Below are 72,089 nucleotides of genomic sequence, written 5' to 3' on the forward strand. Positions count from 1 at the left end.
TGAAAAGCAGGCCGAAGTGGGGACTGGTGAGGAACAGGCTGAGGCGCAACATCTGCTTGAGGGTTGGCTGGCTGAGCCACATGTGCATCCCGCCACTCTGGGGGTAAGGCTTGGGGGTTAGGTCCGTATAATCCCACATCAGGGGGTGCTGGCACCTTCCGAAGGTGGCTGGCATGCCACCGAGAGCCGTCAGTGAGGCAGAAAGTGGCTGGTCCAAGTTGGCGGCTGATTTGGAGAGGGGAGGACCAGAATGAGGCCATCTTATTGTTGCGGTGAGGCCTGCGGACTCTGACCCAATCGGAGACTGAGATGTTGGGCGCCTTGGCCCTCTTCGACTGGTCGAAGCGGAGTTTCATCTTCTCCTGCTGTCTAGCGACTGTGGCTTGAGCCCGTGGAGCAGGGCTCTGAGCTAGCGAGGGGCGGAGCCTGCCAAGGGGCAGCATGAGCAAATGGCCTAGCATGAGGGATGCGGGTGAGACCCCTGTAGTGGAATGCTGGGAGGCTCTGTAATGCAGCAGTGTGTGGAGGAGGGCCTTGTCAAACGCACACCCCTGGGATAGGTGTGCTCTGAGGCCATTTTTCAGTGTCTGGTTAAAACGCTCCACCCCCCCATTTGACTTGGGGTGGTAGTACGCTGTGCGAATGTGACGGATGCCCTTGCTCTCAAGGTAAGAGGAGAGTTCCGAAGAGACCATTTGGGGGCCATTGTCTGTGGTGATGGCCTTTGGATGCCCCCAGCGGGAGAAGGGGGACTCAAGGATATCAATGATGACCCGAGAGGTGACGGAGCCCACGGCAGTGACCTCTGGCCATTTTGAGTGCAGGTCATAGGTCACCACTAGGAACCGTTGATGGTGGGGGACACCATGGATCTCCCCGCAGACGTCCAGCTGCAGGTGCTCCCAGGGCTGAGAGGGCCAGGCAAGGGGTTGCAGGGGTGGGGGAGCTTGGTGGCCAGTCTTGCCACTTACAAGGCAGGTTGCACAGCCCTTGACCAGGGCCTCGATTTCCCTGTCGATACCCGGCCACCACACTAGATCTCGGCATCGTTGTTTGAGCTTCACTATGCCCAAGTGGCCCTCATGCGCCATGGATAAAACACGCGCACGAAGGGCACTTGGGACCACAGTGCAGAGCCCACGTGCAACACAGGAGTCATTCCAGCAGGAGAGCTCCTCTTTAACTCTGGAGTAGGCAGACAGTTCCTCAGGCACCTTGTGAGGCCAGCCATCTCTGATGAAGGTGCACAGCTGGGAGAGGGCCGGATCCTGTTCAGAGGCCTCTTTGAGCTCCTGGAGAGAGACTGGTTTGGAGAGGCGTGTGCAGCATCTGGACGATATCCTGTTCCACATGTTCAGACCCGACGAGTGGGGCTGGAGCAGAGACAGTGCGGGAGGGCAGATCTGCAACAACATTGTCACGTCCTGGTGTGAACTGGAGACTGAAATTGTATTGGCGGAGGCGGTCAGACCAGCAGTGTAGACGCAGTGGTCTGTGGCCCGTGCCGGATGTCGACAGCAAGGCAGTGAGAGCCTGGTGATCGGTTCGCAGGGTGAAGGCATGGCCATACGTGTACAGGTGCCACCGCTCACATGCCCAGATGCACGCCAGCGCCTCACGCTCGCCTACTGAGTACTTCTGTTCAGTGGGGCTAAGGGCTCGGGAGGCAAAGGCGATTGGTTTCTCCACTCCATTCTGTATCTGCGATAACACCGCCCCCACAGCTGCAGCAGATGCGTCGCAGGTGACGAGGGTGGGGCTGGCGACGTCAAAGTGAGCCAACACTGGAGGCGACGTGAGCTGCGATTTGAGGAGGCGAACAGCTTCCATACAGGCTTGTGACCACACCCAGGGCTCATCCTTTCGCAGGAGCTGGCGCAGTGGGGCTGTGGTGGCTGAGTACTGGGGCAAAAACTTCAGGTAGTACCCAGTCATGCCAAGGAAGGAGGCAACCTGTGCTGCAGAGCTGGGTTCTGGAATGCTGTGAATGGCATCCACGTTTGACTGGAGTGGGGATATACCGTCAGCCGACAACCGAAACCCCACAAATTCGATCTCTGAAACAGCAAAGACACACTTTTCGCCATTCAGTGTGAGCTTGTGTTTTGCTAGAGCTGTGAAAACTGTGTGAAGGCGTTCGTCGTGAGTGGAGGTCGAGGGCCCATGCACGACTATGTCATCCAGGTAGATGGCCACCCCAGGAATGCCCGCGAGCACAGAGGACATCATCTTTTGGAAGCAGCTGGGTGCAGAGCTAAGTCCAAATGGCATCCTGGTGTACCGAAAGACGCCAGCATGTGTCACAAAAGCAGTGAGGTCCCTGCTGCTGGGGTGGAGGGGAACCTGTAGATAGCCCTGTCGAAGGTCCAGTTTCGAGAACAGGATGGAACCATAGAACTGCGCTGTGAGTTCCGCTGACGTGGGCAGTGGATATTTGTCAGGGATTATGGCCTTCTTCACTGCTCAAAGATCGACACAGACGTGTAGACCACCTGACTTTTTCGTTGCGACCACCAGGTTGGAGACCCATGGGGAGGCATCAACTGGTTCGATGATGCCGGCTTCCAGTAGCTGCTTTAGTTCAGCTGTGACCCCGTCACGGCGAGCAAGCGGGATGCGGCGCATTGGCTGAATGACAGGGGTAATGGTGGAGTCAACCATGGGCTGGTGGGTGAAGGCAGTCAGGCAGCCTAGACCCTCGAAGAGTGCTGGCCATGTTTGGCGCCACGGTGAGGCGACGTGCAGAATCGCAGACCCGCCGGTGTCCAAGAGAGAAAAACCCAGGTCAGTGAAAAGATCCAGTCCCATCAGGTTAGCTCCTTGGCGTGCCACATGAAAACAAAAATCTCGCAAAACTTTTGTTCCATAGCATACAGTGAGGTTGACTGAGCCCACTAGTCCAATTTTCGAACTACCATACCCGCAAAGGGTAGTGGAGGGCGCAGAGAGTGGCAGGGAGCTGAAAAAGCGTTTGAGTGTGTCCACATTCAGCAGTGAGACGCTGGCACCGGTATCCAACAACAGCGGAATGCACACATCATTCAGGTTAATTGTGCATGACTTGAAAGCCACTACTGGCCCAGAGCTCACGTTGTGAATTATAGTGCTTGAGGACTGAGTGTGTTCATTTGTAGCAACCGGGGCAAAGCGGCAGACATTGGCAAAGTGATTTTGTTTTCCACAATTGCGACAGGCTTGGCCGCGCGCGGGGCAATTCTGCGCTCTGGTAGCATGTGAACGAGATCCGCAGTTTCCACACTGTTGCCGCGGTAGTGCGTGTTGCTGCCATCGCGCGAGCATTACCGTGTCAGAGCTGTCGGGGCCGAGGGCGCTGTCACTGGGTGTGTGTGCTAGTTTCGCTGCACATTCGGCTGCAGACTCCACTTGAAAGGCAATGTTGACTGCCTGTGACAACGACAGATCGTCGGACTCGAGGAACAGTCTTTCACGCACTCTCACATTGTTGGTGTGCTCTATTAGTTGATCACGCACCATCTCATCTTGTAATGCACCAAACTTGCACGAGCTAGCTAACCCCTTCAAATTAGCCACGTATTGATGCACCGACTCGCCGAGGAGTTGGTGACGCTGTCTAAAAATGAATCGCCGCAGGAGGGCAGTTTGTGGGGCAGAGAAGTGTGTGCTTAACAGAGCCACAGCCTCATCATATGTTTGGATTGAGTCTGCTGTGCATAATGTCCCAAGAACACGCTGGCCCTCCGCTCCCAAGCAACGGGATAACAGTGCCTTTTAGCGAGCCGCACTCACAGTTTCTAGTCCAAGAGCAATGAGGTAGGTTTCAAAGGACTGTAACCAGCGAACCCATGGGATCAGGGGCTCACCTGGTAGTGCAAGGAAGGGAGGAGGCGGTGGAAGAGAGATTTCAGCCATCCTTGTCGCCAAATGTTACGTTTGCAAAGATAATCCAGAGACAGTCAGCAGAGTTCAGTTCATGTTGCTTTTATAATGGCTGCTCCACACACACACTTCCAGACACAAGCAATCGAATACCTATACACAATACAATGATAATAGCACTATCAAACTCCATGTGCTCAGGCCAAGGCAATCGAGTACCTATCACCAATGTCAGACATAACATACAGGTCTGTCACTGTATAAAACTGGGGTACAGCACTGGTGGGCACAGGTCTGTCACTGTATAACACTGCGGTACAGTACTGGTGATCACAGGTCTGTCACTGTATAACACTGGGGTACAGTACTGGTGGGTACAGTTCTGTCACTGTATAACACTGGGGTACAGTACTGGTGGGCACAGGTATGTCACTTTATAACACTGGTGTACAATACTGGTGGGTACAGGTCTGTCTGTATAACACTGGGGTACAGTACTGGTGGGTACAGGTCTGACACTGTATAACACTGGGGTACAGTACTGGTGGGCACAGGTCTGTCACTGTATAACACTGGGGTACAGTACTGGTGGGTACAGGTCTGTCACTGTATAACACTGGGGTACAGTACTGGTGGGCACAGGTATGTCACTTTATAACATTGGTGTACAATACTGGTGGGTACAGGTCTGTCTGTATAACACTGGGGTACAGTACTGGTGGGTACAGGTCTGACACTGTATAACACTGGGGTACAGTACTGGTGGGTACAGGTCTGTCACTGTATAACACTGGGGTACAGTACTGGTGGGCACAGGTCTGTCACTGTATAACACTGCGGTACAGTACTGGTGATCACAGGTCTGTCACTGTATAACACTGGAGTACAGTACTGATGTGTACAGGACTCTCACTGTATAACACTGGGGTACAGTACTGGCGGGTACAGTTCTGTCACTGTATAACACTGGGGTACAGTACTGGTGGGCACAGGTATGTCACTTTATAACACTGGTGTACAATACTGGTGGGTACAGGTCTGTCTGTATAACACTGGGGTACAGTACTGGTGGGTACAGGTCTGACACTGTATCACACTGGGGTACAATACTGGTGGGTACAGGTCTGTTACTGTATAACACTGCGGTACAGTAATGGTTGGTACCGGTCTGTCACTGTATAACACTGGGGTAGAGTACTGGTGGGTACAGTTCTGTCACTGTATAACACTGGGGTAGAGTACTGGTTGGTACAGGTCAGTCGCTGTATAACATTGGGGTAGAGTACTGGTGGGCACAGGTCTGTCACTGTATAACACTGCGGTTCAGTAATGGTGGGCACAGGCCTGTCACTGTATAACACTGTGGTACGGTACTGGTGGGTACACTTCTGTCACAGTATAACACTGGGGTAGAGTACTGCTGGGTACAGGTCTGATACTGTATAACACTGGAGTACAATACTGGCGGGTACAGTTCTGTTACTGTATACCACTCGGGTAGAGTACTGGTGGGTACAGGTCTGTCACTGTATAACACTGGGGTACCGTACTGGTCGGTACAGATCTGGCACTGTATAGCTGTGTGGTACAGCAATGGTGGGTACTGGTCTGTCACTGTATAACACTGGGGTACAGTACTGGTGTGTACAGGTCTGTTACTGTATAACACTGGGGTACTATACTTGTGGGTACAGGTCTGTCACTGTATAACACTGGGGTACAGTACTGTTGGGTACAGGTCTGTCATAGAGTCATAGAGTTATACAGCACGGATAGAGGCCCTTCGGCCCATCGTGTCCGCGCCGGCCATCAAGCCCTGTCTAATCTAATCCCATATTCCCGCATTTGGTCCGTAGCCTTGTATGTTATGGCATTTGAAGTGCTCATCCAAATGCTTAGAGTCATAGAGTCATAGAGTAATACAGCACGGATAGAGGCCCTTCGGCCCATCGTGTCCGCGCCGGCCATCAAGCCCTGTCTAATCTAATCCCATATTCCAGCATTTGGTCCGTAGCCTTGTATGCAATGGCATTTCAAGTGCACATCCAAATGCTTCTTGAATGTTGTGAGGGTTTCTGCCTCCACAACCCTTTCAGGCAGTGAGTTCCAGACTCCAACCACCCTCTGGGTGAAAAAGTTCTTTCTCAAATCCCCTCTAAACCTCCCGCCCTTTACCTTGAATCTATGCCCCCTAGTTATTGACCCTTCTACTAAGGGAAAAAGCTCCTTAGTATCCATCCTATCTATGCCCCTCATAATTTTGTACACCTCAATCATGTCCCCCCTCAGCCTCCTCTGCTCCAAGGAAAACAATCCCAATCTGCCCAGTCTCTCTTCATAGCTGAAGCGCTCCAGCCCTGGTAACATCCTGGTGAATCTCCTCTGCACCCTCTCCAAAGCTATCACATCCTTCCTGTAGTGTGGCGACCAGAACTGCACACAATATTCCAGCTGTGGCCTAACCAGTGTTTTATACAGCTCCATCATAACCTCCTTGCTCTTATATTCTATGCCTCGGCTAATGAAGGCAAGTATCCCATATGCCTTTTTTACCACCTTATCCACCTGTTCCGCCACCTTCAGTGATCTGTGTACTTGCACACCCAGATCCCTCTGACCCTCCGTCTTGCCTAGGGTCTTACCATTTATTGTGTATTCCCTTGCCTTGTTAGTCCCCCCAAAGTGCATCACCTCGCACTTTTCCAGGTTAAATTCCATTTGCCACTGTTCTGCCCATCTGACCAACCCATCGATATCATCCTGCAGACTGAGACTACCCTCCTCGCTATTTACCACCCTACCAATTTTTGTATCATCCGCGAACTTACTGATCATACCTTTTACATTCATATCCAAGTCATTAATGTAGACCACAAACAGCAAGGGACCCAGCACCGATCCCTGAGGTACCCCACTGGCCACAGGCTTCCAGTCACAAAAACAACCTTCGACCATCACCCTCTGCCTTCTGCCACGAAGCCAGTTTTGTATCCAATGTGCCAAGGCACCCTGGATTCCATGGGCTCTTACCTTCTTGACCAGTCTCCTGTGCGGGACTTTATCGAAGGCCTTACTGAAATCCATGTATACCACATCCACTGCGTTACCCTCATCCACACACCTAGTCACCCCCTCAAAAAATTCAATCAAATTAGTCAGACATGATCTTCCCTTGACAAGTCCATGTTGACTATCCCTGATTAATCCTTGCCTCTCCAAGTGGAGACTAATTTTGTCCCTCAGAATTTTTTCCAATAATTTTCCTACCACTGATGTTAGGCTCACTGGCCTGTAGTTCCCCGGTTTTTCCCTACTCCCCTTCTTGAATAATGGTACTACATTAGCGGTTCTCCAGTCCTCTGGCACATCCCCTGTGGCCAGAGAGGTTCTGAATATATGTGTTAGAGCCCCCGCAATCTCTTCCTTTGCCTCACACAGCAGCCTGGGATACATTTCATCCGGGCCTGGGGATTTATCCATTTTTAGGCCTGCTAAAACCGCCAATACCTCCTCCCTCTCGATGTTAATATGTTCGAGCATATCACAGTCCCCCCGCCCTATTTCTATGTCTACATCGTCCCTCTCCATAGTGAAAACAGACGCAAAAAATTCATTTAGAACCCCTCCTACATCTTCCGGCTCCACACACAGATTGCCACTTTTGTCCCTAATGGGCCCTATTTTTTCCCTATAACACTGGGGTACAGTACTGGTGCGTACAGGTCTGTCACTGTATAACACGGGTACAGTACTGGTGGGTACAGGTCTGTCACTATAACTCGGATACGTTACTTGTGGGCACAGGTCTGTCACAATAATACTGGGGTACATTACTTGTGGGTACAGGTCTGTCAATGTATAACACGGGTACAGTACTGGTGGACACAGGTCTGTCACGATAACATGGGTACAGCACTGGTGGGTACAGGTCTGTCACTATAACACCGGGGTACAGTAATGCTGGGTACAGGTCTGTCACTGTGTAACACGGGTACAGTGCTGGTGGGTACAGGTCTGTCACTATAACACTGGGGTACAGTACTAGTTGGTACAGGTCTGTCACTGTATAACACGGGTACAGTAGTGGTGGTTACAGGTCTCTCACTGTATAACAATGGGTTACAGTACTGCTGGCTACAGGTCTGTCACTATAACACTGCGGTAATACAGAGAAATGATAGTGGGTCAAAAGATCAGGATAATGAAACAGTTTGGGTGGAGATAAGGAATAATAAGGGGAAAAAAACACTAGTGGGCGTAGTCTATAGGCTTCCGAACAGTTGCAACTCTGTTGGATGGAGTATCAATCAGGAAATAGTTGAGGCTTGTAATAAGGGAACATCTATAATTATGGGGGAGTTTAACTATCATATTAATTGGACAAATCAAATTGGGCAGGGCTGCCTTGAGGATGAGTTCATTGAGTGTATTAGGGATGGGTTTCCTGAGCAGTATGTAACTGAACCGACCAGGGGGCAAGCAACCTTAGATCTGGTCCTGTGTAACGAGACAGGATTAATTAAAAATTTCCTAGTAAAGGATCCCCTTGGAATGAGTGACTATAACATGGTTGAATTCCATATTCAATTAGAGGGTGAGAAGGTTGGATCTCAATCAAGCGTGCTAAGCTTGAATAAAGGAGACTATGAAGGTATGAGAGCGGAATTGAGTAGAGCGGATAGGGAAAAATAGATTAAAGGGTAAGACGATACATGATCAGTGGTGTACATTTAAGGAGTTGTTTTACAACTTCCAAAAAAAATATATTTCACTGAGAAGAAAAGGGTGTAAAAGAAAAGACAGCCATCCGTGGCTAAGTAAAGAAATTAAGGATAGTATTCGACTAAAAACAAGGGCATATAAGGTAGCCAAATCTAGTGGGAGGATAGAGGATTGGGAAAACTTTAAAAGACAGCAAAAAATAACAAAAAGATTGATTAAGAAAGGGAAGATAGAGTATGAAAGTAAATGAGCAAAAAATATAAAAACAGATAGTAAGAGTTTTTATAGTTATATAAAAAGAAAAAGGGTGGCTAAAGTAAATGTTGGTCCCTTAGAGGATGAGACCAGGAAATTAATGGTGGGAAATATGGAGATGGCAAAAACACTGAATGAATATTTTGTATCAGTCTTTACAGCAGAGGACACTAAGAATATCCCAACACTAGACAAACAGGGGGCTATGGGGGGGAGGAGCTAAACATGATCAAAATCACTAAGGAAGTGGTACTCGGTAAAATAATGGGACTCAAGGCGGATAAATCACCTGGACCTGATGGCTTACATCCTAGGGTCTTGAGGGAAGTGGCGATAGGGATTGTGGATGCATTGGTAATAATTTTCCAAAACTCCCTGGACTCAGCAAAGGTCCCGGCAGACTGGAAAACTGCTAATGTAACACCCTTATTTAAAAAGGGCAGTAGACAGAAGGCTGGAAACTATAGACTGGTTAGCCTAACATCTGTGGCAGGTAAAATTTTGGAGTCCATTATTAAGGAGACAGTAACAGGACATTTGGATAATCATAATTTAATAGGACAAAGTCAGCATGGTTTTATGAAGGGGAAGTCATGTTTGACAAATTTGCTGGAGTTCTTTGAGGAAGTAACATATAGGGTGGATAAAGGGGAACCAGTGGACATAGTGTATTTAGACTTCCAAAAGGCATTTGACAAGGTGCCACACAAAAGATTATTGCTTAAGATAAAAAATCACGGGATTGGGGGTAATATTCTGGCATGGATAGAGGATTGGCTATCTAACAGAAGGCAGAGAGTTGGGATAAATGGTTCATTCTCAGACTGGCAATCAGTAACTAGTGGTGTTCCGCAGGGGCCAATGCTGGGTCCCCAACTCTTTACAACCTATATTAACGATTTGGAGGAGGGGACCGAGTGTAACATATCAAAGTTTGCAGATGATACTAAGATGGGAGGGAAAGTAGTGAGTGAGGAGGACATAAAAAACCTGCAAGGGGACATCGACAGGCTAAGTAAGTGGGCAGAGATTTGGCAGATGGAAGACAATACTGGAAAGTGTGAGGTTATGCACTTTGGCAGGAAAAATCATAGAGCAAGTTATTATCTTAATGGCAAGAAACTGGAAAGCACTGAAGTACAAAGGGATCTGGGGTTCCTGGTGCACGAAACTCAAAAGGTTAGTATGCAGGTGCAGCAAGTGATTAAGAAGGCCAATGGAATGTTGGCTTTCATTGCTAGGGGGATAGAATATAAAAATAGGGAGGTATTGCTTCAGTTGTACAAGGTATTGGTGAGACCGCACCTGGAATACTGCGTACAGTTTTGGTGTCCATACTTAAGAAAGGACATATTTGCTCTCAAGTCAGTACAAAGAAGGTTCACTCGGTTAATCCTGAGGATGAGGGGATGGACATATGAGGAGAGGTTGAGTAGATTGGGACTCTACTCATTGGAGTTCAGAAGAATGAGAGGCGATCTTATTGAAACATATAAGATTGTGAAGGGGTTGGATCGGGTGGATGCGGGGAGGATGTTCCCGATGATGGGTGAAACTAGAACTAGGGGGCATAGTCTTAGAATAAGGGGCTGCTCTTTCAAAACTGAGATGAGGAGGAACTACTTCACTCAGAGGGTGGTAGGTCCATGGAATATGCTGCCCCAAAAAGCTGTAGAAGCTACATCATTACATAAATTTAAAACAGAAATAGACAATTTCCTAGAAGTAAAGGGAATTAAGGGTTACGGGGAGCGGGCAGGAATTTGGACATGAGTCTAGGTTCGGATCGGTCATGGCCCTGTGGGTAGCAGAGCGGGCCCAGGGGCCGTGTAGCCTGATCCTGCTCCTATTTCGTGTGTCTAATTCTGTTAGATTCAGGAGATGGTTCTGTGATAGTAGATTGGCGGTTAGGATCAGATCAGCCATGATCTTATTGAATGGCGGAGCAGGCTCGAGGGGCCGATTGGCCTACTCCTGCTCCTATTTCTTATGTTCTTATGTTCTTATGTGCCGTACTGGTGGGTACAGGTCTGTCACTATAACACTGGGGTAAAATAACAGTGTGTACAGGTCTGTCACTGTATAACACTGGGGTACAGTACTGGTGGATACAGGTCTGTCACTGTATAACACTGGGGTACAGTACTGGTGGGTGCAGGTCTGTCGCTGTATAACATGGGTACAGTACTGGTGGGTACAGTTCTGACACTGTATAACACTGGGGTACAGTACCGGTGGGTACAGGTCTGTCACTATAACACTGGGGTACAGTACTGATGGGTACAGGTCTGTCACTGCATAACACTGGTGTACAGTACTGGTGTGTACAGGTCTGTCAATATACAACACTGGGGCACAGTACTGGTGGGCACAGGTCTGTCACTGTATAACACTGGAATACAGTATTGATGTGTACAGGTCTCCCACTGTATAACACTGGGGTACAGTACTGGCGGGTACAGTTCTGTCACTGTATAACACTGGGGCACAGTAATGGTGGGCACAGGTCTGTTACTGTATAACACTGGTGTACAATACTGCTGGGCACAGGTCTGTCTGTATAACACTGGGGTACAGGACTGGTGGGTACAGTTCTGTCACTGTATAACACTGGGGTACAATACTGGTGGGTACAGGTCTGTCACTGTATAAAACTGGTGTACAATACTGGTGGGCACAGGTCTGTCACTGTATAACACTGGGGTACAGTAATGGTGGGTACAGGTCTATCACTGTATAACACTGCGGTACAGTAATGGTGGGTACAGGTCTGGCACTGTATAACACTGCGGTACAGTAATGGTTGGTGTTGGATCCGTGGTTCAGTGGATATGCTATTATTAAATAATCACACGGATGCTGTACATGAACAATAAACAGGTCTTTACTGGAGGAGGGTAGTCTCTAGACTGGGGGTACAGAGGCATGCGCAAAGCTTATATACCGGTGTGGTCACTGCCGGTACTACAGTATACAGGAGCTGTAAAAGTAGTTCTGACTTAAAGGCACATGCACTACAATTCCTCCCCTTTTAGATTAGTAGTACCCCTAATATTCAAATAAAAATTAACATTTCAACATGTACATTAAACAACAAAATTCCATTTATAGATTCAGTCTTTGGGGTGGCTTCCTGACCCTTTCGGGATAGCGCCTTTCTGGAGGTTCTTGTTCTTGGTGCAGAGGCGATTCTGACCCCTTTTCATCGGGTAGCTCATCGGGTTTCACTGCTACTGGGTCTGAAGTAAATGCTACCGGTATGTCGGGTTCATCCCCAGGTACTCGAGACATGGGGTTGACACGTTCCTGTGACGCTAAGATCTGATCGACGTGGCGTCTCACAATGTTCTCCCCGACATCCACTGTGTACATGAATGGCCCCTGCCTTGTACATATCGTTCCGGGTTGCCATTTCTCTGTTCGATAGTCACGGGCCAAGACTGGTTGCCCTACATTGAAGCTCCTTGTCGGCTTCTCATTGATGTGCTGGAATTGTTTGTCCTCAACATTTCTTCGCACATTTGGTCTGAGCAAGTCCAGACGAGATCTCAACCTTCGGTTAAAGAACATCATGGCCGGGGTCTGGTTGGTAACTGCATGTGTCGCGTTTTGGTAGGCTAATAAGAAATTGTCCATCTTATGCTGTAGTGGAATTTCATCGTCGCACATGGCCTTGATTGCCTTCTTAAAGGTTTGTACGAACCTCTCAGCCAATCCATTTGTGGCTGGATGATACGGGGCGGATGTGTAATGCCTTACCCCATTCCTTCTCATAAATTTTTGGAACTTGTCGGACACAAACTGTGGTCCATTATCAGAGCAAATCTGCTCTGGCAAACCGTTTCTGGCAAATATGGTCCGTAGGACTGCAATCGTTTTCTCTGTAGTGGTTGAAGACATTTTTATCACCTCAGGCCACTTTGAATGAGCATCCACTGCTATTAAGAACATTGAGTCCATGAATGGACCAGCGAAATCAATATGCACCCGTTGCCATGGAGAGGAGGGCCACTCCTATGGGTGTAGAGGGGCATGTGGTGGTGCATTTTGGACCTTCTGGCATCCTAAGCAGCTCTTAGTTAGGTCTTCGATTTGTTGATCGATTCCCAGCCACCACACATAAGCCCTAGCCAGGCTTTCCATTTTCACTCCCCCCAGATGACCTTCATGTAGCTCATTTAGCACTCTCTCCCTTAACTTGGGTGGAATCACCACTCTGGATCCACACATCACTGTCCCCTGGCATACTGACAGCTGTTCTCTTCTGGATGAGAATGCTGGCAACAGTGAGTCGCCATGTGTTGGCCATCCCCTCACCGTCAATTCATATACCCTCGACAGCGTCGGATCATTGCGGGTCTCCTTCTCTATATCCGCGTTTGTTACTGGCAATCGTTCAATTATTGAAGAATAAAATATCTCGATAGGGTCCACTGCTGGTGCTTCCTCCACAGTAGGCAGTGGCAGGCGCGATAGCCCATCAGCGTTCCCATGCTGTTTCGTGCCTTTATATTCTATTTCATATTGATTCGCCCCTAGAAACAGGGACCATCTTTGTAACCGCTGTGCAGTTTTCACTGGAACGCCCTTCTTAGGATTAAAGATGGAGACAAGTGGTGGTGGTCAGTCAGCAAGGTGAACTCCTGCCCATGCAGATAGTGGTTGAATTTTTTTACTCCCCATACTAGGCTGAGGGCCTCCCTGTCAATTTGGGCGTACTTGCGCTCGGCTGAGTTTAGTGACCGAGACGCAAAGGCTACTGGCCTCTCCAACCCGTCTGGGAATTTGTGCGACAGCACCGCTCCAATACCATAGGGTGATGCATCACATGCCAAATGAATTGGTAGTGCTGGGTTGAAATGGGCCAACACCTCTTTTGATGTGATCAATTCTTTACACTTCTGGAAAGCTCGTCTACGTTCGTCATCCCACTTCCATGGTACCCCTGTTTGCAGTAGGGTGTTCAGCGGGTGTAATACCGTAGGCAAATTTGGTAAGAACTTGTGGTAGTAGTTTACCAGCCCGAGGAACGACCTCAGTTGTGACACATTTTCCAGTGCTGGAGCCTTGACTACTGCCTCAATCTTGTCAGGGGACTTATGTAGCCCCTCTTCATCGATGACGTGGCCACAATACGAGATCTGTTTCTGGAAAAACTCGCAATTGTGGCGATTAGCTCATAGCCCATACTCCTTTAATCTGGTGAGCACCTTCTCCAAGTTGGCGAGGTGATCACCATCATTTTTGCCCGTGACCAAGATGTCATCCAAATAACACTGGGTCCCTGGAATCCCTTGCAGGACCTGATCCATCGCCCTTTGCCAGATAGCCGGAGCCGAGGCAACTCCAAACACCTGCCGGTTGTATTGATAGAGACCTTTATGAGTGTTGATCGTAAGGTAATGTTTCGAAGCTTCTTCTACCTCCATTTGCAAGTACACCTGGGCTAGATCAATTTTGGTGAAGCGTTTACCTCCAGACAGCGAGGCGAAAATATCCTCAATTCGTGGAAGCGGATATTGCACCGTGTGAAGGACTGGGTTCACTGTCACCTTAAAGTCCCCACAGATGCGGACCTTCTTTGGTTCCCCAGGCGTATTACTCAACGACCTCTTCATTACAGGAATGATGGGTGTAGCCCACTCGCTCCAGTCCACTTTGGACAGTACTCCTGAACGTTCCAACCCTTCCAGCTCTACTTCAACAGCTGGTCTGATCACATAAGGCACTGGTCTGGCCTTCAGGAACTTTGGGCTTGCATTTTCCTCTATTTTAATCGTTGCTGTTATTCCTTTTAGTGTTCCTAGTCCCTCCTGGAACACTTCTTTTGCGTCAGTTAGCATTTTTGACAGTTGTCCAGGTGTGACGTCGTCATCCTTTTTGGCCTCAACCTTTAGTGCCTGTATGGAATGCCAATCTAATTGTATCTTCCGGATCCATTCACGTCCTAGCAGTGGTGGTCCTCCATTTGGCAATACATATATATCCATTTTAGGTATTTCCTGACCTTTATATGTCACTTTCACCCTTATTTTTCCTTTGGGGTAGACTTTTTGCCCCGTATACGTCTTCAAGACAATCTCTGTAGCTTTCAAGGGTATGTGTGAAAATAGCCGCTTGTAGTCTCTTTGATTTATGACTGTTAGAGCTGACCCTGTGTCCAATTCCATTTTCACTTGGACTCCGTCTATCTTGAGTGTAACCCAGATAGTCTGGTGATCCTCCATTTCTGTGGCCTTATGTAGTTTCAGACAACCCAGCTCCTTGCTTCCGGAGTCTGTGTCACTTTTCTGTTCATCTGAACCACTGTCCATCACCTGGTGTACCTTTTTGTACTTCTCCTGTGGAGATTTCTTACTGTTGGTTTTCTTCCCAGATCTGCAGACTCTTGCTATGTGTCCTGCTTTCCCACACTGTCTGCACACTTGGTCCTTGAACCAACAATCTTTTTGGTCATTTGTTGTTCTGCCGCAGCGATAGCACTTCCCTGTTCCATAGGACATTTCATTGGTGCCATATTCTTGCGGTCACGTTGTATCTCTGCAGCGCCCCTTGCGGCTGCTTCATGTGATACTGCCATACTGAAAGCTTTGTCCAGCGTAAGGTCCTTTTCTGATAGAAGCCGTTTCTGGGTTCCTTCACTTTGTAGCCAACACACAAACTTGTCCCTTAACGTATCTGCTAGTCCCGCTCCAAACTGGCAGTGTTTCGATAGCTTGCGCAGTTCCGTTAGGTACTCAGCATTGCTTTCTTCTTTGTGTTGGTTCCTTTTATGGAACTTAAATCATTCTGCTATCAGCAGCGGTGTGGGATTTAAGTGGTCCTGTAGGATTTCTACTATACTTTCAAAATTCTTGTTTACCGGCTTCTCTGGGGTTATTCGATTTCGCAGTAACCCATAAGTTTTTGCACCCATGGAATTTAACAGAACCAGTGCTTTATTAGCATCTGGCACTTCATTCGCCCTGCAGTACACCTCAATACGTTCCACATATGTCTCCCAATCTTCGACTTCATTGTCGAACGTAGAGATACTGCCACTCTTCGGCATCCTTGGGTGTGAGTTAACTGTCACAAATGGCGCCTCCCGCGCTTCCCCTTCTTCTCCGCTGGCACAAAATGGCGTCTCCCGCGCTTTCCTTCCTTCCCGCGCTCGCCCTTCTTCTCCGCTGCGGCTTCTAAAAATGGCGCCTCCCGCGCTCTTCCTTCTTCTCCACGGCTCAATGGAGTCTCCCCTTTCTTCGCCCCGCAGACCCTGTTCAGCCCGTGAGCCCTGGCTGTGCTCTGCGCGTTCTTTTTATATTTTTTGACGCCGCTCAGTCTAGAACCCGGCTGTTTCTTAACCCTCTCTCTCTCCGGTTTGTTTTCTTTTTCTCGACGCCGCTCGGTGATCAACCCCCGGCTGCGCCCTGCGCTCTTCACCCTCTGTCTTACCCCATCGACGCTGCTCGGCTTTCTCTCCGCCGTCGGTTGGCTCCAGCCGCTGCTGCTTGGGAAGGATCTGCGCTGGACCTGTGGTCGGTCTCTTACTGCTCGTCGTGGCTGGGGAACCAATCCCGGCTCTCCACAGCCTCCCCTGCGAAGTTCATTCTCTGCCTGACTGCTGGGCGGTTGCTCGTGGTCGACGCCCGTGTTCCTGGCCTCGACTATCTTTTTTTTAATGTTGCAGGTAGATTCGAATCGACACTCGTCGCCACTGTTGGATCCGTGGATCAGTAGATATGCTATTATTAAATAATCACACAGATGCTGTACATGAACAATGAACAGGTCTTTACTGGAGGAGGGTAGTCTCTAGACTGGGGGTACAGAGGCATGCACAAAGCTTATATACCGGTGTGGTCACTGCCGGTACTACAGTATACAGGAGCTGTAAAAGTAGTTCTGACTTAAAGGCACATACACTACAGTTGGTACCGGTCTGTCACTGTATAACACAGGGGTACAGTACTGGTGGGTACAGTTCTGTCACTGTATAACACTGGGGTAGAGTACTCGTGGGTACAGGTCAGTCACTGTATAACACTGGGGTAGAGTACTGGTGGGTACAGGTCTGTCAGTGTATAACACTGAGGTACAGTACTGCTGGGTACAGGCCTGTCACTCTATAACATTGTGGTACAGCACTGGTGGGTACACTTCTGTCACAGTATAACACCGGGGTAATATACTGGTGGGTAGAGGTCTGTCACTGTATAACACTGGGGTACAGTACTGGTGGGTACAGTTCTGTCAGTGTATACCACTGGGGTACAGTGCTGGTGGGTACAGGTCTGTTACTGTGTAACACTGGGGTACAGTACTGGTGGGTACAGGTCTGTCACTGTATAACACTGGGGTGCAGTACTGGTGGGTACAGGTCTGTCAGTGTGTAACACTGGGGTAGAGTACTGGTGCGTACAGGTCTGTCACTGTAAAACATGGGTACAGTACTGGTGGGTACAGGTCTGTCACTATAACACAGATACGGTACTTGTGGGCACAGGTCTGTCACTATAACACTGGGGTACAGTACTGCTGCGCACAGGTCTGTCAATGTATAACACGGGTACAGTACTGGTGGGCACAGGTCTGTCACTGTTTAACATGGGTACAGTACTGGTGGGTACAGGTCTGTCACTATAACACTGGGGTACAGTAACGGTGGGTACAGGTCTGTCACTATAACACTGGGGTACAGTATAGGTGGGTACAGGTCTGTCACTGTATAACACTGGGGTACAGAACTGGTGGGCACAGGTCTGTCGCTGTATAACACTGGGGTACAGTACTCGTGGTTACAGGTCTGTCACTGTATAACACTGGGGTACAGTACTCGTGGGTACAGGTCTGTTACTGTAAAACACTGGGGTACAGTACTGGTGGGTACAGGTCTGTCACTATAACACTGGGGTACAGTACTGGTGAGCACAGGTCTGTCACTGTATAACACTGCGGTACAGTACTGGTGGGTACAGGTCTATCACTATATAACACGGGTACAGTACTGGTGGGTACACTTCTGTCACTGTGCAACACAGGGGTAGTGTACTGCTGGGTACAGGTCTGACACTGTATATCACTGCAGTACAGTACTGGCGGGTACAGTTCTGTCACTGTATAATACTGGGGTAGAGTACTGGTGGGTACAGGTCTGTCACTGTATAACACTGCGGTACAGTACTGGTCGGTACAGATCTGGCACTGTATATCAGTGCGGTACATTAATGGTGTGTACAGTTCTGTCACTGTATAACACTGGGGTACAGTGCTGGCGGGTACAGGTCTGTCACTGTATAACACGGGTACAGTACTGGTGGGTACAGGTCTGACACTGTATAACACTGGGGTACAGTACTGGTGGGTACAGGTCTGTCACTGTATAACACTGGGGTACAGTACTGGTGGGTACAGGTCTGTCACTGTATAACATGGGTACAGTACTGGTGGGTACAGGTCTGTCTGTATAACACTGGGGTTACAGTACTGGTGGGTACAGATCTGTCTGTATAACACTGGGGTACAGTGCTGGTGGGTACAGGTCTGTTACTGTGTAACACTGGGGTACAGTACTGGTGGGTACAGGTCTGTCTGTATAACACTGGGGTACAGTACTGGTGCATACAGGTCTGTCACTGTATAACACTGCGGTACAGTACTGGTCGGTACAGATCTGGCACTGTATATCAGTGCGGTACATTAATGGTGTGTACAGTTCTGTCACTGTATAACACTGGGGTACAGTGCTGGCGGGTACAGGTCTGTCACTGTATAACACGGGTACAGTACTGGTGGGTACAGGTCTGACACTGTATAACACTGGGGTACAGTACTGGTGGGTACAGGTCTGTCACTGTATAACACTGGGGTGCAGTGCTGGTGGGTACAGGTCTGTCACTGTATAACATGGGTACAGTACTGGTGGGTACAGATCTGTCTGTATAACACTGGGGTACAGTGCTGGTGGGTACAGGTCTGTTACTGTGTAACACTGGGGTACAGTACTGGTGGGTACAGGTCTGTGTGTATAACACTGGGGTACAGTACTGGTGCATACAGGCTGTCACTGTATAACACGGGTACATTACTGGTGGGTGCAGGTCTGTCACTATAACACGGATACGGTATTTGTGGGCACAGGTCTGTCACTATAACACTGGGTTACAATACTGGTGCGCACAGGTCTGTCAATGTATAACACGGGTACAGTACTGGTGGGCACAGGTCTGTCACTGTTTAACACGGGTACAGTACTGGTGGGTACAGGTCTGTCACTATAACACTGCGGTACCGTACTGGTGGGTACAGGTCTGTCACTATAACACTGGTGTTAAGCCCATGAATGATTTCGACACGGGCTAGCAGGAGTGAAAACAACAGATGTTTACTGGTGGAAGTACATAACGAATCTAAACAACAGAGGCTCTCTAGCGCCTTTTATACAGGGGTGGTCACTGCCGGTACTGCAGTCTGAGACCAGTTATTCTCTTAAAGGTACATACACAACAATTCCTCCCCTTTTAGATAAACAGTACATAACATTCATTTAACAACTAAATGATAACGAATTACAATCACAATTACGGTTACTAGATACAATGGTTAAGTTTAAGCAATTATAAGTTCAGTCTTTGAGGAGGCTTCCTGATTCTGTCTGGATAACGCCTCTTTGGGGTAACAGGTTCTTCTGGCAATGTTGAATCGGAATCAATGTCGTTGTTTGGCTCATCTCCTTCCAATATTACCGGTTCTGCGGTAGCTGCAATTGGAACGTCGATTTCATTACCAGGTGTATCAGATCGTGGTGTGGAGTTGACGTTTTCCAGTGACTCTAGAATCTGGTCAGCATGGCGTCTTACAATGCTCTCCCCAACGTCCACGGTATACATGGGAGGTCCTTGTCGTGTACAAATCGTTCCTGGCTGCCATTTCTCAGTGCGGTAGCCCCGGGACAAAACTGGTTGACCTATCTTAAAACTCCTGGTCGGCCTTTCATTCATATTCTGAAACTGCCTGTTCTCCACATCTCTTCGGACGTTTGGCTTAACCAAATCCAAGCGACATCGTAGTCTTCGATTGAAGAACATCATGGCTGGAGTTTGGTTGGTAACCGCATGTGTCGCATTCCGGTAGGCAAACAAGAAGTTGTCCACCTTGTGTTGTAGGGGTATATCTTCATTACACATTGCCTTGATAGCCTTCTTGAATGTTTGGACAAACCTCTCGGCCAGTCCATTAGTGGCTGGATGATATGGGGCAGATGTGTAATGCTTAACACCATTGTTCTTTAAGAACCTCCGGAACTCTTCAGACACAAACTGTGGTCCATTGTCAGAGCAAATCTGTTCAGGCAGCCCATTCCTGGCGAATATGGTTCGTAAAACTGTGATAGTTTTTTCCGCGGTGGTTGAGGACATTTTTATTACCTCTGGCCACTTTGAATGTGCATCCACCGCAATTAAAAACATCGAGTCCATGAAGGGACCAGCAAAATCAATGTGCACCCTTTGCCATGGAGATGAGGGCCACTCCCATGGATGCAGAGGAGCTTGTGGTGGGGCGTTTTGGACCTTCTGGCATCCTGCACAGCTCTTGGTCATCTCTTCGATTTCTCTATCGATTCCCGGCCACCACACAGACGCTCTGGCTAAGCTCTTCATTTTTACCCCACCCAGGTGACCCTCATGAAGCTCATTGAGCACTCTATCCGTCAACTTAGGTGGAATTACTACTCTGGATCCACACATCAAGGTTCCTCTGCACACTGACAGCTGTTCTCTTCTCGGCGAGAATGCTGGCAGCAGTGGTTCGCCATGTGCTGGCCATCCCTTCACCGTTAAATCATAGACCCGTGATAGTGTCGGGTCATTCCGTGTTTCCTTTTCTATGTTTGCATTCGTCACAGGGAGACATTCGACTATGGTCGAGTGGAATAACTCCATTGGATCCACTGCAAGGTCTTCTTCTTCCACCGTCGGCAACGGTAGATGTGACAATCCATCAGCATTTCCATGCTGTTTAGTTCCTTTGTACTCGATGTCATATTGGTGTGCCCCTAGGAAAAGGGACCATCTCTGCAGCCGTTGTGCTGACATTATCGGTACGCCCTTCTGAGGGTTGAAAGTGGAGACAAGAGGTTGATGATCGGTTAGTAGAGTAAATTTTTGACCGTGCAGATTGTGATTGAACTTCTTCACCCCCACACTAGGCTGAGGGCCTCTCTGTCAATCTGGGCGTAGTTACGCTCGGCAGAAGTTAACGAGCGTGACGCAAAAGCTATCGGCCTCTCCAAACCATCAAGGAATTTATGTGACAGTACCGCCCCAATGCCGTAGGGAGACGCATCACACACCAGCCTGATTGGCAGTCCTGGTTTGTAGTGAGCCAATACTTCCTTCAAAGTGATTAAGTCCTTACTCTTCTGAAAAGCACGTTTACAATCATCACTCCATTTCCATGCTACCCCCGTTCGTAGCAGGGCGTTCAGTGGGTGCAGAATTGTCGACAAATTCGGCAAAAACTTATGATAGTAATTCACCAACCCGAGGAATAACCTCAGTTGCGACACATTTTCAGGCGCTGGGGCCTTAACAACCGCTTCAATTTTGTCAGGGGACTTATGTAACCCCTCTTCATCAATCACGTGGCCACAATACGATATCTGTTTCTTAAAAAAATCGCACTTGGGGCGGTTGGCTCGCAACCCATGTTCCCGTAGTCTAGTGAGCACCTGTTCTAGGTTGTTAAGGTGTTCACTGTCATCTTCACCTGTTACAAGGATGTCGTCCAAGTAACACTGAGTCCCCGGAATCCCTTGCAGGACTTGTTCCATCGCTTTTTGCCATATCGCCGGAGCCGATGCTACTCCGAATACCAATTGATGATACTGGTAAAGACCTTTGTGAGTGTTTATCGTGAGATACTTCCTAGAGGACTCTTCAACCTCCATCTGCAAATATGCTTGTGCTCGGTCAATTTTTGTAAAACGCTTCCCTCCAGACAGTGAGGCGAAGATGTCTTCTATCCTTGGAGAGGATATTGTACTGTGTGAAGGACAGGGTTACATAGATACATAGAAGATAGGAGCAGGAGTAGGCCATTCGGCCCTTCGTGCCTGCTCCGCCATTCGATGAGATCATGGCTGATCCTTTAATTCAGTATCCCGTCCCCGCCTTCTCTCCGTAACCCTTAACCCCTTTTGCCCGTAGAAATATATCTAATTCCCTCTTAAATATATTTAATGAGCTGGCGTACACTGCCCTCTGTGGCAATGAGTTCCACAGGTTCACCACTCTCTGAGTGAAGAAATTCCCCCTCATCTCTGTCCTAAATGGTTTAGCCCTTATCCTTAAATTATGTCCTCTAGTTCTGTTCTCACCCGCCAAGGGAAACATTCCTTCTGCATCCAGTCTGTCTAGACCTGTCAGAATTTTATACACTTCTATGAGGTCCCCTCTCAATCTTCTAAACTCCAGTGTGTACATCCCTAAACTACATAGTCTCTCCTCATAGGTCATTCCCGCCATTCCTGGTATCAGCCTGGTGAATCGCCGCTGCACCCCCTCCATGGCAAGAACATCCTTCCTCAGATGAGGCGACCAAAACTGTACACAGTACTCGAGGTGTGGTCTCACCAGTGCCCTGTACAGCTGCAGCAAGGTATCCCTGTTCCTGTATTCTAACCCTTTTGCTATGAAGGCCAGCATACCGTTTGCCTTCTTGACCGCCTGTTGCACCTGCATGCTCGCCTTCAGCGACTGGTGTACAAGAACACCCAGGTCTCTCTGTACTTCCCCCTCTCCCAATCTATTGCCATTTAAATAATAATTTGCCCTCCCGTTCCTGCACCCAAGGTGGATAACTTCGCACTTGTCCACATTATAGTGCATCTGCCATTTATCCGCCCAATCGCCCAGTCTGTCCAAATCGCTCTGGAGCTTCCTGGTCTCTTCCTCTGAGCCCACCCCCCCTCCTAGTTTAGTGTCGTCTGCAAATTTGGAAATGCTGCATCCGACTCCCTGATCCAGGTCATTAATGTAAATTGTGAACAGCTGGGGGCCCAGGACAGATCCCTGTGGTACCCCACTTGTTACTGCCTGCCATTCAGAAAATGAGCCGTTTATTCCAACTCTCTGTTTTCTATCTGACAGCCAGTTCCCTATCCACGCCAAAACTTTCCCCTTTATCCCATGAGCCTCAATTTTCCATGCTAATCTTTTATGTGGGACCTTATCGAAGGCCTTTTGGAAGTCCAGGTACACCACATCTACTGGCTCTCCCCCATCTATTCTACCAGTTACTCCCTCAAAAAATTCCAATAGATTAGTCAAGCACGATTTACCCTTTGTAAATCCATGTTGACTCTGTCCTATCCTGTCCCCATTTGCTAAGTGCTCCGCTATTTCATCCTTAATGATGGACTCCAGCATTTTGCCCACAACTGATGTAAGGCTTACAGGTCTGTAATTACCTGCTTTTTCCCTACCCCCCTTTTTGAATAGTGGGGTAACGTTAGCTACCCTCCAATCCATCGGCACTGTTCCCGAGTCTAATGAATTCTGAAAAATCATCCTTAGTGCATCCGCTATCTCTAGGGCCACCTCCTTCAGTACCCTAGGATGCATGTTATCAGGCCCTGGGGATTTGTCCACCTTCAATCCCTTTAGCTTCCTTAACACCATATCCTTAGAGATATTGATTTGCGTCAGTTCCTCCTTTGCCAATGTCCCTATTTTTCCCGATATCCCAGGGAGGTTTTTTGTGTCTTCCTTCGTAAAGACTGACCCAAAGTATGCATTTAGTTGATCTGCCATTTCCTTATTTCCCATTATATATTCCCCCGTATCTGACTGCAATGGACCAACTTTGGTTTTCACCAGTCTTTTCCTTTTGATATACTTATAAAAGCTTTTGGAGTTAGTTTTTATATTTTCCGCCAGCTTGTTTTCGTAAGCTATTTTGCCCCTCTTGATTATGCCCTTTGCCCTCCTTTGCTCTATCTTAAACTGTTCCCAATCTTCCGCTCTGGCGCTTTTTTGGGCTATTTTATACGCCCTATCTTTGGATTTTATGCTGTCTCTAATTTCCCCTGTTATCCACGGTTGAGTCACCTTTTTAGATTTCCTTTTATGCCAGATTGGTATAAACAATTTTTGCAATTTTGTCATTCTATCTTTAAATGTTTGCCATTGTTTATCTACCTCCAGTCCTCCCAGGAACGTTGTCCAATCAGACCTACTCAGTTCCCGTCTCATGGCATCATAATTCCCCTTGTTTAAATTCAGGACCTTAGTCTCTGAGTCAATTTCTTCGCTCTCCATTTCGAGTGAGAAATCGATCATGTTATGATCGCTCTGACCCAAGGGTCCCCGTACAACAAGATTACTGATTAGTCCCTTCTCATTGCACAGTACCCAGTCCAATATAGCCTGTTCCCGAGTTGGTCCCTCGACATATTGATCCAGATAACCATCCCTCAAACACTCAAGGAATTCCTCCTCCTCATTATTTTTACTGATTAGGCTAGTCCAATCTATATGTAAGTTAAAGTCACCTATGATGACAGCTGTGCTCTTATTGCACGCTTCTCTAATTTCCCTCGTGATGCCCTCCCTAACCTCTATTTTACTATTTGGAGGCCTATATACCACTCCTATTAATGTTTTTCGCCCCTCGCTATTTCTTAGCTCCACCCATATAGATTCTGTATTAACTGAGTTAATATCCTTCCTTTCAATTGCATTTATCCCCTCTTTTACTAGCAATGCTACCCCTCCTCCCTTTCTTTTTTGTCGATCCTTCCTAAATACTGAATACCCCTGTATGTTAAGCTCCCAGCCCTGCTCACCCTGCAACCATGTTTCCGTAATCCCAATTAGGTCATAATTATTAACCTCTATTTCCACAGCTAATTCATCTACCTTGTTCCTGATGCTTCTCGCATTAAGGTATAAAACCCTCAGGCTTTTTTTATGCTCACATTTTTTATGAATTAGTTTGGCCCTTTGTTTTTTGTTCCTCACCCTTTTATCATTTATTTCTGTCTGCCTTTCACGTTCCTCTATTTCACTACATAGGTTTCTAGCCCCCTGCCATACTAGTTTAAATGCTCCCGAACTGCTTTATCAAAAATTACCCCGAGAACATCAGTTCCATCTCTGCACAGGTGTAGACCGTCCCTTTTGTATAGGTCACACCTACCACAAAACTGGTTCCAATGCCTCAAAAATTTAAAACCCTCCCTCTTACACCACTGCTCAAGCCACGTATTTAGCCTAACTATCCTGTTCTCTGTACTCTTACTAGCACGTGGCACTGGTAGTAATCCAGAGATTACTACCTTCGAGGTCCTACTTTTTAGCTTGGCTCCTAACTCCCGAAATTCTACTTGTAGGACCTCTTCCCTTTTTTTAGCTACGTCGTTGGTACCAACATGTATCACGACAACTGGCTGTTCCCCCTCCCCCTCCAGAATGTTCTGCACCCGCGCCGAGACATCCTTGACCCTTGCACCAGGGAGGCAACATACCATCCTGGAGTCTCGGTCGCGACCACAGAAACCCCTATCTATTCCCCTTACAATCGAATCCCCTATTACTATAGCCCTGCCACTCTTTTTCCCTCCCTTCTTTGCAACAGAGCCAGTCATGGTGCCATGAGCCTGGCTGCTGGTGCCTTCCCCCGATGTGTCACCCCCCCCGACAACAGTACCTAAGGCGGTGAACCTGTTGCTAAGGGAGACAACCCCAGGGGATTTCTGCACTACCTTCCTGCCCTTGCTCTGCCTTTTGGTCACCCATGTACTGTCTACGCTGGCCTTAACCTGCGGTGTGACCAACTCACTAAATGTGCTATCCACACCCCTCTCAGAATCGTGGATGCTCCAAAGTGAGTCCATCTGCAGCTCAAGGGCCGTCATGCGGTCCCACATGAGCTGCAGCTGGACACACTTCCTGCACACATAGTCGTCAGGGACACAGGAAGCGTCCCTGATTTCCCACATGTTACAGGAGGAGCATGACACAGGTCCGAGCTCTACTGCCATGACTTAACCCTTATATTACTTTTAATTTTCTAGTTTTAGTTTATTTATCGACTTTTGTTTTCCCGAAGCTTACTTAGACCAATGTATACTGTACTCCTCTTATTCCTTTTTAAACTAACCAAATCCCACTAGTTTTGGTTTTACTTCCTAGGAAGGTTTGAGGAAAGTACTTACCAGTTAGTCTTACCTCCCTGGTCTTTCGCTGACTTCCCGGTCTTGTGTCCCCTTGGTCCTACGCCGACTTCCCGCTCCTCCCGGTTCCTGCCCTGCTGAAAAGAAACTGAGACCAAAAAATTTGTGACCTCTGTTTTTAGACAGCTGCTAAAAGACTACTAGGTTAGAGGAGGGGGGCGGTGGGGGTTCCTACTCTGTAGGAACTCGGGTTTAAGCCACCACCCTCCTTAAATACCTTTCACCTGGGTGCTTCCCACCAGGTCCGCTTCTGAAAAAAAGCTCAAGAGCTGGACTTCCGCCTCAGCTGTTTTTTAAATGGCCCCGAGTCTCGCCGACTGCTGCCTCTCCGCTGCTGCTCTCTCCCGACTGGTCTCGGGCCTCGCTGGTCGCCGGGTTTCCTGCCGAGCTCCTCCTCGCTGCTCCCGCTGGTCCCGACTGGTCTCGGGCCTCGCCTCTCTCCGGTTTTTATACCGGTCTCACACTGCTCCCGACTGGTCTCGGACCTCGCTGGTCGCCGGGTTTCCTGCCGAGCTCCTCCTCGCTGCTCCCGCTGGTCCCGACTGGTCTCGGGCCTCGCCTCTCTCCGGTTTTTATACCGGTCTCACACTGCTCCCGACTGGTCTCGGGCCTCGCTGGCCGCCGGGTTTCCTGCCGAGCTCCTCCTCGCTGCTCCCGCTGGTCCCGACTGGTCTCGGGCCTCGCCTCTCTCCGGTTTTTATACCGGTCTCACACTGCTCCCGACTGGTCTCGGGCCTCGCTGGTCGCCGGGTTTCCTGCCGAGCTCCTCCTCGCTGCTCCCGCTGGTCCCGACTGGTCTCGGGCCTCGCCTCTCTCCGGTTTTTATACCGGTCTCACACTGCTCCCGACTGGTCTCGGGCCTCGCTGGTCGCCGGGTTTCCTGCCGAGCTCCTCCTCGCTGCTCCCGCTGGTCCCGACTGGTCTCGGGCCTCGCCTCTCTCCGGTTTTTATACCGGTCTCACACTGCTCCCGACTGGTCTCGGGCCTCGCTGGTCGCCGGGTTTCCTGCCGAGCTCCTCCTCGCTGCTCCCGCTGGTCCCGACTGGGTTCACCATCACATTGAAATCCCCACAGATGCGAATCTTCCTTGGCCTTCCGGACTTATTGCTTAACGTTTTCTTCATGACAGGAATGATGGGTGTCGCCCACTCGCTCCAGTCGACCTTAGACAACACATCCGCCTTCTCCAGATTCTCCAGCTCTACCTCGGCGGCTGGGCGAATTGCATATGGTACCGGTCTCGCTTTGAAAAACTTGGGAACTGCATTCTCTTCTATTTTTAACGAGGCGGTTACGCCTTTAAGCGTGCCCAGTTCTTGTTGAAATACCTCTTTGGCGTTAGCTAAGATTGTTGACAATCGTCCAGGAGTGACGTCGTCATCTTTTTTACCGTCCACCGTCATTGCATGAATGGAATGCCAATCCAAGTTTATCTTCCTGATCCATTCCTGTCCCAATAACAGTGGTCCACCATTTGGCAGTATGTAGAGGTACAATTTCCGAATTTTCTTGCCATTGTATTCGACAGGCACCCTTATTTTTCCTCTGGGGTATACGTTTTGCCCCGTATACGTTGTCAAGACGATGGATGTCTCTCTCAAGGGTATGTGTGAAAATAGCCGCTCGTAGTCTCGTCGATTCATGACGGTTAGCGCTGATCTTGTATCCAATTCCATTTTAACTTGGGACCCTGCTATCGTGAGAGTGACCCAAATGGTTCGGTGATCCTCTTTTGCGATTACATTGTGAAGTTTGAGACAGCTTAGTCTCCTGTTTCCGGATTCACTATCGCTCATCTGGTCTTTGGAACTACTGTCTGTCATCTTTTGTACTTTCTTGTACGGTTCCTTAGTAGCCTTTTTGTTGTCGCTGGTCTTCTTCCCAGACCTACAAACTCGTGCAATGTGTCCAATCTTCCCGCATTGTCTGCATATTTTGTCTTTGGACCAGCAGTCCTTCTGGTCATGGTTAGTTCTGCCGCAGCGATAACATTTTGCAAATCCCCGTGTCATTTCGTGGGTGCCGTATTCCTGTGGTTTTTGTTGAATTTCTGCAGCTTCCCTGGCTGCTGCTTCATATGATACTGCCACGCTGAAAGCCTGATCTAGCGTCAGCTCTTTTTCTGCGAGTAACTTCTTCTGTGTTCCTTCACTCAGGAGTCCACAGACAAATTTGTCCCGTAGGGTATCTGCCAGTCCTGCTCCGAACTGGCAGTGCTTTGATAGCTTGCGCAGTTCCGTATGATACTCAGCATTGCTCTCATCTTTGTGCTGAGTTCTCCTGTGGAATTTAAATCTTTCTGCTATCAACAGTGGTGCAGGGTTTAAGTGCTCCTGTAGAACAGCAACAATTTCGTTAAAACTCTTCGCCTTCGGTTTGGCTGGAGTAATCAGATCCCGCAATAGGCCGTACGTTCTAGCGCCCATTAAGTTTAACAATATCGATGCCTTTTTCCCCTCCGCTATATCGTTTGCCTCGAAATATACCTCTACTCTTTCCACATACGTGGTCCAGTCCTCTAATGTATTATCAAAAGCAGTGATACAGCCAGTCTTCGGCATCTTGCAAATCTAAAATGGCGCCTCCCGCGCTTTGCCTTCTTCTCCGATTTAACAAAATGGCGCCTCCCATGCTTTGTCTTCTTCCCCGCTGTTGTTAGCGCTGCTTTCCACGGTTTCTTGCGCGTATTCTTTTTCTTCTATTATTTTCCCGTCATGGAGCGGACCCTCTGGGACACTTCCCTCCCTCTTCTGAGGTCCGAACGCTGCCCGGCTTCGAAACACCGGCCGCGCCCTGTGTGCTCCACCCTCTCTCTCTCTCTTTGCTTCCCGACTCGCTGCCTGGCCCTGTTGAAAGGCCACCCGATCGAGCTTCAGCCCGCCGCAGCCCAGGAAGGATCAGAGCACTACCTGCCACCAGCCCGATTAGCTGGGAAACCACGGACCGAGGAACCCAGCCTGGCTCTGGAAAGTCGCTCCTGCAAAGCCTTGAACCCGATGATTGACGGTCGACGCCCGTTTCTCGAGTTTCAATGGTCTCTATTTTTTTTCTTTCTTCTGGCTCTGACCTTCAACAACGTCGTCGGAGCTGCTGCTGAGTTGCAGGTAAGTTCGTTTTTTTACTCGTCGCCAGTGTTAAGTCCGTGAATGATTTAGACACGGACTAGCAGGAGTGAAAACAAACAGATGTTTACTGGTGGAAGTCCATAACGAATCTAAACAACAGAGGCTCTCTAGCGCCTTTTATACAGGGGTGGTCACTGCCGGTACTGCAGTCTGAGACCAGTTATTCTCTTAAAGGTACATACACAACAACTGGGGTACAGTATAGGTGGGTACAGGTCTGTCACTGTATAACACTGGGGTACAGAACTGGTGGGCACAGGTCTGTCGCTGTATAACACTGGGGTACAGTACTCCTGGTACAGGTCTGTCACTGTATAACACTGGGGTACAGTACTCCTGGGTACAGGTCTGTTACTGTAAAACACTGGGGTACAGTACTGGTGGGTACAGGTCTGTCACTATATAACACAGGGGTACAGTACTGGTGGGTACAGGTCTGTCACTATAACACTGGGGTACAGTACTGGTGAGCACAGGTCTGTCACTGTATAACACTGCAGTACAGTACTGGTGGGTACAGGTCTGTCACTATATAACACGGGTACAGTACTGGTGGGTACACTTCTGTCACTGTGCAACACAGGGGTACTGTACTGCTGGGTACAGGTCTGACACTGTATATCACTGCAGTACAATACTGGCGGGTACAGTTCTGTCACTGTATAATACAGGGGTAGAGTACTGGTGGGTACAGGTCTGTCACTGTATAACATGGGTACAGTACTGGTGGGTACAGGTCTGTATGTATAACACTGGGGTACAGTACTGGTGGGTACAGGTCTGTCTGTATAACACTGGGGTACAGTACTGTTGAGTACAGGTCTGACACTGTATAACACTGGAGTACAATACTGGCGGGTACAGTTCTGTCACTGTATGGCACTGGGGTAGAGTACTGGTAGGTACAGGTCTGTCACTCTATAACAGTGTGGTACAGTACTGGTCGGTACAGATCTGGCACTGTATAACAGTGCGGTACAGTAATGGTGGGTACAGGTCTGTCACTTTATAACACTGGGGTACAGTACTGGTGGGTACAAGTCTGTCACTGTATAACACGGGTACACTATTGGTGGGTACAGGTCTGACACTGTGTAACACTGGGGTACAGTGCCAGTGGGTACAGGTCTGTCTGTATAACACTGGGGTACAGTACTGGTGGGTACAGGTCTGTCACTGTATAACACAGGGGTACAGTACTGGTGGGTACAGGTCTGTCACTGTATAACACTGGGGTACAGTACTGGTGGGTACAGGTCTGTCACTGTATAACACTGGGGTACAGTGCTTGTATTGGCGCTTCGTAATTTCCAAACATGCAGCCACTGAGCTTTGAGGCTTTAGCAACGAGTAGACGCGTGTCGAAATAAAACGTTCCAAACCATAACTTTATCTTTAAACTGTTTACTGTAACACCTTACAAACAGAATTACAAAGCAAAACACGTTTAAACGCACACGGTCAAAAACTGTATTGCTCCAGCCCTCAAAGCTTCTGCCTTCTCTAGCCTCGTGGTGCTTGAGCTGTAAAATGGCTGGATACCATGTGACAAGCTTAAGCACTGTACCATTGTAGCAAGAATAAAGGGGGTCACTCAGCCTATACTATTGTAAGAAGAAAAGAGGGGGTTTCTCAATACAAGAAGTCAGTCAGGTAAATTAACTGTATTCTACTATATAACCAATATTTTAAAGTATTTTCTTTCTTAAACTTTCATGACTCTTACATTCCGGCCCCTAATTGACTAGGCACATGAAGCATATCAATTACTCAAACATTCTTCGGAGTCATAAACTAATGAGTTCAACATATTTACAATATAAATGTCCACTTTTTTTTGTTCAGGAACTTTTCACGCTGCTTCTTGTAGCAGGCAGAGCTTTGTGATCGGTCTTTCCAGGGTACTGGTCTTGGTTTGCAAACAAACGCGACGAACAACGCCTCTGGAGTCTGGCATGGTCTTAATTATTTTTACCATCAACCAAGAATTTCTGGGGGCTGAATCATCCACGATTAAGACAATGTCTCCGACAATGAAGTTCCTCTTTACTTTGGACAATTTTTGATGCTCCTGTAGCAGAGGTAAGTATTCTCTTGTCCATCTGGTCCAGAAAAGGTCTGACATATACAGAACTTGCCTCCACTTCCAACGTGCATACAGATCTTTTTTGAAGACTCCCGGGGGCATGACTGGCTGTGTTTTCAACAACAACAGGTGGTTCGGGGTCAGGGCTTCGAGGTCATTGGGATCATCTGATGTCTTAGTTATCGGTCGGTCATTAATGATGGCTTCAACCTCACACAGAACGGTTTGAAGTCCCTCGTCATCAAGCACTTGCAGCTTCAGTACAGAACGGAGTAGTTTTCTTACGGTGCGTATCTGTCTTTCCCAGACACCTCCATGGTGGGATGCAGCCGGTGGATTGAAGATCCACTTAATTCCTGTTTGCATCATGACTTCCTGTATTTTAAGCTGATTCCAACCTTCAATAGCTTCCCGTAGTTCTCTCTCCGCTCCGACAAAATTAGTACCATTATCAGAACGCATAATGGACACCTGTCCTCTTCTACAGACAAAGCGCCGCAGGGCGTTAATACAGGAATCAGTGTCAAGCGTGTGTGCCACCTCAATATGAACTGCTCTGATGGTCAAACAAGTGAAAAGCACACCATATCTCTTGACAAGGCTCTGTCCTCGCTTTACCTCGAAAGGCCCGAAATAGTCCACCCCTACGCTTGTAAATGGGGGCTTGTCTGGTAACAAACGGTCTTCAGGCAGGTCTGCCATTTTCTGCTCCCTAGCTCTAGCGTGTAACTGTCTGCAAACGATGCATTCAGAGAGTATTTTTCTTATTACAGAATTAGCTCCTGGAATCCAGTATCTTTGCCTTAGCTTCGCAAGCACGTGGTTCCTCCCACTGTGTCCAATACTCTGGTGTATATGCTGAAGAATGAGAGTAGCAACCCGGAGGTCCTTAGAAAGGATAGCAGGATGCTTGGCCTCCTCTGGCATAGCAGACTTGTTTAGTCGCCCTCCCACCCTCAGTACTCCATCTTGCAGTGTAGGGACCAGCTTGTAGATATGACTACCTTTCTTGATTGGAGTATTTCGCTGTAAAGCTTCGATTTCTTCTGGATATCTTTGTCTTTGACTGAAGCAAACTATCTCCATCTCAGCCTTGGCCAAATCCTCCACGGTCAATGAATTCTTACCCAATGTGGTCTTGTGCTGGTGCATATATTGCTGTAGAAGCATTCTCTGCTTATCAGGGTTACTTTCAGACTGATGGATAATGGCTCGATACTCTTCTCTCTTACCGCTCAGGTGTAGCAGCAACTCTTTCAACCTTAGAAACCATGCAACTGCTTTCCTCAACTGGTGCCATCCTGAGAAATGGTTAACGAGCTTGTTCACTGTGTCAAAGTTCTCTTTCGTAGTTATGAGATTTGCTGTGACTGATCTCTTGACTTCGACGTCGTCTTCAGCAATCTGACTTGGCATATCTGGTCTTTCTGGCCATGATCTCTCTGTTTCCAGCAGATAACTTGGGCCTTGTATCCAAGTTTCACTCCTCATGAAGTTTTCAGCCTTCAATCCCCTTGAGGCTTGATCTGCTGGGTTTAATGAGGTGTTTACATACCTCCATTGAGATGATTGTGTAGCTTCTCTAATGGATGAGATTCTGTTTGCTACGAAGGTCTTGAAGCGTATCTTCTCATTCTCTATATACTTCAGCACCATCGTGCTATCCGTCCAGAAGACAGATTCTTCTAGTGGGAGCTATAACTCTTTCCGCATCACCTTGTCAACTTTAACTGCAACAACCGCTGCCGTCAACTCCAGTCTCGGGATGGTGACCTGCTTCAGCGGAGCCACCCTGGATTTCCCCATGAGGAAGGAACAATGTTTCTGGCCCTTTTGATTTGTCAGCAAGAGGTAAGTAGCCATGCCATAGCCGTCCTCACTGGCGTCCGAGAAATGATGTAGTTGAGCCGTCTTTGTAACTCCAAAACTCACAGGCTTGATGCATCTACTGACGTTGAAGCTAGAAAGTTGTTGCAAATCTGTCAACCATCTGAGCCATCTCTGAGCTTGACCTTCTGGGATATCTTCATCCCAACCTCTCTTGTCTCTACACAGCTCTCGTAGGATCAGCTTCACCGGCAGAATGAGTGGTGCCAGGAATCCAAGAGGGTCATAGATAGAACTGACCACGGAGAGAATCCCTCGTCTTGTGGATGGTCTTTCGTTCACCATTATTCTGAAGTTGAACGTGTCTGACTCAATGCACCATTGTACACCAAGAGCTCTCTCGATAGGAAGGACATCGTGGCTCAGGTCCAAATCTTTGACTTCAGTGGCCCTTTCCTTTTCTGGGATAGAAGCTAGAACTGCTCTGCTGTTGCTTATCCACTTAGTCAGATGAAATCCTCCATTCGAACACAGAGTTCTAAGGTCTCTTGACAGTGCAATGGCATCGTCTTCTGTTGACACGGACTTCAGACAGTCATCGACGTAAAAGTTTCTGAAGATTGTCTCCACAGCCTCTGATGGTGCTTTGCCTTTGCCATCTTCTGCAGTTTTTCTGAGAGCGTAGCTTGCACAGCTGGGAGATGATGTGGCTCCGAACAAGTGTACAGCCATTCTACATTCCACCATAGCTTGACTAACGTCGCCATCTGGCCACCAAAGGAAACGCAGAAGATCAGCATCTTCATCAGGGACTCTGACTTAGTAGAACATTGATTCTATATCTGCCATCATGGCAACGAGCTCTTGTCTAAACCTCGCCAAGACGCCAATGAGGGTATTAGTAAGATCAGGACCTTGAAGCAGCTGGTCACTCAGTGAAGTTCCTCTGAATGAGGCGGTGCAGTCAAACACTACACGGATCTTTTTCTTCTTTGGGTGATACACACCGTGATGAGGAATGTACCAGACCCTTCCATCTTCTCTGTTCAACTGTTCCTCGGGCACTTTTACAGCATAGCCTTTCGCTATGATGTTTCTCATGAAGCCTTTGTAGTCTTCGTGAAAGTCGGGGTCCTTGTTCAGCTTTCTCTTTAGACTGATGGCGCGCTGCTCTGCTATGCAGCGATTATTCGGCATCTTCGCGGTCTGTCTTCTCAGTGGCAAACCAATGTGATAGTGGCCATCAATGAACTGTGTAGACCTTGTCATCAAATCCATGAACTGATGGTCTTCTTGTGACATCTCTGTCTTTTCCTCACAGCTGCGTTCTGAAAAGTCTGCGTTGAACTGCTGTATCAACAGCTCTTCAATGCTTGCGATAGAGATACGATTAACTGTTACATTTTGTCGTTGCTCCTTGTTCGACTTGTTGCCATCATCTCTCCTTACCGGTCCATTAACTACCCATCCAAGGGCTGTCCTGACTGTGTAGGGTCCGTCATCCTTGCTGTTTATCACCTGCCATGGCTCCATAGTTTTGTAGGCATTGGTTCCAATTAATAGGCCAATTTCTGCTTCAATATATGGGAGACGCACCTTTTCCAGGTAAGGCCATCTCTCCACATCCTTCTGCAGGGCTAAGTTCCCTATTTTAACAGGAATCTCCCTCTGTGTGAAAACATTAGGCAGGTCTATGAAGTCCTTCTCTTCAAGTCCACACACTTCTAAGTCTGACAGGATATAACTTTGCACTGACTTCTCATGACCCATGGTGCGTAATAGGATTTCTGTTCTTCTGCCTCTAACGTTCAGCTGTCGCATGAGTGATTCTGTGCAGAACGTTGCTGAACTACCTGGATCCATGAAGGCGTAAGTCTCCACAAACTTCTCACTCCTCTTAGACTTGATCTTTACAGGTACGATGGCAAGAATACAATCACTGTCACCGGCCCCAGTGAATCCACAAGTCTCTGGTTCTAGCGACACCAGAGCATTTGAAACAACCTTCTCGTCGGTATTGTTTTCTTCACTCTTCTTAGAGACTTGTTCTTCTTTGTGGATATGCAGCAGACTGGGATGTTTCCAAGTGCACTCTCTGCATGTTGTTCTTTGCTTACAGTTTCTACTCAGGTGCCCCTGAGAGAGACATCCAAAACATAGGCCATTGTACTTCAGAAATTCGATTCTGTCTTTATGTGGCTGTGCTTTGATGTCACTGCAGAAATCCAATGTATGATTCTTCTGGCAGAATAAACATGGCTTCTGAAAGGCATTAGCAGGCGTCACTGTGCTGCTCTTTTTGGGAGATGAGTTCTGAGACTTTTCTTCCCCAGCCTGAGTGACGATAGTTGCAAAGCTGCTTCCCCTGGAACCACCTTTCCTGAGAGTCTTTGATTCAGCAGGCTTGGCTTTCACTCTTCCATCAGTAGTCGGGCTGACATCCTGGATGTTTCCAAACAATGGGTCCCTAGCAATTTTAGCCTGTTTGTCTATGAAATTCACTAAGTCTGCAAACCTGGCTCTACTTTTCCGTCTCTCCATTATCTCAAAGGCTGTTCTTCTCCATTGTTCTCTCATCCTGTAAGGAAGCTTAGAGATGATGATTCTCATAGTCATAGGATTGTCCATCTCTTCCATGAATTCAACATCCTCCATGGTGTTGCGACATCCTATGAGAAAAAGAACATATGTGTTCAATGCCTCCCCGTCCTCCGATCTGATCTGTGGCCACTTGATAGCCTTTTCGATATATGCAGTGGCTATCTTCAGCTCGTTACCATAGTGCTCCTGCAGCAACTTCCTGGCTTCTATGTATCCCCGGTCCGGTTTCATGTGTTCAATTCAATTCAATTCAATTCAATTTTATTTGTCATATATGCAACAGACGTGTGTACTGCACAATGAAATGTTGATTTTTGCGAGTCCTCCCAACATTGGAATAAATATGGCATAACAATGATAAAAATACTAATAGAAATACTAATAGAAAGACAGTAATAATAAATAAAACAACAGTAATAAATAATAATAAATTAATCGTTCATGAGTCTTATGGCCTGGGGGTAGAAGCTGTTTCGAAACCTGTTGGTACGAGACCGTATGCATCGGTATCTCTTACCGGACGGGAGCAGGGTGAAGAGGTTGTGGCTGGGGTGACTCGCGTCTTTAATGATTCTCAGGGCCTTCCCCCGGCACCTCTCGGGGTAGGTATCCTGCACAGCAGGTAGTTTAATTCCTATAGTGTGTTGTGCAGCTTTCACTACCATCTGCGGAGCCTTGTGGTCTGTGGCAGTGCAGTTGCCATACCAGGTAGTGATGCAGCCGGACAGGATACTGTCGATGGTGCACCGGTAGAAGTTGGTGAGAATCTGGGGGGCCATTCCAAATTTCTTCAGTCTCCTGAGGAAGAACAGGCGTTGGCATGCCTTCTTGGTTACGACGCCGATGTGATGAGACCACGTTAAGTCCTCCGTAATGAATACACCCAGGAATTTGAAGCTGCTGACCCTCTCCACCTCAGCCCCTTCGATGTAGATTGGGGTGTGTCCCTCCCCCTGCCGCTTCCTGTAATCCACGATCATCTCCTTTGTTTTGCTGATGTTGAGGGAGAGGTTGTTGTACTTGCACCATTCTCCTAGGGCTCTTACTTTCTCCCTGTAGCCTGTCTCGTCGCCATCTGTGATCAGGCCTACAACGGTAGTGTCATCAGCAAACTTGATGATGGAGTTGAAGTTGTGCGTGGCCACGCAGTCGTGAGTAAACAGGGAGTACAGAAGGGGGCTGAGCACACAACCCTGGGGAGCTCCTGTGTTCAGGATCAGTGTGGAGGAGGTGTTTCTGCCTATTTTCACCACCTGGGGTCTTCCCGTCAGGAAGTCCAGGATCCAGTTGCATAGGGAGGTGTTAAGTCCTAGCTCACTGAGCTTGTTGACAAGCTTGGAGGGGATAATGGTATTGAATGCTGAACTATAATCAATGAACAACATTCTCACATAGGTGTTCCTCTTATCCAGGTGTGATAAGGCAGTGTGCAGTACAGTGGCGATGGCATCATCCCTAGATCTGTTTGGGCGGTAGGCAAATTGGAGTGGTCCAGTGTGTCAGTTAGTAAGGAGTTGATGTGGGTTTTGACCAGCCTCTCAAAACACTTCATGATGACAGAAGTGAGTGCTATGGGGCGGTAGTCGTTTAAACAGGTTACTTTTGTTTTTTTTGGGACTGGAATAACCGATGTCATCTTGAAGTGGGTGGGGACTACAGACTGGTACAGTGAACAGTTGAATATATCCGTAAACACGGCTGCCAGCTGGTCAGCGCATGCTCTAAGGACACGCCCAGGGATTCCATCTGGACCGGGTGCTTTGTGGGTGTTCACTCTCTTAAAGGTCTTGCTCACGTCAGCCACGGAGATTGAGAAGACCCGGTCGTCCTGAGCCGCGGGCGCCCTTGTAACAGGCCAGTTGTTGTTGGCCTCAAACCGGGCATAAAAAGTGTTAAGCTCATCCGGGAGAGAGGCATTGCTGGGCATGACACAGTTGGGTTTCCTTTTGTAGTCTGTAATAGATTGTAGTCCACTCCACATCCTTCGCGAATCTGAGCTATGATAGTGTGACTCCACTTTGTCCGTGTATTGTCTTTTTGCATTTTTGATGGTATTTCTGAGGTTGTACCTTGATTTCTTGTACTCATCCATGTCCCCAGAGTTGAATGCGATGGACCGTGCTTTTAGCATAGCACGGATATTGCCATTTACCCATGGTTTCTGGTTGGGAAATGTTCGTATAACAATCCTCGGAACAATGTCGTCTATGCACTTGTTTATGAAACTAATTATTATGTTCATTAATAAATAGACATTCTTATTATGAACACAGCTAGCTTCTGCTAGACACTTTATTGAGCACATGTGGACTAGGTACAGTATCTGTAGAGGCATCCATCGTGACTGCTGCCTTGTGGGTAGCCTAGTGCCTCATGGGTAATGTAGTCTTAATATACATACAGCTGGGTAGTGTAGTCTTATATACATACAGCTATATACAGCTCTACGGCTCCACCTAGTGTCCACTATAGAATGACATGTTATTGATCATTACATCCCCCTTTCTTTGAGGTTTAACAAAATCAATATCAATCAACTTTCAAGAAAACAATAAAGATAATATCAGTAACACTTTCGTTAGTGCTCTATAAACATAAACATTTTCAAAACAGTCAACACATTTTCAAAGCTTTACATTGTACTCAAAGATTAAGTCTATCAGGCTTTTTAACTTCACGTGTGGATCTTCTCAACACCGGTAAGTCTGATGTGTCTTCATGAGATTGTTCTGGCGGTGAATGACAAGATGCAGTTGCGGCATTGTCATCAATCTGCTCTTGAATAGTCTCTTGTGTTTTTAGGAGGGAACGGCGGTTCCTCCTGAGAATCTGTCCTTCCTCAGTTCTAACAGTGCATGACCTTGGTCCTACTTCCTCAAGAACTGTAGCTTTCCTGTTCCATGCATCTGGATCCTCAATCCTGACAACATCATCCCTTGTCAATGGTTTTAGAGTTTTGGATGACTTGTCATAGTATGATTTCTGTTTCAGCTTTAACAGTTGAAGTCTCTGTCTCAGTTCCTCACTTTGCTGTTCTTTTGCACAGCAGGGTAGCGTGGTGCGCAACTTGCGACCCATTAGTAGTTCAGCAGGTGAAGAACCACAGTTTAAAGGGGAGGCTCGGTAGCTCAGCAGGGCGAGATAAGGATGAGACTTGCTTTCTGTCACTTTCTTCAGTAGCTGCTTGAGAACTTGAACACCTTTCTCTGCCTTACCATTTGACTGAGCATACAAAGGACTGGATGTGATGTGCTGAAAGTCATAATGTGCTGCAAACTGTTGCCACTCCTTACAGTTGAAGCACGGACCATTGTCGCTAACGGCAATCCTGGGAATTCCATGTCTGGCGAAGATGGATTTCACATGCATTATGACACTGCTTGCTGTGGTGCTTGAGAGCAGCGCCATCTCAGGATAGTTAGAATAGTAGTCAATCACTATTAGATAGTCTTTACCATTTAAATGAAAAAGGTCCATACCAACCTTTTGCCATGGTGCTGTTGGTATGTCAGCTACTATCATTGGTTCCTTTGCTTGTTTGTTTTGGTGTTTCTGACATGTCTCACATTTGCCTATCATGTTCTCAATGTCCTTATTTATGCCAGGCCAATAAACAGTGTCTCTTGCCCTCCTTTTGCATTTTTCAATTCCGAGGTGTCCCTCATGAATCCTTTTGAGCATGTCTTGACGTAGAGCCTGTGGAATGACTATTCTGTTCTGTTTTAGTAATAGTCCACTTGCGACACTCAATTCTGACCTTGTGAAAATATTTTGGACAGGAACCTTTTGGCCAACCATGATGAATGTTCTCTATTACTGTTTGTAATACTGTATCTTTTACTGTTTCTTCTGCTATTTGCTTTGATTTTGTGTCTGACATGGGCAGCGCAGCAGTGACCATACTCACATGAACATCCACGTCTTCTTCAGTAGAGTTCACATGACTCATTGTGGGTGCTCGGGATAGTGCATCTGCTAACACTATGTATTTGCCTGGTGTGTAGATCAGTTCAAAGTCATATCTTTGCAGCTTCATCATGAGTCGTTGAATCCTTGGAGACATCTCATTCAGGTTCTTTTTTATGATGGCAACCAGAGGGCTGTGGTCTGTCTCAACTGTGAAGGTGGGAAGTCCATATATGTAGCCATGAAACTTTTCTAGTCCAACTACCAAGCCTAGACATTCCTTTTCAATCTGGGCATATCGACACTCAGTATCAGTCATAGACCTGGAGGCATAGGCAACAGGCTTCCAATCTTCACCCTCTGCTTGTAGCAAGACTGCACCTAGGCCATCTTTTGATGCATCCGTTGACACTTTGATTCTTTTTGTTGGGTCAAAGAAGGTGAGTACAGGTGTGGTTGTCAGCACTGTTTTGAGGTTTATCCACTCTTGTTCATGCCTTTCTGTCCATGCGAACTCATTCGTTTTATGTAGCAGGTCTCGCAGACAGGCTGTCTTGGCTGACAAGTTAGGAATGAACTTTCCAATGACGTTTATCATCCCCATGATGCGTAGTACTCCTTTTTTGTCAGTGGGTCAGGGCATTTTGAGTATGGTGTTTACTTTTTCCATATCTGGCTCTATTCCTTTACCAGATAGATTATCTCCTAGGAAAGTGACTTCCTGGACACCAAACTGACACTTGGCTTTGTTGAGCTTCAGTCCATTCCGGCGTATGCTCTGTAGCACTTTAGTCAGTCTCTCATTGTGTTCTTTCAGTGTGGAGCCCCAGATGATGATGTCATCAACATAGACCCAAACTCCTTCCAGACCTTCAATTATGTGTTCCATCACTCTATGAAAGATTTCAGATGCAGATATTATCCCAAAAGGCATTCTGAGGAAACAATACCTGCCAAATGGTGTGTTGAAGGTACAGTATTTGGTGCTCTCTTCATCCAATTTTAGTTGCCAAAATCCTTGTGAGGCATCGAGCTTTGTAAAGTATCTGGCACCTGACATTTCACTGGTGATTTCTTCTCGCTTGGGAATCTGGTAGTGTTCACGTTTTATGTTTGCATTTAAGTCCTTTGGATCCATGCATATTCTTAGATCATTGTTCTTTTTCTTTACACATACCATGGAGTTAACCCAGTCTGTTGGCTCTTCGACTTTCCTGATGACTCCTAGTGTGGTCATTCTGTCCAGTTCATTCTTGAGCCGGTCACGCAGGGGTGCTGGAACTCTTCGTGGAGCATGTACCACTGGCTGAGCATCCTCCTTTAGCTGGATCTTGTAAGTGAATGGTAGAACTCCAAATCCTTTGAACACATCCTGGAAATTATTCACTACAGAATCCACCGAGTCATCTGGTCTGCTTATGGCACAGTTTATACGGTAGACTCTCTTGACCAGTTCTAAGTCCTCACAAGCTTTGTCACCCAGTAGTGAATCAAGTCTTTCAGCCACAACAGAAAACATGAGATGATGCACTTTGTCTTTGACTGTCACTTTAAGTCTGCATACACCTAAGCTATCTATTTTCTGTCCATTATAGTCCTTCAGTAGTACTGACTTTTTCTGTATTTTGGGCTTTTCTTTCATATTGTTAATGTCACTCATACTGATTAAGTTTGCTTTTGCCCCAGTGTCTAGTTTCAAGGTAACTAATGCTCCGTTTACCTGCAGTGGGATCATCCATTTGTCCTCTTTTACTGCATTAACTTGATGTCCATTTCTGAGGGCTGCACATTTTCTGTATCCTTTTTGATATTGTCACATGACACCATTCCTACAAAAAATGTCTCATTAAATCGGTGTCCTCAATTACGTTAACTCGTTGCCCTTTCTTAGTTTTTACTTTTGAAAAGCATTGTTTGGCAAAGTGATTCTTTCCATTACACTTTGTGCACATTTTTCCAAACGCTGGGCATTGTCTTAACTGGTGTTTGTAACCATAGCGTTTACAATTAAAAATTTCATCCTCCGATTGCTTTTCATTTCTGTTCTGCCCACGTTTCTTCCCCTTGTAGGACACAGCACCGACAGCAGCATTATCACTCATTACAATCGCATCATTATTGATTTCACTGAAAGTCTTCACGTGCTTTCGAGCTAGCTCGCTGGCTTGGCATATTTTCACAGCATTTTCCAAATTTAGTTCGGTTTCTCTCAACAGACGTTCCCTGACTTTTTTATCATGAATACCAAACACAATCTGGTCACGAATCATGGATGCTTTGAGCTCAGAGAAATTACATGTCTGTGCTTTCAGTTTCAGATCAGTTATAAAGCTATCAAAAGTCTCATTTTGCTGCTGTGTCCGAGAATGGAAGATGTATCTTTCATAGGTCTCATTCTTTTTGGGAGAGCAATGTGCATCAATTTTTTTTTAGCACATCTTCTAATTTTTCTCTGTTCTCCTCTGGATTAAATACAAATGTATTAAATACCTCTATCGCCTGTGGGCCTGCAACCGTAAGCAGCAACGCTATCTTCCTTGCGTCTGGCTTCGTACCGAATCCGATGGCTGCAATGTAGAGTTCGAATTGTTGTTTAAAAGTCTGCCAGTTGTAGTCGATATTTCCTGCGAGTTTCAAACGCTCTAGTGGCTTCAAATTCTCCATGTCGCTTTTCACAATTTTCAGCAGATTTTCACCAATCCTGCTCCTGGTACCATATTATATTCATTAATAAATAGACATTCTTATTATGAACACAGCTAGCTTCTGCTAGACACTTTATTGAGCACATGTGGACTAGGTACAGTATCTGTAGAGGCATCCATCTTGACTGCTGCCTTGTGGGTAGTCTAGTTCCTCATGGGTAATGTAGGCTTAATATACATACAGCTGGGTAGTGTAGTCTTATATACATACAGCTATATACAGCTCTACACAGCTCTATGGCTCCACCTAGTGTCCACTATAGAATGACATGTTATTGATCATTACACTAATGACTGAATCTGTATATGTGTTGATGTCATTGTCCAAGGTATTCCGAAACATAGCCCAGTCAGTGAAATCAAAACAGTCTTGTAACATAGCGTCTGATTGATCCGACCAGCGTTGTAGAGATCTCATCACAGGCTTTTCCTGTTTCAGTTTCTGCCTATAGGTGGGTAGCAGCAGGATGGAGTCGTGATCTGATTTGCCGAAGGGAGGGCGGGGGAGGGCCTTGTATCCATCCCGGAATGGAGTGTAAACGTGATCTAGTGTGTTCTTGGCTCGCGTTGGGCAGGTGATATGCTGGTGGTATTTAGGCAGTACTTTCTTCAGATTGGCTTTGTTGAAATCGCCAGCCACGATGAATGCAGCCTCTGGATGGGAAGTTTCAATCCTGCTAATGATCTCATACAGCTCGTTTAGTGCCCTATTTGCGTCGGCCTGTGGTGGAATATACACCGCTGTAATGATCATGGATGAGAACTCTCTCGGGAGGTAGAAGGGTCGGCATTTGATCATCAGGTGTTCAAGATCGGGTGAACAAGAAGATGTAAGTAGTTCCACGTCGGAACACCAAGAATTGTTGATCATAAAGCATACTCCACCCTCTCTATTTTTCCCCGAGTCCTTTGTTCGGTCTAGCCGGTGAATGTTGAATCCCTGTGGTTGAATGGCCAAAGCTGGTGTCGATGGATCAAGCCAAGGCTCAGTAAAAATCAAGACATTGCAGTTCTTAATGTCTCGCTGGAAGGTGAGCCTCCCTCTGAGTCACAGCTTCTGACCAGGTCTTGTGGTTTACCACTGCTGTACTGTCCCAGGTAGTACAACTTATCACTGCTGCTCTCTGTTTTGGAGTCAATGGCTTGTTTGAAGGATCTGATGAAGGGCTTATACTTGAGTGGGTCGCCTTGGAACACTGGTATGTCTCTTTGAGGGAGTCGAAACAGATTCTGTTGTTTTACAAGCATCTCTGTAATTTTGTTCTGACGTTGCATCACTCGGTATAGGCTTCTCCCTGTGTCTTCAGGCCTCTGGTGGTCATCAGCAGGGTCTAGTCGAGACCGTCTGACGTCTGGGGTAGCATCACGTGCCCCTGTTAGTGGAGAGGCCTCTCTTCCATGCTGTAATGCCAGGAGATGGCCTTCAGACTCTCTTTTAACTCTTGAAGGTGCCCTGGATCCAACTCTGTGTGACAACATTGACTGGCAGTATTCGTTCATGCCATCCTGTGAGCCTTCATAATCTTCATACACACTCAACTTGGCATCTGAGACCGCAATAGCTGTTTTTAGCTCCAGCTGCTCTTTCTTTGCCTGCAGTTGGGCCTGTTGGGCCTGTTAGGCCTGCAGTTGGGCCTGTTGGGCCTGCAGTTGGGCCTCTTGGGCTTGTTGGGCCTGCAGTTGGGCCTGCAGTTGGGCCTCTTGGGCTTGTTGGTCCTGCAGTTGGGCCTCTTGGGCCTGCAGTTGGGCCTCTTCCCATTCTAGAGCTTGCTTCTCCACGAAAGATGCTGCGCGCACCATCAACGCTGCCCGTTCAACCTCCTTTCTTATGCATCGCGACGAGCATGTGGTAGAAGCGACTGACCTGTGTCCAGAAACAGAGCTACCTTCTTTTTGATTTTTGCTCAGTCTGGCTGAAGTCTCTGAAATGCTATCATCTGGTCCGAGAGGGCTTTAAACTAACTAGTGGGGGGGAGGTTCCTAGAGAGCAAATAATAAAAATGACAACAGAGAAGGTCATAGACTTAGGTAGCAGTGGGGAAATTAAAAACCAGAGCGTGTCAGGAAGGGGCAGAAGGTATGGAGTAAAAGGTAAAGTAATAAAAAGGGCAAAAGCAGGAACTAAGTGTCACGAAACATAATTGAAAGTTCTCTATCTGAATGCACGTAGCATTCGTAACAAAATAGACGAGTTAATGGCACAAATAACTACATATGGGTATGATCTTGTGGCCATTACAGAAACATGGCTGCAGGGTGACAATGCCTGGGAATTAAACATACCAGGTTATTTAACGATCAGGAAGGACAGGCAGGAAGGAAGGGGAGGTGGGGTGGCTATGTTAATAAAGGAAGGAATCACTGTAATACAGAGAAATGATATTGGGTCAAAAGATCAGGATAATGAAACAGTTTGGGTGGAGGTAAGGAATAATAAGGGGAAAAAAACACTAGTGGGCGTAGTCTATAGGCCTCCGAACAGTGGTAGCTCTGTTGGACGGAGTATCAATCAGGAAATAGTTGAGGCTTGTAATAAGGGAACATCTATAATTATGGGGGATTTCAATTATCATATTAATTGGACAAATCAAATTGGGCAGGGCTGCCTTGAGGATGAGTTCATTGAGTGTATTAGGGATGGGTTTCTTGAGCAGTATGTAACTGAACCGACCAGGGGGCAAGCAACCTTAGATCTGGTCCTGTGTAATGAGACAGGATTAATTAAAAATGTCCCAGTAAAGGATCCCCTTGGAATGAGCGACCATAACATGGTTGAATTCCATATTCAATTAGAGGGTGAGAAGGTTGGATCTCAAACAAGTGTGCTAAGCTTGAATAAAGGAGACTATGAAGGTATGAGAGCAGAATTGAGTAGAGTGGATTGGGAAAATAGATTAAAGGGTAAGATGATACATGATCAGTGGTGTACATTTAAGGAGTTATTTTACAACTTCCAAAAAATATATATTCCACTGAGAAGAAAAGGGTGTAAAAGAAAAGACAGCCATCCATGGCTAAGTAAAGAAATTAAGGATAGTATTCGACTAAAAACAAGGGCATATAAGGTAGCCAAATCTAGTGGGAGGATAGAGGATTGGGAAAACTTTAAAAGACAGCAAAAAATAGCAAAAAGATTGATTAAGAAAGGAAAGATAGATTATGAAAGTAAATTAGCAAAAAATATAAAAACAGATAGTAAGAGTTTTTATAGTTATATAAAAAGAAAAAGGGTGGTTAAAGTAAATGTTGGTCCCTTAGAGGATGAGACCGGGAAATTAATGGTGGGAAATATGGAGATGGCAAAAACACTGAATGAATATTTTACATCAGTCTTTACAGTAGAAGACACTAAGAATATCCCAACACTGGACAAACAGGGGGCTAAAGGGGGGGAGGAGCTAAACACAATCAAAATCACTAAGGAAGTGGTACTCGGTAAAATAATGGGACTCAAGGCGAATAAATCACCTGGACCTGATGGCTTACATCCTAGGGTCTTGAGGGAAGTGGCGGTAGGGATTGTGGATGCATTGGTAATAATTTTCCAAAACTCCCTGGACTCGGCAAAGGTCCCGGCAGACTGGAAAACTGCTAATGTAACACCCTTATTTAAAAAGGGCAGTAGACAGAAGGCTGGAAACTATAGACCGGTTAGCCTAACATCTGTGGCAGGTAAAATTTTGGAGTCCATTATTAAGGAAACAGTAACAAGACATTTGGATAATCATAATTTAATAGGACAAAGTCAGCATGGTTTTATGAAGGGGAAGTCATGTTTGACAAATTTGCTGGAGTTCTTTGAGGAAGTAACGTATAGGGTGGATAAAGGGCAACCAGTGGACGTAGTGTATTTAGACTTCCAAAAGGCATTTGACAAGGTGCCACACAAAAGATTATTGCTTAAGATAAAAAATTACAGGATTGGGGGTAATATTCTGACATGGATAGAGGATTGGCTATCTAACAGAAGGCAGAGAGTTGGGATAAATGGTTCATTCTTAGACTGGCAATCAGTAACTAGTGGTGTTCCGCAGGGGTCAGTGCTGCGTCCCCAACTCTTTACAATCTATATTAACGATTTGGAGGAGGGGACCGAGTGTAACATATCAAAGTTTGCAGATGATACTAAGATGGGAGGGAAAGTAGTGAGTGAGGCGGACATAAAAAACCTGCAAGGGGACATCGACAGGCTAAGTAAGTGGGCAGAGATTTGGCAGATGGAATACAATACTGGAAAGTGTGAGGTTATGCACTTTGGCAGGAAAAATCGTAGAGCAAGTTATTATCTTAATGGCAAGAAACTGGAAAGTACTGAAGTACAAAGGGATCTGGGGGTCCTGGTGCACGAAACTCAAAAGGTTAGTATGCAGGTGCAGCAAGTGATTAAGAAGGCCAATGGAATGTTGGCTTTCATTGCTAGAGGGATAGAATATAAAAATAGGGAGGTATTGCTTCAGTTGTACAAGGTATTGGTGAGACTGCACCTGGAATAATGCGTACAGTTTTGGTGTCCATACTTAAGAATGGACATACTTGCTCTCGAGCCAGTACAAAGAAGGTTCACTCGGTTAATCCCGAGGATGAGGGGATGGACATATGAGGAGAGGTTGAGTAGATTGGGACTCTACTCATTGGAGTTCAGAAGAATGAGAGGCGATCTTATTGAAACATATAAGATTGTGAAGGGGTTGGATCGGGTGGATGCGGGGAAGATGTTCCCGATGATGGGTGAAACTAGAACTAGGGGGCATAGTCTTAGAATAAGGGGCTGCTCTTTCAAAACTGAGATGAGGAGGAACTACTTCACTCAGAGGGTGGTAGGTCCATGGAATATGCTGCCCCAAAAAGCTGTAGAAGCTACATCATTACATAAATTTAAAACAGAAATAGACAGTTTCCTGGAAGTAAAGGGAATTAAGGGTTATGGGGAGCGGGCAGGAATTTGGACATGAGTCTAGGTTCGGATCGGTCATGGCCCTGTGGGTAGCGGAGCGGGCCCAGGGGCCGTGTAGCCTGATCCTGCTCCTATTTCATCTGTCTAATTCTGTTAGATTCAGGAGATCGTTCTGTGATAGTGGATTGGCGGTTAGGATCAGATCAGCCATGATCTTATTGAATGGCGGAGCAGGCTCGAGGGGCCGATTGGCCTACTCCTGCTCCTATTTCTTATGTTCTTATGTTCTTTATCTTTCTCTGCTCTATCAGCATCTTGACGAATCTTTAACATCCACTGTTCTGTGGCCTTGACATAGTCCTTATTGCTGGATGATTTAAGATTAAACCAGTTGTGCTGATCAGCGTTTCCCTCTTCTTCAGACAGAAGTGCTAATACATCTTCATTGAGTACATTAAATTCTTCATGCAACTTGGAGAAATCATAATGCATTTTGTCTTCAACTTTCTTAATATTAGCATTATCTTCCATGAGACAATCAATTATCTTCATTTTTCCAGTTATCTGAGCTAATTTAGCCCTCCTTGCACCTATGCTTCTATGTAACTTCTCTTCCATTGCCTTTTGGGTGAGCTTTACTTCCCTCTTTTGGCCAACAATCCTTCTGGCTGGGGGAAGCTCCTCACGGCTCCATAAGGCCTCGGCCATTTTACCCGCAGCTCTTATTTAGCTTCTCAATAGAATGAACAAGGCAAGTAACAGTCACTGTACCTTTGCTTTCTTATATTGTCGTCTGGCTCCGTGACCATTCATGTATATACGTTCGCCGACAATTCCGTCCTTTCCTTCTTAGGGAGCTAGTTTTTGACTAATGTAGTGGCGCTTCGTAATTTCCAAACATGCAGCCACTGAGCTTTGAGGCTTTAGCAATGAGTAGACGCATGTCGAAATAAAACGTTCCAAACCATAACTTTATCTTTAAACTGTTTACTGTAACACCTTACAAACAGAATTACAAAGCAAAACACGTTTAAACGCACACGGTCAAAAACTGTATTGCTCCAGCCCTCAAAGCTTCTGCCTTCTCTAGCCTCGTGGTGCTTGAGCTGTAAAATGGCTGGATACCATGTGACAAGCTTAAGCACTGTACCATTGTAGCAAGAATAAAGGGGGTCACTCAGCCTATACTATTGTAAGAAGAAAAGAGGGGGTTTCTCAATACAACAAGTCAGTCAGGTAAATTAACTGTATTCTACTATTTAACCAATATTTTAAAGTATTTTCTTTCTTAAATTTTCATGACTCTTACAGTACTGGTGGGTACAGGTCTGTCTGTATAACACTGGGGTACAGTACTGGTGGGTACAGGTCTGTCACTGTATAACACTGGGGTACAGTACTGGTGGGTACAGGTCTGTCACTGTAACACTGGGGTACAGTACTGGTGGGTACAGGTCTGTCACTGTAACACTGGGGTACAGTACTGGTGGGTACAGGTCTGTCTGTATAACACTGGGGTACAGTACTGGTGGGTACAGGTCTGTCACTGTATAACGCTGGGGTACAGTACTGGTGGGTACAGGTCTGTCTGTATAACACTTGGGTACAGTACTGGTGGGTACAGGTCTGTCTGTATAACACTTGGGTACAGTACTGGTGGGTACAGGTCTGTCTGTATAACACTGGGGTACAGTACTGGTGGGTACAGGTCTGTCTGTATAACACTTGGGTACAGTACTGGTGGGTACAGGTCTGTCTGTATAACACTGGGGTACAGTACTGGTGGGTACAGGTCTGTCTGTATAACACTGGGGTATAGTACTGGTGGGTACAGGTCTGTCTGTATAACACTGGGGTACAGTACTGGTGGGTACAGGTCTGTCTGTATAACACTTGGGTACAGTACTGGTGGGTACAGGTCTGTCTGTATAACACTGGGGTACAGTACTTTTGGGTACAGGTCTGTCTGTATAACACTTGGGTACAGTACTGGTGGGTACAGGTCTGTCTGTATAACACTGGGGTACAGTACTCGTGGGTACAGGTCTGTCTGTATAACACTTGGGTACAGTACTGGTGGGTACAGGTCTGTCACTGTATAACACTTGGGTACAGTACTGGTGGGTACAGGTCTGTCTGTATAACACTGGGGTACAGTACTGGTGGGTACAGGTCTGTCACTGTAACACTGGGGTACAGTACTGGTGGGTACAGGTCTGTCTGTATAACACTTGGGTACAGTACTGGTGGGTACAGGTCTGTCTGTATAACACTGGGGTACAGTACTGGTGGGTACAGGTCTGTCTGTATAACACTTGGGTACAGTACTGGTGGGTACACTTCTGTCACTGTGCAACACAGGGTTAGTGTACTGCTGGGTACAGGTCTGACACCATAATCATAACCATAATCAACTTTTATTGTCATTGTTAGTGCGCAGGTGCAGTACAACGAAATGTAGGCTTGCGGCTCCCGAGAGTGTACATTTAGATTAAGACATTTAAACATTCAACATACATTTGGCTTGTAATACATTAACATAAACATAACCATAATAAAGTGCATTGGCAGATGTGCAGGCTTTAGAGTTTATTTGTGGAGTTCAGTAGGATGACAGCCCTGGGAAAGAAGCTGTTCCTAAATCTGGTCATACGGGTGCGAATGCATCTGTAGCGTCTCCCAGATGGCAGGAGGGCGAACAGACTGTGGCTGGGGTGGGTAGGGTCTTTGATGATGGACCGTGACCTCCGTAAACAGCGTTTCTGGTATATGTGCTCTATGGTCGGTAGCTGGGTGCCGGTAATGCATTGGGCAGTTTTGACTACCCGCTGCAGGGCTTTCCGGTCATAGTAGCTACAGCTGCCATACCATACTGTGATACAGTTCGTCAGGATGCTCTCTATTGTGCAGCGGTAAAAGTTAGAGAGGATCAGGGGTGACAGGTTACATCCCTTCAGCCTCCTTAGGAAATATAGGCGCTGCTGGGCCTTCTTCACCAGAGAGGAGGTATTGAGGGACCAGGAGAGGTCTTCTGTGATGTGGACTCCGAGGAACTTAAAGCTGTCCACCCTTTCCACCACAGCCCCATTGATGTGGATGGGGGTGTGACTTCCGCCTTTAGACTTCCTGAAGTCCACAATGATTTCTTTGGTTTTCTTGATGTTAAGGGCCAGGTTGTTATCGGCGCACCACTTCACGAGATGCTGGACCTCCTCCCTGTAGGCTGACTCATCATTGTTGGTGATCTGGCCAACTACCGTGGTATCATCCGCAAACTTGATGATGGTGTTGGAACCATGAACAGCCACACAGTCGTGGGTGAAGAGGGAGTAGAGGAGGGGGCTCAGCACACATCCTTGTGGGGCCCCCGTGTTCAGGGTCGGGGGGGGGAGGTGTGGTTACCTAATTTGACAGACTGGGGTCTGTTTGTTAGGAAGTCCAGGGTCCAGTTGCAGAGGGAAGTGTTCAGGCCTAGAGTGTGGAGTTTGGTGGCCAGCTTGTTGGGGACGATAGTGTTGAATGCTGAGCTGTAGTCTATGAACATCATTCTGATGTAGGTCTCTTTACCATCTAAGTGATTCAGTGCGGAGTGTAGAGCAGTTGTGATTGCATCCTCCGTTGATCTGTTTGCACGATAGGCAAACTGGTGTTGGTCGAGAGAGACGGGAACACTGGCTTTGATGTGAGCCAGGACCAGTCTCTCGAAACACTTCATTATGATGGGTGTGAGTGCGACAGGTCGATAGTCGTTCAGGCACGTCACAGCCGTTTGTTTTGGCACAGGAATGATGGTAGCAGTCTTGAAGCATGTAGGGACTACTGCCTGGGCCAATGACAGATTGAAGATGGCGGTGAAGACATCAGCCAGCTGATCAGCACATTCCTTGAGTACCTGTCCAGGGATGCTATCCGGTCCAGCAGCCTTTCGTGTGTTCACTCCGCGTAGAACACCGCTTACGTCGGAGGTCGACAGAGTGAGCACCTGGTCTTCCGGGGGTGGCAAGGCTTTGGTAGCCGGCTCCCTGTTGTCCCTGTCGAAGCGAGCGTAGAAGTTGTTAAGCTCCTCCGGAAGGGAGGCATCGCTAACCGGGGGGCTGGTGTTGTTGCTCTTGTAGTCAGTGATGGACTAGATGCCTTGCCACATGCGCCGGGGGTCCGAGTTGTTGTGGAAATGATCCTCTATCCGCAGTGTCTGTTTCCTTTTGGCAGTCTTGATACCCTTTTTTAGGTTGGTCCTAACTGCACTGTAAGCCGCCGCGTCGCCAGATTTAAATGCTGCGTCGCGTGCTTTCAACAGCGAGCGGACCTCTCCGTTCATCCAGGGTTTCTGGTTGGGGTATGTCCTGATATTTTTATGGGTCGTGACGACATCGACGCAACTGTTAATGTAGAATAGCACTGTGGATGCGTATTCCTCGATGTCATTATGGGCAATCATGCCCAAATCAGTGCGTTCGAAGCAATCCTGAAGCTCCAAGACTGCCCCCTCTGGCCATACTTTCACTGATCTCACTGATGTTCTCACTCTTTTGATGAGCGGTTTGTATGCCGGGGCTAGAAACAGGGAGAGGTGGTCAGACTTCCCAAGGTGGGGGCAGGGAATGGCCTTAGAAGCGTCTACAATGCTCGTGTAGACTTGATCCAGTGTGTTCTCCCCTCTTGTGGGGCAGGAAACATTCTGGTGGAATTTCGGTAGTACAGTTTTTAGGTTATGTGGTTGAAGTCCCCCGCGACGATAAAAGCTCCATCTGGGTGCGCAGTCTGTTGTTCGCTGATGGCCCTGTAGAGGTATAACACTGCAGTACAATACTGGCGGGTGCAGCTCTGTCACTGTATAATACTGGGGTAGAGTACTGGTGTGTACAGGTCTGTCACTGTATAACACTGCGGTACAGTACTGGTCGGTACAGATCTGGCACTGTATATCAGTGCGGTACAGTAATGGTGTGTACAGGTCTGTCACTGTATAACACGGATACAGTACTGTTGGGCACAGGTCTGTCACTGTAGCACTGGGGTAAAGTACTGGTGGGGACAGGTCTGTCTCTGAATAACACTGGGGTACAGTGCTGGCGGGTACAGTTCTGTCACTGTATACCACTGGGGTACACTGCTGGTGGGGACAGGTCTGTCACTGTATAATACTGGGGTGCAGTACTGGTGGGTACATGTCTGTCACTATTACACTGGGGTACAGTACTGGTGGGTACAGGTCTGTCACTGTATAACAGGGGTACAGTATTGGTGGGTACAGGTCTTTCACTATAACACTGGGCTACAGTACTTGTGGGTACAGGTCTGTCACTGTATAACACGGATACAGTACTGTTGGGCACAGGTCTGTCACTGTAGCACTGGGGTAAAGTACTGGTGGGTACAGGTCTGTCACTGTATAACACGGGTAAAGTACTGGTGGGCACAGGTCTGTCACGATAACACGGGTACAATACTGGTGGGTATAGGTCTGTCACTATAACACTGGGGTACAGTACTGGTGGGTACAGGTCTGTCACTGTAACACTGGGGTACAGTACTGTGGGTAAAGGTCTGTCACTATAAAACTGGGGTACAGTACTGGTGGGTACAGGTCTGTCACTGTATAACACTGCGGTACAGCACTGGGGGGTAAAGGTCTGTTAGTGTATAACACTGCGGTACAGTACTGGTGGGTTCAGGTCTGTCACTGTATAACACTGGGGTACAGTACTGGGGGTAAAGGTCTGTTAGTGTATAACACTGGAGTACAATACTGGCAGGTACAGGTCTGTCACTGTATAACACTGGGGAACAGTACTGGTGGTACAGGTCTGTCACTAGAACACTGGGGTACAGTACTGGTGGGTACAGGTCTGACACTGTGTTACACGGGTACAGTACTGGTGGGTACAGATCTTTCACTATAACACTGGGGTACAGTAATGGTGGGTACAGGTTTGTCACTGTATAACGGATACAGTACTGGTGGGCACAGGTCTGTCACTATAACACTGGGGTACAGTGCTGGTGGGTAGAGGTCTGTCACTGTATAACAAAGGTACAGTACTGGTGGGCACAGGTCTGTCATGATAACATGGGTACAGTACTGGTGGGTACAGGTCTGTCACTATAACACTGGGGTACAGTACTGGTGGGTACAGGTATGTCACTGTATAACACGGGTACAGTACTGGTGGGTACAGTTCTTTTACTAAAGCACTGGGGTACAGTACTGGTGGGTACAGGTCTGTCTCTGTATAATACTGGGGCACAGTACTGGTGTGTACAGGCCTGTCACTGTATAACACTGGGCTACGGTACTGGTGGATACAGGTCTGTCACTGTAAAATACTGGAGTACATTACTGGTGGGCACAGGTCTGTCACTGTACAACACTGCGATACAGTTCTGCTGGGTAAAGGTCTGTCACTGTATAACACTGCGATACAGTTCTGGTGGGTACAGGTCTGTCACTGTATAACACTGGGGTACAGTACTGGTGGGTACAGGTCTGTTAATGTATAACACTGGGGTAGAGTACTGATGGGTACAGGTCTGTCACTGTAACACTGGGGTAAAGTACTGGTGTGTACAGGCCTGTCACTATATAACACTGGAGTACAGTACTGGTGGGTACAGGTCTGTCACTGTATATCACTGGTGTACAGTACTGGTGTGTACAGGTCTGTCACTGTATAACACTGCGGTACAGTTCTGGTGCGTCAGGTCTGTCAATGTATAGCTCTGGGCTACAGCACTGGTGGGTACAGGTCTGCCACTGTATAACAATGGGGCACAGTACTGGTGGGCACAGGTCTGTCACTGTATAACACTGGAGTACAGTACTGATATGTACAGGTCTGTCACTGTATAACACTGGGGTACAATACTGTTGGGTACAGGTCTGACACTGTATAACAAGGGTACAGTACTGGTGGGCACAGGTCTGTCACGATAACACTGGGGTACAGTACTGGTGGGTACAGGTCTGTCACGATAACACTGGGGTACAGTACTGGTGGGTACAGGTCTGTCACTGTATAACACGAGTACAGTACTGGTGGGTACAGGTCTGTCACTGTATAACAATGTGGTACAGTACTGGTGGGTACATGTCTGTCACTGTATAACACTGGGGTACAGAACTGGTGGGCACAGGTCTGTCACTGTATAACACTGGGGTACAATACTGGTGGGTACAGGTCTGTCTGTATAACACTGGGGTACAGTACTGGTGGGTACAGGTCTGTCACTGTACAACACAGGTACAGTAATGGTGGGCACAGGTCTGTCACGATAACATGGGTACAGTACTGGTGGGTACAGGTCTGTCACTATAACACTGGGGTACAGTACTGGTGGGTACAGGTCTGTCACTGTACAACACAAGTACAGTACTGGTGGGTACAGGTCTGTCACTGTATAACACTGGGGTACAGTAATGGTGGGCACAGGTCTGTCACTGTATAACGCTGGAATACAATACTGGTGGGTACAGGTCTGTCACTGTAGAACACTGGGTTACAGTACTGGTGGGTACAGGTCTGTCACTGTAGAACACTGGGGTACAGTACTGGTGGGTACAGGTCTGTCACTGTAACACTTGGGTACAGTACTGGTGGGAACAGGTCTGTTACTGTAGTGGTTAGAACTGTTGCCTCACAGCGCCAGGGACCCGGGTTCGAATCCGGCCTTGGGCGACTGCTTGTGTGGAGTTTGCACATTCTCCCCGTGTTTGCGTGGGTTTTCTCCGGATGTAATGTTTCTGTAGTGTATGTAACCGTCTACCTTTAAGAGACTATTGTATGTAACCGTTCACCTTTAAGAGAACTATTTTAGGTGTGGCACTACTTGTTTGGCTTCTGTATACGGTAATACCGACGGTGACCACACCGGTATATAAGTGCTGTGGCATGATTTATAGGGCAGATTCGCCCTGACCTTCGAATAGTAAAGTCCTGTTGTATGTTACTCCTGAAGTCTGTGTCGTAATTAACTGCACAACCCACAGACTTTACAGTGGCGACGAGTCCGATTGTACCCTGCGGCAACAATATTTTCAAGCAACGAAAGAGCGTCGAAAAGAGGCAACCGCCCTCGTCATTCGGCTGGGAGAAAACTCAAGGCTGCAGCAATAGAAAGGAGGAAGACTTTAGCGACAAAAACTTCCATCAGCAACAGGCACTGACTGTCCCTTCTGCCACGGTGACTGTGAGTAAGGGAAAGTGAAAAGAATAGCCGGAGGATAAGGGCTGGGCACTCGACCACGGTCGAGGGGGAAAAGGAGCCGGACAAAAAGTCAGGTCCAACGGCGTCGTGAGAGACCGCGACCGGCGGGAAAAGCCGGGCGGTGACCGAAGCCACGAAGCGCTGCGACCGGGAGCGTAGGCGCGGGAAGAGAGAAACTCAGCAGCAGCCGGGGAGAGAAGCACCGGACTGCGAGGGGCTGGGAAGCGCGATTGGGGTCCGAGCGAGCGGGAGAGGCAGAGCCGACCAAGAGAGACTGCGCGAGAGCCAATCCAGCGGCTGATCTGTCCTCCGTCAACGGGGTGTAACCAGCGCCGGTAGAGCCGAGCGAGCGGGAGAGAGGCAGAGCCGAGCAAGGGGAACTGTGCGAGAGCCAGTCCAGCGGCTGAACTGTCCTCCGTCAACGGGGTGTACCCAGCGCCGGTAGAGCCGAGCGAGCGGGAGAGAGACAGAGCCGAGCAAGGGGAACTGTGCGAGAGCCAGCCCAGCGGCTGAACCTGTTCGCCGTCAACGGGGTACCCAGAGCCGGTCGCCCTGCCATAAAATAAAAAAAAAGGGAAAGCCTTGAAGCTGACGCGCAGGCTGTGAACCTGAAAGCCAGCGGCCGTCGCCCGTGGGGAAAGTGTACCCCTCCCGCCAGGGAAGAAACGCGGGAAGCCGCCATTAGGCGGGGAAGAAGACAGAAGCGGGAAACCGCCATTGAAGTGGGCGGGGAGAGAAGATAAGAGCGGGAAACCGCCATTTTCGCGGGAAAACCGCCACCTTAGAAAAAAAAAAAGAAATAATAATTTAAAGAAATACTTGTGTTGTTCCCAAAGAGAGGAAGATGCCTAAGCGTGGTAACATCAACGATTTTAATTCCGAGGTAGAAGACTGCGCCACGTACGTGGAACGCATTGAGATCTATTGTGAGGCCAATAAAATAGAAGAAGATGACAAAGCTATAACCTTGCTGAACTCGATGGGCGCAAAGACATACGGGCTCTTGAAGCATCTACTAGCACCAGCTAAACCAGTGGATCAGACTTTCGATGATATTGTGGCTGTCCTGAAGGACCACTTGAACCCTACACCGTTGATGTTGGCGGAACGATTCAAATTCTATGCGAGAACGCAACAGAAAGATGAAAGCAACGCAGAATACTTGGTCGAACTGCGTAGACTAGCGAAATACTGCCAGTTTGGAGGGAATCTGACAGAGGCATTGCGAGACAAGTTCGTGTGCGGGTTGGCAAAGGAAGGAACGCAAAAGCGACTACTCGAAGAGAACGACCTTACACTTGACAGGGCTGTCCTTATTGCAGCATCGCACGAAGCCGCAGCGAAGGGAACTGCGGAAATGCAACTAAAGACAGCGGCACTCAGTGTGGATCAAATTACCTCGACTACAACAAAATGCTATCGTTGTGGGAAGACAACACACGACCAGAACCAATGCTGGTTTAAGAACCAGGAATGTAGGAAATGTGGCAAACTGGGTCACATAGCTAAGGTATGCCGGTCAGGGAAGAAGACCAACAACCAAAGGACCAACAACCAAAGGAAGCCATCACAGGAAAAGTACAACAAGGTACACAAGGTGGCTGAGAAGAGTTCAGACGAACAGAATTCAGACTCAGACCCAAACGGCCAGGAGCTGGGTAGTCTGAGAATTCACAATGTGAGTAAGGAAGCTGACCTACAAACTATCTGGGTCATGCTAAAAATAGCTGGAATCCAAGTGAAAATGGAGTTGGACACTGGATCAGCTCTATCAGTCATAAATCGAAGGGATAACCACCGGCTATTCTCACATATACCCTTAAGAGATACCAAGTTCGTATTGCAGACATACACGGGGCATAAAGTATACCCCATGGGAAAGATAAGAGTCAAAGTGAGAGATAGGGGTAAAGAACACCCAAGAATGAACTTATACGTACTACATGAGGGAGGACCACCACATTGATATACCTATCAATTCGTCCAATAAAAAGCGACGAGTTAGGAACGTAACTAAAGGTTTTTATTGACTAAATAACAGAGCCCACCCTCGTGGGTGATCGGGTCCAACAAGGAGGAATACCAGCCAGTCGACTACCTTTATACCTGGGCAGGTAGGTGGAGCCATGGGCGGAGTCGGAGGTGGTCAGCCCAGGTATAACAGCGCGACAAGAGGTGACCTCGTATCGTGATACAACAGTGATAACGGTGATAACAATACAACAGTGATAACTATAGTGTAACGATAAAAGTGGTTTACCACATTCACCCCTTGTTTAGATTTGAGTCCGGCGGGGTGAAGTGTACTACCAGTTCTGGTATGTCAGTCTGTCCGGAGGCCTCGTAAGCCTCTCCGATCGTCGCAGCGGCGGTGCTGCATTATCCGGTGTTAGTGCTGGTGTCTGCGTGGTCGGCGAAGGCTCGTGGGGTTCCGGCATGCCGTCTACCTGGGCTGGAATTGGGGGGGTGGTGGGGGGGGGTAAAGGTGGTGTCTCCGGAGTGCCCGAGGGTGCGAGGTCTCGTAAGGAGACAGTGTCCTCCCGCCCGTCTGGGTAAGCCACGTAGGCGTACTGGGGGTTGGCGTGCAGGAGGTTCACCCTTTCGACCAGGGGGTCTGTTTTATGGGCCCTCATGTGCTTTCGCAGCAAGACGGGCCCCGGAGAGGTCAGCCAGGTTGGTAGAGTGGTTCCCGTAGTCGACTTCCTGGGGAAAACAAACATTCGTTCATGGGGGGTGGCGTTAACGGCAGTGCAAAGTAGTGACCGGATGGAGTGCAGCGCTGTCGGGAGGACTTCCTGCCAGCGGGAGGTTGGGAGGCCCTTAGACTTTAAGGCTAAGAGGACGGCCTTCCATACCGTCGCGTTCTCTCTTTCCACCTGGCCGTTCCCTTGGGGGTTGTAGCTGGTGGTCCTACTTGCTGCAATACCTCTCGCTAGTAGGAACTGGCGGAGTTCCTCGCTCATGAAAGAGGAGCCCCGGTCACTATGTATATAGTTTGGGAACCCGAACAAGGCGAAGAGGTCGTTCAGGCATTTAATGACCGTGGTACTGGTCATGTCTGGGCAGGGGAAGGCAAAGGGGAAACGGGAGTACTCATCAACAATGTTGAGGAAGTACACATTACGGTCAGAGGACGGGAGGGGCCCCTTAAAGTCGATGCTCAGGCGCTCGAAGGGGCGGGTGGCCTTGATCAGGCTTGCTCTGTCCGGCCTAAAGAAGTGCGGTTTGCACTCGGCGCAGGTCTGGCAGTTCCTGGTTATGGTCCTGACCTCCTCGATGGAGTAGGGCAGGTTGCGGGCCTTAATGAAGTGGTAAAGTCTGGTGACCCCGGGGTGGCAGAGGTCGTTGTGGAGGGTCTGAAGTCTATCACTTTGCGCGCTGGCGCATGTAATTCGTGACAGAGCATCGGGGGGTTCGTTCAGCTTACCTGGCCGGTACAAGATATTCCTCCTTGTTGGACCCGATCACCCACGAGGGTGGGCTCTGTTATTTAGTCAATAAAATTGATATACCTATCAATTCGTCCAATAAAAAGCGACGAGTTAGGAACGTAACTAAAGGTTTTTATTGACTAAATAACAGAGCCCACCCTCGTGGGTGATCGGGTCCAACAAGGAGGAATACCAGCCAGTCGACTACCTTTATACCTGGGCAGGTAGGTGGAGCCATGGGCGGAGTCGGAGGTGGTCAGCCCAGGTATAACAGCGCGACAAGAGGTGACCTCGTATCGTGATACAACAGTGATAACGGTGATAACAATACAACAGTGATAACTATAGTGTAACGATAAAAGTGGTTTACCACACACTTCTAGGACGGGAGTGGATCAAGAAAATAGACATGGAATGGCACTATCTAAAAGCCATAACGAGTGAGGACTCGGTGCAGACAATCAGCCCAGATTCTGAAACGGATGACGATAAGACCAACCCAAATATGAAAGACAAGGCTGAAATGGACTTGCCGACGAAGGTTGGAAAAACGAAGGCATGCATAAAGGCTTATGCTCCAGAGAAGAACAAAGTTTCAGAACAGAACTCCACCGAACAACGACAACCTAGTTCAACAGAAAATTCTGAGCCTGTTCAAGTTACGGACATATCCATGACGGAAGAACACCGAGCTCGGACTCAAACTTATTTCAAATTACGACAACAATTAGAACAATTGAGTTACCGCCTCGTACAAGAGATGAAAACAATGAAAAAGTTCTATGACACCGAATGGGAGAATCTGGAAAGACAACAGAAGCAGCTAGCTCAAGCAGAGAGCGACCATAGAGCCATCGTGACCAATTACCGATCACATCTCCCTTATGCTGTTCAGGAGTTAGAATATTTGCAGGAAGAAGCAAATGAAGAGGAATCTTCAGGAAGCCAGGATTTTATTCCAGTTCTTCTCTACGACTCCTTACAAGCAGAGTGTGAGAAGTTGAAAGAACAGTATGAACAGGCCCAGGCTACAATTCTGGAAGGGGTTAACTCGGCAGCCTCCGAAAAGCTAGTTTCAGTGGAAGCATATGAGCAACTGAAGGTTGAACATGAGCAAGAAGTCCAAAGGCTGCAGGAAATTCTTGATGAGCTCAAGGCCAAGACAGACTCATCGGTAGAAGTTCCATCCATAGATGAGAAATTAGAGGTGAAAGACATGGCAGAACATGAAAGACAAGGGGCTAGATTTTCAGTATAGGCAGTTTTGGGGCGCTAACCTTAGCGCCCGCCCGAAGTTAGCGCCCGCCCCAAAGTAGCGCCCCGTTGCCGGGAATTCAGTGGCTTCGCCCTAAGAGGTTGGTGGAGCGCTAAAAGAGGCGTTCCACTACTCTCTTTAGGCGCTAAGCCGGCGGTCCAGAGGGATAGCGCCCAGGCGGGGCGCAGCACGGGTGCGGTCATTTTTGCACTGACAGCAGACCCCGTGGTGCCGACCAGCTCTTAAAGGGGGAAGGGACGAATTGGTCTGCTGCCACGCCCTGCACACTGCAGCCTTGCAAAGAGGCCTCAACACTACTGCTCAGCCCCAGGGAGTCATGGCAACGCCAGAGAAGGCCCGTCAGCGTGCCCTGCGCTTCTCAGAGGGTGATCTGGACATCATGCTCACAGCTCTGGAGGTGAGGCGCAAGATCTTGTTTCCAGACAGTGGGAGGAATCCAACCCACCACGACTACACCAAAGCCTGGAAGCAGATCGCCCAGAGGGTGACGTTCACCGGCGAGGCCCCCAGGACCCACACACAATGCCGTAAGAAGTACAACGATCTGACCAGGATTGTGAGGGTGAGTAGCCTTTCCAGTCTCCTCCTCATTCTTGCATGTACACCTGACATGATGGGCAAAGGGACCTGAAAGTCCTTTTGGCCAGCCCTCAGCCAGCAGCATTGGGACAGTCATGAGCATCAAATGGCCATTCGGCACTCTACACTTTGGCCAAGCTATTCCACCATGGGAGGCAGTGCACACTACATCAGGGCTTCACTGCGCACTTACAGCCCGTCCTTTCTCTTGCAGGCTAAAGTAGCGTTTAATCGCCAGGCCCGTGCCAGGGGTGGCCGCGCCAAGCTGCAGAAGCTCACTCGGCTGGAGGAGCGCGTGTGTGTGCTCATGGGAGCACGTGTGATTGTCCCCACAGCGTGCGGTGTATCCGACCCTCCACTGCCCGGCAATGGTAAGGACCTCGCCTTTTGGCCCTCTCGCGTTGCACTGGCCCATCCGAGCTACCTCCTTTGCCACTGTCCCACCAATGCGCTGAATCCCACCAGTCCTAACTCCCTCGCTGACGCCGTCTCCTCACTCTGAAGCTACTCTTGTGCATTCCTGCTTTCAGCTGGTGACGACCAGGACCCTGAGGCTGCCAGTGACAGCACCTCCAACCAAGAGGAGGAGGAGGAGCAAGCCGGACCTTCGGGGGAACAGTCACGTCCCGCAGGAGAGGAGGAAATGCTCGACACCTCCTCACTGGACGAGTGCCTGGAGGAACTGTCGCAGGGCAATGCAGCTTCTGGGACCAGTGGCGTCCAGCCACCCAGCAGCCGTGCGCGTGGCCCGCGGCCTTCCCCCCAAAGGGGGGAAGGATCAGAGGGGAGTGCTGCTGCTCGGCACACTCGCCGTCACCAACGCGGCAAGGGTCCCCTAGTTCGGCCCCCTCCTCCCCAGCGGGAGAGTCGCGACTCCAGTCCGGACACCTTCACTTCGGAGGAGGTGCGGAAGCTCGATCAGATGGCCGACGACTCGGACCGGCGCCACACGGAGCTCATGAGCGTGGTGGGGCGCATGCCTGAGGCCATCGAGTCGCTGGCGACCAGTGTGCGCGAGTTCGGGGCAGCAACTGCCGCGACTGGCCGCATGCTAACTGATGCCGTCAAGACCCTGGCGGATGTGATGCACGCGCACACCAGGACCACAGGGCCACTCACTGCTGCCACACGCGCTGTCTCAGGCAGGCATCGCCAGGGCAGGCGCCGCGCTGGACCATCCCAGCAAGCCGGCCGTCGGCTGATTGCTGCGGATCCTGCAGTGCGGGCCCGGCCGAGTGCCACCGCGCCACAGCACCAGCCAGCGCATCCCAGACGCCAGCTGGCCCACATTGCACCATCCGTCGCCGCCATTCCCCCTCTGGGGCGTCAAGGGCAAGCGGCTGCAGCTGATGGTGGCCAGGCTCAGGCGCGCCACTCAGGAGACGGCCCCTCGAGGCCCAAACGCCGTGTAGGCCGCCCCCCAGCGGCATCTGGCGGAAGGGCATCTGAGCCTCAGGCGCCTTCCCCCAGCCTCGCAGCAGCCACTGGGCAGAGCTTGCGAAGGAGCAGCAGGCAGGGCAGGGGAGGCAAAATGCTGGCCAAGGTCTCGCCCTCGCGGGCCACTCAGTAGAGGGTGTGGCCAGCTTTCCTTTAATATGGCGGTGGCCATCTTTATTTTGCCCATGGTTGTGCTTTTGGAGGGCTTTTTTTTTGCGTTAGGCCGACGTTGAGGCCCGGTTTCAATAAAGGTGGAGTGGCTCCTCCCCAGTTTGTGGGAGTGAGTCGTTTGTTGGGCTTTTTGTGGGGCCCGTTTATTGTTTTTGGGGATTCATGTGGGAAGGGCTTTTCATTTTTGTTTAATAAAAAATTATCTTTATTCATGCAGTCTCCATGGTTGTTCTTCTTAGTGTTTGTTGGCTTCGCCGGCTGAGGGCTTGCGGAGCGGCTGCATTCATCTTCCCTCATGGCCCCTGGCCATTCCCTGACAGGGGGCTTAGAAGTACCGTGTAATAAGGTGGCGTCGTGCGGCCCTTGGCCCTGGTCGCTCCCTCCTGGGAATGTACTCCTGCTCCTCCTCCTCCTCCTCCTCCTCCTCCTCATGCTCCTCCTGCTCCTCCTCCTGAGGTGCTGGTCCAACGTCAGGTGGCAGTGCCTGAGTCCTGCGGATAGCCAGGTTGTGTAGCATGCAGCAAACCACCACAAATTGGGAGACCCGGTCCGGCGAATACTGGAGAGCTCCTCCGGAGCGATCAAGGCAGCGGAACCGCTGCTTGAGGACCCCAATAGTTAGCTCGATGATGTTGCGGGTGGTTTGATGGCTCTCGTTGTAGGCCTCTTCAGCAGCGGTCCTGGGCGCGCGGAGCGGGGTCATGAGCCAGGTGCACAAAGGATAGCCTTTGTCCCCGAGTAGCCATCCTCTTGGGGGAGGCTGTGCCTGGAACATGTCATGCACAGTACTCTGCCGCAGGATAAAGGCATCGTGGCTGCTGCCTGGGAAGCTGGCATTGACTGCCATGATGCGCTGCTTGTGGTCACAGACCAGCTGCACATTCAGAGAATGGTAGCCCTTCCTGTTGCGATACTGCTCGCCATGCTCCAGAGGGGCCCGCAAAGCCACATGCGTACAGTCAATGGCGCCCTGCACCAAGGGGAATTCCCCGAGTCTGGAAAATCCCAATGCGCGCTGATGCTGGCTCTCCAGGGCCATGGGGAAGGAGATGAATTGGCTTCTCCTTCTGAACAGTGCTTCGGTCACCTGGCGGATGCAGCGATGCGCGCCGTACTGGGAGATGTTTGCTATGTCCCCAGCAGCGTATTGGAAGGAGCCGGTGGCATAGAAGTTCAATGCCACTGTCACCTTCACTTCCACCGACAGAGACGTCCTGCACCTGAGCTTTGGCCGCAGATCTCGGCGAAGCAGGTGGCAGATCTCTGCAATCACCCCCTTCCGGAATCGGAGCCTTTTAACACATCGCGCGGCACTCATGTTTAGGTAGGAGCGCTGCTGGCGGTATAGCCTGACTGGGTAAGGCCTACGTGGCCGACGCCTGTAGCCCCCTCTGCCTCTAGCCAGGGCTGCCCCTCTGACAATACGTCTGCGAGCCCTACGGACATGGAGCTGCAGCTCCGCGTTGGCACCCCATGCAACCCCCATCAAATCCTGGCAAACACTCTAATTTCCAAATGGACACTTGCAGCGCTGTTGCCTGAGTCCAAAAATACCTGGCTCTTGCTGCTTGAAACCAGTTAGCTATCCTCCTTGTTGTGTCTCCAGAAATGCGTTGCACAAGACTGTTTTCTGAAATAATGGATGGCCTTTATACTGGAGAGGACGTTCCCTTTAATTAGCGCCCCCCGGGGCCCGCGCTGGTTGTGTTGCGTTCCTTTTTCCAAACGCTCCGGCCGCCCGCCGCACAATGGGGCGGTCCGACTGAAGTTTGCAATCGGGGCGGCCAAAGGGCGTTGCACGAGGATGTGACGTCATTTTCTGCGCGCGCATCCGGGCGGGCGCTAAACTTTGCGCCGGCGCTAACGGGCAACTTAATTTGGGGCGGGGCGCAAACTGCGCTGCGCCCGGGCGCTACACGCATAGCGCCCGGAAATCACTTCTCTTAAGGCGCTAACTGCTGGCGCAAGCAACTGAAAATCTAGCCCAAGATGTACAAGAACTCATAAAAATATTAAAGGAAACCCAAGACAAATATGGGGCGATAATGACTGAGATTCAACAACTTGAAGAACAGATTCAACTGGGAATCCGTTCAGTGGAAGAAAAGGGAACTGTAAGAAACACAGAGACTGTAAGAATGGCCTCTGAACATGAGCTAGAGAGCATCAAGGCGCAACTTCTCTGAGCGCTGGAAGCCAAAGTACAAGAGGAAAAGAAGGTGAAAGCATTGGAGGAAAAAGTGGATGAAATGGAGAAGACTCTGACCCACAGTGTTCCCGTGGAAGAGTTAACGGTCAGCCAACTCCTTCATATGCTGAAGGACAAGACTCTACAATGGGAACAATCTGAACACGAGCTTCAATCTTCAAAGGGAAGGAGTTCGGAGCTCTCAAAAGTTATGGAAATAGCTGAGGTTGCAACACAGATTTTACAGGGATGCCAAAAGTACGCTGAATCACGTCAATGTGAACAGCAGAATGTTGAAACAGCTGCTCCAGTAGAAGGATTGAATAGCCTGATCAATCAATCCCCGAGGGAAGGGGAAGTGTTGAAATCACAAACGAGGTCATTAGTGAAGGATTTGTAGGAAACCCAGGAAGAGCGGGATGAATATGAACGCATGAAGAAGTCTCTTCAGGAAAGATGTCTAGGGAGGGAACAACAGTCGGCTAACGTCCAGTTGGGTACGGAAGAAGTAGCAGGCCCTCTCACTAGACTAGCTCAGGACGACACCGAATATTACCATGACCTGTTGAGTGACACTGAATATTACGAGGATCTGGTCTGCCCAGCTTGTGATGAAAACTCCCAAAGTGCAGAAATCAGGATGAAGCACTTAAAGTCTAAGGAACATAGAGAGATGGTGGCGCTACAGCTGGCAGCTGATAAGGGAGCCCCGAGAGTCTCCAAGAAGCAGAAAAGAAAAAGAAGAAGCAGAAGATGATAACCATCAAAATCATTATCACTCCTACCAGATCATGCACGTGGGCCCTACAAAGGGAGATAAATCAGTTGGAAAGTAAGGAAAATTACCAAGGCAATACAGCTGCTTGTAAAAGTCAGCATTGCTGGTTCAGCAGGACGGGAGTTCAAGCTGTTACGTCAAGGGGAAGACTAGTGGAGGAGTCACGCTAGCAATGTGAACCGGCTACACCACAGCGATGTTGTTCGGACCGAGTCAAGACTAGAGACTGAATCTATACACTGTTCCCACAGAGACTGAACCTGTGAACTGTTTCCCACAGAGACTATATCTGTAAATTGTTTACCTGAAGTTGAATATATGTATGTTAATGAGAAATAGTATGTTGTAAGCTAAAAAGGGAGGATTGTAGTGTATGTAACCATCTACCTTTAAGAGGCTATTGTATGTAACCGTTCACCTTTAAGAGAACTATTTTAGGTGTGGCACTACTTGTTTGGCTTCTGTATACGGTAATACCGACGGTAACCACACCGGTATATAAGTGCTGTGGCATGATTTATAGGGCAGATTCGCCCTGACCTTCGAATAGTAAAGTCCTGTTGTATGTTACTCCTGAAGTCTGTGTCGTAATTAACTGCACAACCCACAGACTTTACAGTTTCCCTGACTGACCTGTTTGGACACCATTCACACCTTTGACTGCTGTGATTATCTCTCTGCCGAGGTGTGATAAATGGCAGTTGGAAAGGTTACCTGTAAACATCTGACATGATTCTCTGACTATATAAGCTGTGTCTTTATGCATTTCTCCACTTCACCTGAAGAAGGAGCAGCGCTCCGAAAGCTTGTGATTTCAAATAAAGCTGTTGGACTATAACCTGGTGTTGTGTGACTTCTTACAACTGTAGAACACTGCGGTACAGTACTGGTGTGTACAGGTCTGTCACTGTATAAAACATGGGTACAGTACTGGTGGGTACATGTGTGTCACTGTATAATACTGCAATACAGTGCTGGTGGGTGCAGGTCTGTCACTGTATAACACTGGGGTACAGTACTGGTGGGTACAGGTCTGTCACTGTAACACTGGGGTACAGTACTGGTGGGAACAGGTCTGTCACTGTATAAAACATGGGTACAGTACTGGTGGGTACATGTGTGTCACTGTATAATACTGCAATACAGTGCTGGTGGGTGCAGGTCTGTCACTGTATAACACTGGGGTACAGTATTGATGGGTACAGGTCTGTCAGTGTAACACTGGGGTACAGTACTGGTGTGTACAGGCCTGTCACTGTATAACACTGGGGTACAGTACTGGTGGGTACAGGTCTGCCACTGTATAACAATGGGGCACAGTACTGGTGGGCACAGGTCTGTCACTGTATAAAACATGGGTACAGTACTGGTGGGTACATGTGTGTCACTGTATAATACTGCAATACAGTGCTGGTGGGTGCAGGTCTGTCACTGTATAACACTGGGGTACAGTACTGGTGGGTACAGGTCTGTCACTGTAACACTGGGGTACAGTACTGGTGGGAACAGGTCTGTTACTGTAGTGGTTAGCACTGTTGCCTCACAGCGCCAGGGACCCGGGTTCAAATCCGGCCTCGGGCGACTGCCTGTGTGGAGTTTGCACATTCTCCCCGTGTTTGCGTGGGTTTTCTCCGGGTGCTCCGGTTTCCTCCCACAGTCCAAAGATGTGCGGGTTAGGTTGATTGGCTATGATAAATTGACCCTTAGTGTTAGGGAGATTAAATACATGGGGTTACGGGGATCGGGTGGGATATGTGTCGGTGCAGGCTCGATGGGCCGAAATGGCCTCTATCTGCACTGTGGGGTTTCTGTGATTTCTGTGATTCTGTGAACACTGGAGTACAGTACTGATGTGTACAGGACTGTCAGTGTATAACACTGCGGTGCGGTACTGGTGGGTCAGGTCTGTCACTGTATAACACTGGGCTACAGTACTGGTGAGTGCAGGTCCATCACTGTATAACACTGGGGTACAGTACTGATGGGTACAGGTCTGTCACTGTAACACTGGGGTACAGTACTGGTGTGTACAGGCCTGTCACTATATAACACTGGAGTACAGTACTGGTGGGTACAGGTCTGTCACTGTATAACACTGGTGTACAGTACTGGTGGGTACAGGTCTGTCACTGTATAACACTGGTGTACAGTACTGGCGGGTTCAGGTCTGTCACTGTATAACACTGGGGTACAGTACTAGTGGATACAGGTCTGTCACTGTATAACACTGGGGTAGAGTACTGGTGGGTACAGGCCTGTCACTGTATAACACTGGGGTACAGTACTGGTCGGTACACTTCTGTCACTGTATAATACTGGGGTAGAGTACTGGTGGATACAGGTCTGTCACTGTATAAAACTGCGGTACAGTACTGGTGGGTACAGGTCTGTCACTGTATAACACTGGGGTACAGTACTGACGGGTACAGTTCTGTCACTGTATACCACTGGGGTGCAGTGCTGGTAGGGACAGGTATGTCACTGTATAATACTGTGGTACAGTACTGGTGGGTACAGGTCTGTCACTGTATAACACTGGGGTACCATACTGGTCGGTACAGATCTGGCACTGTAAAACATTGTGGTACAATACAGGTGTGTACAGCTCTGTCACTGTATAACACTGGGGTACAATACTGGTGGGTGCAGGTCTGTCACTGTATAACACTGGGGTACAATACTGGTGGGTACAGGTCTGTCAGTGTATAACACTGGGGTACAGTACGGCTGGGTACACTTCTGTCACTGTATAATACTGGGGTAGAGTACTGGTGGATACAGGTTTGTCACTGTATAAAACTGCGGTCCAGTACTGGTCGGAACAGATCTGTCACTGTATAACACTGCGGTACAGCAATGGTGGGTACAGGTCTGTCACTGTATAACACTGGGGTACAGCAATGGTGGGTACAGGTCTGTCACTGTATAACACTGGGGTACAGTACTGGTGTGTTCAGGTCTGTCACTGTATAACACGGGTACAGTACTGGTGGGTACAGGCCTGTCACTGTATAACAGGGGTACAGTATTGGTGGGTACAGGTCTTTCACTATAACACTGGGCTACAGTACTTGTGGGTACAGGTCTGTCACTGTATAACACGGATACAGTACTGGTGGGCACAGATCTGTCACTGTAGCACTGGGGTAAAGTACTGGTGGGTACAGGTCTGTCACTGTATAACACGGGTAAAGTACTGGTGGGTACAGGTCTGTCACTGTATAACACGGGTAAAGTACTGGTGGGCACAGGTCTGTCACGATAACACGGGTACAATATTGGTGGGTACAGGTCTGTCACTATAACACTGGGGTACAGTACTGGTGGGTACAGGTCTGTCACTGTATAACACGGGTACAGTACTGGTGGGCACAGGTCTGTCACTGTAACACTGGGGTACAGTACTGTGGGTAAAGGTCTGTCACTATAACACTGGGGTACAGTACTGGTGGGTTCAGGTCTGTCACTGTATAACACTGGGGTACAGTACTGGGGGGTAAAGGTCTGTTAGTGTATAACACTGCGGTACAGTACTGCTGGGTGCAGGTCTGACACTGTATAACACTGGAGTACAATACTGGCAGGTACAGTTCTGTCACTGTATAACACTGGGGTACAGTACTGGTGTGTACAGGTCTGTCACTGTATAACACTGGGGTACAGTACTGGTGGTACAGGTCTGTCACTAGAGCACTGGGGTACAGTACTGGTGGGTACAGGTCTGACACTGTGTTACACGGGTACAGTACTGGTGGGTACAGATCTTTCACTATAACACTGGGGTACAGTAATGGTGGGTACAGGTTTGTCACTGTATAACAGATACAGTACTGGTGGGCACAGGTCTGTCACTATAACACTGGGGTACAGTGCTGGTGGGTAGAGGTCTGTCACTGTATAACAAAGGTACAGTACTGGTGGGTACAGGTCGGTCACTGTATATCACTGGTGTACAGTACTGGTGTGTACAGGTCTGTCACTGTATAACACTGCGGTACAGTTTTGGTGCATCAGGTCTGTCAATGTATAGCTCTGGGCTACAGTACTGGTGAGTGCAGGTCCATCACTGTATAACACAGGGGTACAGTATTGATGGGTACAGGTCTGTCAGTGTAACACTGGGGTACAGTACTGGTGTGTACAGGCCTGTCACTGTATAACACTGGGGTACAGTACTGGTGGGTACAGGTCTGCCACTGTATAACAATGGGGCACAGTACTGGTGGGCACAGGTCTGTCACTGTATAACACTGGGGTACAGTACTGTTGGGTACAGGTCTGACACTGTATAACACTGGGGTACAGTACTGGTGGGCACAAGTCTGTCACTGTATATCACTGGTGTACAGTACTGATATGTACAGGTCTGTCACTGTATAACACTGGGGTACAGTACTGTTGGGTACAGGTCTGTCACTGTATAACACAGGGGTACAGTACTGGTGGGTACAGGTCTGTCACGATAACACGGGTCCAGTCCTGGTGGGTATGGGTCCATCACTGTAACACTGGGGTACAGTACTGGTGGGTACAGGTCTGTCACTGTATAACACGGGTACAGTACTGGTGGGTACAGTTCTGGCACTATAACATAGAAACATAGAAACATAGAGATAGGAACAGGAGTAGGCCATTCGGCCCTTCGAGCCTGCTCCGCCATTCAATGAGATCATGGCTGATCTTCGTCTGAGATCATAGCTGATCTTACCAGTTCAGTACCCCATCCCCACCTTTTCTCCGTAACCCTTAATCCCCTTAACCTTCAGAAATATATCCAATTCTCTCTTGAAAATATTTATTGAATTAGCCTTCACAGCCCTCTGTGGCAGGGAATTCCACAGGCTCACCACTCTTTGAGTGAAGAAATTCTTCCTCATCTCTGTTTTAAATGATTTGCCCGCTATTTTTAGACTGTGGCCCCTGGTTCTGTGCTCCCCTGCCATTGGAAACATTCTCTCTGAATTCAGCCTGTCCAGGCCTGCCATAATTTTATATGTTTCGATGAGATCCCCTCTCAATCTTCTAAACTCCAGTGAGTACAAGCCCAAACTATTCAATCTCTGCGGTACAGTACTGGTGGGCGTAATGATATCAGCAAATAGTGATGGTATTTGCCTGTTTGATTATTTATGCCTTACCAGCAGAGGGCATGTGAGAGAGGCAGTTTAGTTTTAGTTTCGTTTTAGATGGATCTCTAACATGGTGTCTCCTGTAATGCTGTTAACTGAGTTGAACATACTTTAGATTAAAAGACATTGGCCTAGAAATTCAGTTGGGCGCGCCAGCCGTTAGCGCCTTAGGAGTAGATGATCTCGAGCACTAGGCGCTTAGCGCCCGGGTGCCGCGCGATCTGCGCCTCGCCCCAACTTCAGTACACATTTAGCGCCGGCGCAAAGTCTTAGCGCGCGCCCTGCTGCGCGCGCAGATCATGACGTCATTTACTAGTGCAACGCCCTTTGTGCGCCCCGAACCGGAACTTCACTCGCGCCGGCCCATTGTGCGCCGGGCGGCCCTAACGACTGTGAAGTGGAACGGTACACAGCCAAGGCGGGCCGCGGGGAGCGCTAATTAAAGGGCACTTACCCTGCACTATAAAGGCCAGCCATTTTGCAGCATTCACTCTTGTGCAACGGTTTTTTGGAGAGAGACCAAGGAGGAGAGCTTACTGGTTTGGACCAACACTAGGACAGGTATTTTTGGCTCAGGCCAGAGCTTAGCAATTATCTTTGCCTTCATTGAGAGCTCAGTGTTTGCCAGCATATAATGGGGGCTGCATTGGGTGCCAACGCTGACTTTCAGCCTTATGCCAGAAGGGCTTACAGACGCCATGAGAGAGTGGCACCCCTGGCTAGACGCAGAGGGGGCAACAGGCGTCGCCAACTGAGGCCTTACCCACCCAGGGTATACCGCCAGCAGTCCTCCTATCTGACCATGTCTGCGCGATGTGTGTTAGGAGGCTGCGATTCAGAAGGGAGGTGGTTGCAGACATCTGCCAGCTGCTTCACAGAGATCTGCAGCCATAGCTGATGCGCAGGACGTCTCTGTCGGTGGCAGTGAAGGTGACGGTGGCTCTCAACTTCTATGCCACCGGCTCCTTCCAATCCGCTGCTGGGGACATCGCTAACATCTCCCAGTTCGCCGTGCATTGCTGCATCCACCAGGTGACCGAAGCCCTTTTCAGAAGGAGACATCAATTCATCTCCTTCCCCATGACCCTGGACAAGCAGCAGCAGCGTGCAGTGGGATTTGCAAGAATAGCGGGCTTCCCCATGGTGCAGGGCGCCATTGACTGCACGCATGTGGCTTTGCGGGCACCTCTGGAGCATGCCGAGGATTACCGCAACCGGAAGGGCTACCATTCCCTCAACGTACAGCTGGTGTGTGACCACAGGCAGCGCATCCTAGCTGTCAATGCCCGCTTTCCAGGCAGCAGCCACGATGCCTTTATCCTGCGACAGACAACTGTGGCTGACATGTTCCAGGCACAGCCTCACCCAAGAGGATGGCTTATCGGAGACAAAGGCTATCCTTTGTGTACCTGGCTCATGACGCCGCTCCGCGCGCCCACGACCCCTGCTGAAGAGGCATACAACGACAGCCATCAAGCGACTAGGAACATCATAGAACAAACAATCGGCGTCCTCAAGCAACGGTTCCGCTATCTCGGTCGCTCCGGGGGAGCCCTCCAGTATTTGCAGGACCGAGTCTCCCAATTCGTCGTCGTTTGCTGCATGCTGCACAACCTGGCTATCCGCAGGACTCAGGCACTGCCACCTCACGTTGGACCCCCACCTCAGGAGGAGGAGCAGGAGGAGCATGAGGAGGAGGAG

This window comes from Somniosus microcephalus, chromosome 5 (genome assembly GCF_052327205.1).
Source record: "Somniosus microcephalus isolate GS21.2 chromosome 5, FLI_Smic_1.0, whole genome shotgun sequence".
In the NCBI taxonomy this organism is placed as follows: domain Eukaryota; kingdom Metazoa; phylum Chordata; class Chondrichthyes; order Squaliformes; family Somniosidae; genus Somniosus; species Somniosus microcephalus.